We start from the raw sequence: 72089 nt of genomic DNA, 5'->3' as shown, positions 1-72089 counted from the left end.
GCTGATATTTTTCCTTTCAGCACTTTGAATATATCATGCCACTCCCTTCTGGCCCACAATGGTTCTCCTGAAAAATCCACTGATGGACTCATGGGATTTCCTTTCTACATAACTTTTTTTCCCTCACTCTTGCTTCTTTTAAGATTCTCTATGATTACTTTTGGTCATTTTAATTACTGTGTGTCTTGGTGTGGACCTCCTTGGGTTGATTTTATTGTAGGATCTCTAGATCTGGATTTCTGTTTCCCCAATCTGGGGAAGATTTCAGCTATTATTTCTTCAAATGAATTTTCTGCCCCCTTTTCTCTCTTCTTCTTTTGGGATTCCTATAATACAAATATTATTAAGCTTAATGGAGTCACTGAATTCTCTTAGTCTGTTTTCATTTTGCATAATTTTTTCCCTCACCTGTGCAACTTGATAACTATCCATTACCAGTCCTCCAGGTCACTAATTTGCTCCTCTGTTTCTTCTAGTCTGCTATTTATTCCATCTAGTGTATTTTTAATTTCATTTATTGTGTTCTTCATTTCTGATCGGTTCTTTACACTTTCTATCTCTTTATTAAAGGTCACTGATGAGACCTTTAATAAAGTCCAATGAGTATCTTTCTAATCATTACTTTAAATTCCCTACCAGGTATATTACTTATATCTGTTTTGCTTAAGTCTTTTATTGTAGTTTTGTTCTGTTCTTTTATTTGAGACATATTCCTCTATCTCCTCATTTTGTCTAACTCTATGCATCTTTTTCTGTGTGTTAGGAAAGTCAGCTATGTCTCCTGTTCTTAAAAGTAATGGCCTTATGAGGAAGAGGTCCTATAATGGCCTGCAGCATGGTGTCTCCTGTTTCTCAGAACCTGGTGCTTTAGTGGTATCTTCTATGTGTACTGCTGTTGTGTCCTGCACATTTTTCTTTCAGTCCAGTTGTCTGCAGAGGCTCTCTTTGCCTGTTGTGGAACGTGTTTGGTCCCTGGCCACAGTGAGGCAGATAGTTTTAACAAGGTACACACCAGTGAGCTTGCAAAATGAGGCCTGCTGCCACTACTGGGACTGGGGCTGCCTGGGCAGGGTTCTCAGTTTTAGCAAGGTGTGCCTTGGGCTTGCATAGGACCAACAGCCACCACCACTGTCACCGCTGTGCCCAAGGCCCTACAAAAAGTGCTGGTGGGGAGACATGGTGTTATAGGAAGATTTGCATTAGTCTTCTGAGAAAGGGAACCCACATTGCCTGAACTGAGGTAAAGTAATTGGGAAGGGTGGATCCACTGAAGCATAGAGGGCAGGGCTTGATGTAAACGACTTAGTGAATGTCAACATTGAGCTGGTTCCTGCAGTCCTACAGGAGGCTGTGTGTTCCTGTTGAAGTGTGGGGGAAGGAGATGGCCCCTGCCACCTCCTTTGTTCCTGAAGAAGTACCTTCAATGCTGCCCCTCTGGACATGCTCTGAGATGCATAAATAACTCTCTCACTCCTGTGAGTTCCAGACATTTTTCAAACTGCTGTTTCTCTGCTGTAACTCACAGGTTGTTTGTCATGCTATCTCTTTAAGGGTGGGGACTCAGCTTCCTATTGCCCTCTAGGCTCTCCCAGAACTGAGCTCTCTGATTTTTAAAATTCCAGGCTTTAGGTCTCACTGTAAGAAGTCACAAAATTGGTCCCTTTGGTTTTCAAAGTCAAATGGTTTGGGGATTTATCTTCCCTGCATCGGCTCCCTGGTGTGATAATCCATTTCTCTCCTTTCTCTATGCCTGTAGCTTCCTTCCCCCTGGACAGCCACAGTCCATTTAGCTGCCCACCACGTCTTTGCCCTGCCTGCCCTCTTTGATATGGCCTCTAGCCTCTTCTCTACCTTTTGTTGTAGTGTTTGTTCTGACAGTTCTCAGGTCATTTTCTGGGTTATCTACACTGATGTGTTATCTAGTTGTATCCATGGGACGAGGTGAACTTAGGGTTCCCTTACTCTGTCATCTTGGCACCCCATTCAATTAAAGTAAATTTTAAGATATTTTAAAACAGGAAGCAGAAACTGTGAGTGGCCCTAAATAAAAGGGTTATTTCTGGAAGGTTCCAAATGGACTAGGGAAAGGAAGAGGGTCAGGACATACTTGTGATGCAACAATTAGGAAGAGACTGAAGAGCAACTACTCAAAGACCAAGGATAACTCTCTCTCTTCCCACCCATTAAACAGTTCCTGTCAATCAACTTAGTACTTTGTGAAAGCAACCGAAGAACTAACAGAGAGTGTTAGAAATGTATGGAATTAAGAAGAATTGCTAGGAATAATAGTTTAATCTTGGAAAACATCATTTGAACTCTTATAAAGGGATTGAAAATAAACTTTTAATTGAAGTATAACATGCAAACATGAAGTGTACTTACAATATACACCTTATTAAATTTTCACAAACTCAACACACTCACATAACCAGCATCTAGATCAAGAAAGAGTACATTATTAGTACATCAGGATTCCCCACCTCCTACATTGTTGTTGTTTTTTTAATATCAAGTGACAGTGTGAGCCTGTTTCTGGGCTCTCTTGGGAGGGACTGACATTTTCACAATACTGAATTTTCCAATCTTTGAATATGGTCTGACTCTTACAAAGGGAAGCTTTACGATTCAACAGTTGCCCTTGGAAATGCAGGAATATCAGGAAGAGATTGGTTGAGTTCATAAATTTCTCTAGGGTTTCTGAGAAATTTTCTGGGGTCTCTGGAACTTCCTCTGAGAATCCCTTGAGGACGTAGATGTCCCACTTCTCTCTATGATCTAGGAAGAATGTGAGTGTGTCCCTTGGCTTCATGGAGCAAGTAAAAGTTACTACCTGGAGCCTCCACTCCATTTCTTTATCCACATCACTGCAGGTGCTTGGTGTCTTCCCCTCTCCATTATTTTATGCCACTTTTTCTCTAGTACCTCTTCTCAGAATTTACGTATGATCCAGCACTTTTGATGTCCTTCCTTTTTAGGTGCAGGGTCTAGCTTTTATTCTTGTTGGTCACTTTGGAGTGGTGCTGCTAGCTGTTCCTTGTTGACTTGACTGCCTATCCTGGGACTATCCTTGACATTTTTTCTTCATGTTGGTGTGTCTTAAGGGAAAACAGAGATGCCTTTATAACATGTAATGCTTCCTACCAATTTCCATGATAAAGTTTTCAACATTAAAAAAAAAAAAAACTAGAACAAATCAAATAGTTTACATACACATACCAGTCAACTTCCATTAATATTTGCCATGTTTGCCGTACTGGTCTTATTGTTGAGATGTTGTACAGTGAACACAGACATCATTATATTTCACCCTAAGTATTTCAGTAGGCATCTCTAAAAAGTAAGGTCATTTCCCTATATGACAATAACCTTATCATCTCTAACTATATTCCTTCATATTATCTAATATCTAGAAGTTAGCCAAGATTTTTCAACTGTCTCCCAAATACCTTTATAGCTGGTTTATTCATTTATAATCTTATTGTATGTCTCTTCAATCTTGAACTATCTTACCATTCACTTATTGAAGTCACACCTTCTGAATTTGTCTGTTTACTTCCTCATACAACTGCATGAGATGTTTTTTCTATCCTTCCTCTTTTCTTTCAACCAGAAGTTAAATATTTTTTGGCAAGAATACTTTATAGGTGGTGCTGTATACTTCATTTTTCATCACACTAGAAGGCACATGAATCTAGTTCTCCCAATATTTGCAATGCTAAGAGTGATCCCTGGGTTAAGATGATGATAACTTGATACCAGAATTATAAAATTAAATTTTCCTGTCCTTAGCAAGTAACCTGTAAGGTGAAATTTTGTGAAAATATAAAACACCAGTTCTCATCGAGTCTTTCACCTGATGCTTTTAACATCTTTTGTTGATCCTTGCATGAATCAACTATTTCATTAGGGGTTATAAGTTGATTTTCTAATTCTATTATTCCTTCAACATTTATTATCCAGCATGTCCCTATAAATCAGACTCTCCCTCATCAACAAGGTTAATCTGATCATCCTGATAACAGATCCTAATGAAAAAGTAGGATAAATGCTTAATTACTTTCCTTTAATAACCTATTTTCAAAGTAAGAAAGTAATTACCAATTTTCAAAGTTAATGCTATAGCTACCACCACTAGTAACAAATGAGTTTGGCTTTTTACCCTTATTCTAATAGCATCGTGAATTTATAATGGAATATCATTCTGAATTCTAAGTACTTCAACCAGTTACATTAAATATTTTTTGATGCTCACATTGTTACATATTTGGCCAGCAGAACCCTTTCAAGATGGTTTACTTCTTTTGACAAGCTTTTATAAATCTTTGAAAGTTTCCTTACTTTCTGACATAACCAGATCTTCCATGGTCACCAGCTCATCATTTTACAAGCTATGTAACCTAGAACAATTTTCTTAAGCTTTCCAAGCTTCAGCATCCTCATTTATAAGATGGAAATAGCAGTACCTACCTCATAGTATTAATAGGAAGAATAAATGTGATAGTGTTATTTGCTATAGTAACTGGCATTCAGTAAGTAAAAAAAACATAGTTATTGTTTATATTATTGGTCCAAGCTCTGCGTAGTTTGGATAAAACATGTAGCCTCACTTTCTCTTTCTATACAATGGGGGATTTGGACTATAAACTTCCAATATTCAATGATTCTCTTTTGTAACCAGATCAGTGGTTCTGTACATACCTGACAAAAACAAAAACAAAAGGAAAAAAAAAGGGAAGGGCATATATGAAAACCCACAAATAAGGGGTGCCTGGGTGGCACAGTTGGTTAAGTGTCTGCCTTCAGCTCAGGTCATGATCCCAGGGTCCTGGGATGGAGCCTGCATCCAGGTTCTTGCTCAGTGGAGAGCATGCTTCTCCCTCTCCCTCTACTTGCCGCTCTGCCTACTTGTGCTCTCTCTGTGTCAAATAATGAAATAAAATCTTAAAATAAAAAACCCCACAAATTACACCATATTCAATAGTGAAAGACTAAAATCTCTCCCCTTAAGATTAGAATCAAAATTAAAAGACTTCTTTCGTCAATGCTATTCAACATCATACTAGAAGTTCCAGCTGGAGCAATTAGGAATTGAAATGAGGTGAAGGAGCAATGAAGTAGTGTCCTAGAACTGAGCCAGTGTGCAAAGACTAGGAGAGGTGTCTCTCTTTGTGTCTTCCTCTCATTCAGTTTCTGGGATTCAAGGAAATCTATTAAAACACTACCTGAATATAAGCTAAAGAAAGAGACTTTGGAGATCACTTATAACAAAGATCAAAGATTTTACAGAATACTGTAGAAAAGTAACTAGGCAAACAAATAGCTGAAGCTTACAGAAAACAAAAATAACAAACACTGAAGGAGTAAACAATCTGATCTTTTGGAGTTGCCACATTTTAATATTCAAAATGTTCAGTTTTCAAAAAAAATTATGAAGTATAAAAAGAAACAAAAAAGCATGAGCCATTCACAGAAGATATGAATGTACCTAGGGAAGACATTGAACTTATTAGAAAAAAACTTTAAATAAATTGTCTTTAATATTCTCAAAGAACTAAAGGAAACCATGAACAAATGGTAAAGAAAACTGGAAAACAATATGGAGAAAGAGAATATTAACACAGAAATAGAAATGATAGAAAAAGAGCCAAACTGTATTCTGAAGCTGAGAATACCATAACTGAATGAAAAACCCACTAGAAGGTTTCAATAGATCTGACCAGGAAGAAGAAAAAAATGGCAAACTTGAAGATACATCAAGTGAAAATACCCAGTTTGAGGAACAACAACAACAAAAAGAGCAAAGAAAACTCAACAGAGCCTGAGAGATGTGTATGACACTACTATAAGGTTCCAGAAGGAAAGGCCAGAGAAAAAAGAACACAAAGAATATTTGAAGAAATAATGGTATCACACTCCCTAAATTTGATAAAAGACATGGATTTAAACACTCAAGAATCTCAATAAATTTCAAGAAGGATAAACACAAAGAGAGCCACACTGAAACACATAATCGAATTGTCAACAAAGACAAAGACAACCTTGAAAGTAGCAACAGATAAGTTGACTAAGTATATAAAAAAGGAGGCTCGATAAGATTAAAGCAGATTTCACATCAGACACGTGGAGGCCAGAAGTGAGTGACATGACATTTTTTAATGTTCTGAAAGAAAAAACAAACAAACAAACAAAAAACCTTGGCAGCTGAGAATTGTGTTTATGGCAAAATTACCCTTCAAAGATGAAGGGGAAATTAGGACATTTTTGAATAGACAAAAAGGAATTTGTTGCCAGTAAAACTGCCACACAAGAAATACTTAAAGGTGTTCTTTGGGTTGAAATGCTCAGACACTAAGCAGTAACTCAAAGCCATTTGAGAAATATAGCTCTCTAGTAGAAGTATGTAGGTAAATATAAAAGTCAGCATTGCTGTATTTTTGGTTTCTAACTCTACATTTATATCCTACATGACTAAAAGACAAATGCAGAAAACAATCACTGAGTCTATGTCATGGGTGCACAGTATATAAGGATGTAATTTTTGAGGGGAAAAAAATCTAAGAAGGAAATGGAGCTGTATAGGAGCAGAATTTTGTATGCTATTAAAGTTAAGTTGAAATCAATTCTAACTAGATTGCCATTTAGGATGTTAATTGTAATCTCCATGGTAACCACTAGGAATATATCTAAAAATTATACCCAAAAGGAAATGAGACAGGAATCACAATGATGTACTATGAAAAAATTAACGACCACCAAAGAAGGCAGTAATGAAGAAACAGAACAAAAAAGGTATAAGATATACAGAAAACAAATAGCAAATGAAAAAGTAAGTCTTTTATCTATAGTCACTTTAAATGTAAATGAATTAAACTCTCCAACAAAAGGCAGAGATTGGCAGGATGAATTTAAATAACTATGATCCAAATGTGTGTCGATTACAAGAGACTCACTTTATTTTTTTTTAATTTTTATTATTTTTTTTAGTTTCAGGTATAGAATTTAGTGATTCATCACAACACTCAGTGCACATCACAACACATGCCCTCCTTAATACCCATCACCCATTTAACCCATCCCCCTACCCATCACCCCTCCAAGAAACCTCAGTTTGTTCTCTATAGTTAAGAGTCTTTTCTGGATTGCCCCTCTTTTTTCTTTTTTTCCCCTATGTTCATCTGTTTTGTTGCTTAAATTCCACATGAGTGAAATCATATGGTTTTTATCTTTCTCTGACTTATTTCACTTAGCATATACTCTCTACTCCATCCACATCATTGCAAATGGAAAGATTGCATTACTTTTTATGGCTGAGTAATATTCCATTATAGATATAGATATCTATCTATGCCTCTCTATATCTATAATGGAAGATATATAGAGAAGATATAGATAGATAGATAGATAGATAGATAGATACATATATTCTTTATCTTCTTTATTCATCAGCTGATGGACACTTGAGCTCTATCCATAATTTGGCTATTGCTGATAATGCTGCTATAAACATCAGGGTGCATGTACCCCTTCAAATCTGTATTTTTGTATCCTTTGGGTAAATAACTAGTAGTGTGATTGCTGGATCATAGGGTAGCTCTATTTGTAACTTTCTGAGGAAGCTCCATACTATTTTTCCGAAGTGGCTGCATCAGTTTGCATTCCCACAAATAGTGCCTGAGCGTTCCCCTTTCTCTGCATCCTCACCAACACCTGTTATTTACTGTGTTGTCAATTTTAGCCATTCTGACAGGTGTGATGTAGTGTCTCATTAAGGCTTTGATTTGCATTTTCCTGACAATGAGTGGTGTTGAGCATCTTTACATGTGTCTGTTGGCCATCTGGATGTCTTCTTTGGAAAAATGTCTGTTTCTGTCTTCTGCCCATTTCTTAACTGGATTATTTGTTTTTTGGGTGTTGAGTTAGATAAGCTCTTTATAAATTTTGGATCACTAACCCTTTACCAGCTATGTCATTTGCAAATATCTTCTCCCATTCCACAGGCTGCCTTTTAGTTTTGTTGATTGTTTTCTTCACTGTGCAGAAGCTTTTTACCTTGATGAAGTCACAATAGTTCACTTTTGCTTTTGTTTTCCTTGCCTCTGGTGACATGTCCAGTAAGAAGTTGCTATGGCCAAGGTCAAGGAAGTTGCTACCTGTGTTCTCCTCTAGGATCTTGATGGATTCCTGTTTCACATTTAGGGTCTTCATCCATGTTGAGTTTATTTATGTATGTGGTATAAGAAAAATGGTCCAGTTTCAGTCTTCTGCATGTTGCTGTCCAGTTTTCCCAACATCATTTGTTGAAGAGACTGTCTTTTTCCATTGGATATTCTTCCCTGCTTTGTTGAAGGTTAGTAAACCATATGGTTGTGGGTCCATTTCTGGGTTTTCTATTCTGTTCCATTGATCTATGTGCCTGTTTTTGTGCCAGTACTGTACTGTCTTGATCACTACAGCTTTGTAACATAACATGAAGTCCAGAATCATGATGCCTCCAGCTTTGCTTTCTTTTCCAAGATTGTTTTAGCTATTCAGGGTCTTTTGTGGTTCCATATATATTTTAGGATTGCTTGTTCTAGCTCTGTGAAAAATGCTATTGCTATTTTGAGAGGGATTGCATTAAATCTGTAGACCACTTTGGGTAGTATAAACATTTTAACAATACTTGTTTTTCCAATCCATGAGCATGGAATGTCTTTCCATTTCTTTGTGTTCAATTTCTTTTATAAGTGTTTTATAGTTATCAGAGTACAGATATTTTATCTTTTTGGTTAAGTTTATTCCTAGGTATCTTATGGGTTTTGGTGTAATTATAAATGAGGTCAATTCCTTGATTTCTCTTTCTGCTACTTCATTATTGGGAATATAGAAATGCAACAGATTTCTGTGCATTGATTTTGTATCCTACAACTTTACTGAATTCGTGTATCAATTCTAGCAAATTTTGCTAGAAATTGTTGTGTGGGTTTTCTATATATAGTATCATGTCATCTGCTAATAGTATAAGTTTGACTTCTTCCTTGCAGATTTGGATGCCTTTTATTCATCTTGTCATCTGACTGCTGAGACTAGGACATCCAGTACTATGTTAAATAACAGTAGTTGAGGTGTGGACATCCCTGTCTTATTTCTTACCATAGAGGAAAAGCTCTCAGTTTTTCCCCATTGAGGATGATACTAGCTGTGGATTTTTCATCTATGGTCTTTATTTTAATTTTTAAATTTTTTAATAAACATGTAATGTATTTTTAGCCCCACGGGTATAGGTCTGTGAATTGTCAGGTTTACACACTTCACAGCACTCACCATAGCACATACCCTCCCCAATGTCCATAACCCCACCACTCTCTCCTGACCCTCTTCCCCCCAGAGACCCTCAGTTTGTTTTGTGAGATTAAGAATCTCTGATGGTTTGTCTCCCTCCCAATCCCATCTTGTTTCATTTATTCTTCTCCTACCCTCAAACCCCCCACCTTGCTTCTGCACTTCCTCATATCAGCAAGATCATATGATAGTTGTCTTTCTCCGACTGACTTAATTCACTAAGCATAATACCCTCTAGTTCCATCCACATCGTCGCAAATAGCAAGATTTAATTTCTTTTGATGACTGCATAGTATTCCATTGTACATATATACCACATCTTCTTTATCCATTCATCTGTTGATGGACATCTAGGTTCTTTCCATAGTTTGGCTATTGTGGACACTGCTGCTATAAACATTTGGGTGCACGTGGCCCTTTGGATCACTACATTTGTATCTTTAGGGTAAATTCCCAGTAGTGCAATTGCTGAATCATAGGGTAGCTCTATTTTCAACTTTTTGAGGAACCTCCATGCTGTTTTCCAGAGTGGTTGCACCAGCTTGCATTCCCACCAACAGTGTAGGAGAGTTCCCCTTTCTCCACATCCTCACCAGCAACTGTCATTCTCTGACTTGCTAATTTTAGCCATTCCGACTGGTGTGAGGTGGTATCTCCTTCTGGTTTTGATTTGTATTTCCCTGATGCTGAGTGATGTGGAGCACTTTTTCATCTGTCTGTTGGCCATCTGGATGTCTTCTTTGCAGAAATGTCTGTTCATGTTCTCTGTCTATTTCTTGATTGGATTATTTGTTCTTTGGGTGTTGAGTTTGCTAAGCTCTTTATAGATTTTAGGATACTAGCCCTTTATCTGATATATTGTTTGCAAATATCTTCTCCCATTCTGTCAGTTGTCTTTTGGTTTTGTTAACTGTTTCCTTTGCTGTGCAAAAGCTTTTGATCTTGATGAAATCCCACTACTTCATTTTTGCCCTTGCTTCCCTTGACTTTGGTGATGTTCCTAGGAAGAAGTTGCTGCGGCTGAGGTCTAAGAGGTTGCTGCCTGTGTTCTCCTCAAGGATTTTGATGGATTCTTTTCTCACTTTGAGGTCCTTCATCCATTTTGAGTCTATTTTCATGTGTGGTGTAAGGAAATGGTCCAATTTCATTCTCTGCATGTGGCTGTCCAATTTTGTTGAAGAGGCTGTCTTTTTTCCATTGGACATTCTTTTCTGCTTTGTTGAAGATTAGTTGACCACATCTATGGCCTTTATTATGTTGAGGTATGTTCCCTCTAATCCTATTTTGTTGAGGATTTTTATCAAGAATTGATGTTGCACTTTGTCAAATGCTTTTTCTTCATTTATTGATTATTAATTCATTTATTGGTTCTTATCCTTTCTTTTATTAATGTAGTATAGTACGTTGTTGATTTACAAATATTGAGCCACCCTTGCAGCCCAGGAATAAATCCCACTTGGTCATGGTAAATGATTCTTTCAATGTACTGTTGGATTCAATTTGCTAGTATTTTGTTGAGAATTTTTACCTCCATGTTCATCAGGGATATGGGCCTGTAGTTCTCTTTTTTAGTGGAGTCTTGGTCCAGTTTTGGAATCAGGATAATGCTGGCCTCATCAATGAGTTTGGAAGTTTTCCTTCCATTTCTATTTTTTGGAGTTGTTTGAGAAGAATAGTATTAATGCTTCTTTAGTATATTCTGCCAAAGCAAGCACAGGTGTTGACTCTTCTTTAAATGTTTGATAGAATTCCCTTGTGAAGTCATCTGGCCCTGCACTTTTGTTTTTGATTATTTATGAAATTTCTTTGCTGGTTATTGGTCTATTCAAGTTTTCTCTTTCTTCCTGTTTCAGTTTTGGTAGTTTATTTGTTTCCAGGAATTTATCCATTTCTTCCCGTTTGCCCATTTGGTAGCGTACAATTTTTCATAATATACTCTTATAATTGTTTGTATTTCTGTAGTGTTGGTTGAGACTTCTCCTCTCTCATTTGTGATTTTATTTATTTGGGTCCTGTCTCTTTTCTTTTTGACAAATCTCGCTAGGCATTTATCAATTTTATTAATTTTTTCAAAGAACAAACTCCCAGATCTTGGTTTCATTGATCTCTTCTGTTTTTGTTTGTTTCTATATCATTTATTTCTGCTCTAATCTTTATTATTTTCCTTCCTCTGCTGGCTTTAGGCTTCATTTGTTATTCTTTTTCTAGCTCTTTTAGTGTAAGTTTGAAATTTTTCTTGCTTCTTGAGGTAGGCCTATATTACTATATGCTTCCTCCTTACAACTGCTTATGCTGCATCCCTAAAGTTTTGGACCACACTGTTTTCATTTTCATTTGTGTCCATGTAGTTTTTAATTTCTTCTTTAATTTCTTGGTTGACCCATTCGTTCCTTAGTAGCATGTCCTTTAACCTCCATGTATTTGTGGACTTTCCATATTTTTTCTTGTGGTTGACTTCAAGCTTCATAGTGCTGAAAATAAGCATGGTATAATCTCAATCTTTTTATACTGGTTGAGGCCTGATTTGTGACCCCGTATGTGGTCTATTCTGGAGAGTGTCCCATGTGCATTTAAAAAGAATGTGTATTCTGCTGCTTTAGGATGAAATGTTCTGAATATATCTGTTAAGTCCATCTGATCCAGTATGTCATTCAAAGCCATTGTTTCCTTGTTGATTTTTTGCTTAGATAATCTATGTGATGTGAGTTGAGTGTTAAAGTCCCCTACTATTGTATTATTATCAAAGAGTTCATTTATATTTCTTATTCATTATTTTATACAAGTGGGTGCTCCCAAGTTAGGGGCACAAATATTTACAATTGTTAGATTTTCTTGTTGGATAGTTCCCTTTTTTATGATACAGTGCCTTTCTTCATTTCTTGTTACAGTATTTGGTTTAAAAACTACTTTGTCTGATAGAAGTATTGCTACCCTGGCTTTCTTTTGCTGTCCATTTGCATGATAAACGTTTTTCCATCCCCTCACTTTCTGCAGGTGTCTTTAGGTCTAAAATTGTCTCTGGTAGGTAGCACATAGATGGGTCTTTTTTTTTTTTTTAATCCATTCTGACATTGTATGTCTTTTAATTGGGGTGTTTAGTCCATTTATATTCAGAGTAATTATTGATAGATATGTGTTTAGTGCCATTTTATTACTTGTTTCATCATTGTTTCTGAAGATTTTCTCTGTTCCTATCTAGTCTCTCTCACTTTTGGTCTTTTCTTCTACTCAAAGAATCCCTTTTAATATTTCTTGCAGGGCTGGCTTAGTGGTCACAAACTCCTTTAGTTTTTGTTTGGGAAACTCTTTACCTACAAGACAGTCACTTCGGATCTAAGGACATGCATAGGTTGAAAGTGAAAGTTTGTAAAAACATATTCCCATGCAAATGGTAAGCCAAGCAGAACTTTATGACAATATGAAAATCAGGGGGAAAAATAGATCTTAATTCAAAAACTATTATGAGACAAACAAGGATATAACATATTGGTAGAGGGGTCAATTCATTAAGAAGTTATAATAATTACATACATCAACCAACAAAGCCCCAAATATATGAAGCAAACAGTGATAGAAGTGGAAAATAGTTCTATGATAGTTGGAGACTGCTATATCCTACTTTCAGTAATGAACAGAACATCTAAACAGAAGACCAATAAGGAAACAGAATAAGGAAATAGAACAAGATTGTAAACCAACTAGACTTAACAGATATATAGGATATTCCACCCAATAATAGCAGAATACACATTCTACTGAAGTATACATGGAACATTCTCCAGAAGAGACCATATATTAGGCAATAGAAAAATCTTACCAATTTGTTTAACCATTTATGCATTGAATGACAGCTAAGTTGTTTCCAACTTTTTTGATTATCAAAAAAACTGCTATGAAGATTCATGTCCAAGTTTTTGTATAAATACAAGTTTTTAATTCTGTTGGACGAGTGCTCAAAATTGCAACTACTGACTCATAGTTGTTTCATCTGTTTTTTTTTTTTAAGATTTTATTCATTTATTTGAAAGACAGAGATCACAAGTAGGCAGAGAGGCAGGCAGAGAGAGAGAGGAAGGGAAGCAGGATCCCTGTGAGCAGAGAGCCCAATGTGGAGCTCTATCCCAGGACCCTGAGATCATGACCTAAGCCAAAGGCAGAGGCTTAACCCATTGAGCCACCCAGGTGCCCCGCTTCATCAGGTTTTATAAAAAAATGCCAAACTGTCATTCATGATGATTAGAACATTTTTTATCACACCAGCAATTTATGAGTAATCCTATTTTCCTGCATTTAAAAATTTTTTTATTTATTTAAGTAATCTTTATATCCAACAAGGGGCTCAAACTCATGACCCCCAGATCAAGAGTCATGGGTTCTTCTAACTGAGCCAGTCAGTGTCCCTTTCCCTGCATTCTTGGCAGCATTTTGTGTTGTCACTATTTTATTTTAGTCATTCTAATATGTATGTAGTGGTACTCATGATGAGTTTAATTTGCAATTCCCTAATGGTTAATGATATTAAACATCTTTCTATATGCAATATTTGCCATCTGTAGATTCTCTTCAATGAAGTGTGTCTTGCCCATTTTTAATTGAATTTTCTTTTCTTCTGAGTTTAAGAACTCTTTATATATTCTGGATACTAGTCCTTTGTTGGATTTGTGTTTCACAGATGTTTAGTCTAAGCCTGTAGCTTGTCTTTTCATCTTTTTAATAGGGTCTTTTTTGGAAAAAAATTTATTAATTTTGATGAAGTCCACTTCATTCATTTTTTCCTTGTATAGTCATGCTTTTGGTGTCAAGTGTAAGAATTCTTTGCTCAGTCCTAAATCCTAAAAATTTTTTTCTATTTTTTCCCCCTTAAAGTTTTAGAGTGATCTATTTTGAGTTAATTTTTGTGAAAGGTGTGAGGTTCAGGTTGAGTTATATTTTTTAACCTATGGATGTCCAATTGCTCCAGCTCCATTTCTTGAAAAGGTTACTCTTTTCCCACTGAATTGCTTTTGCATTTTATAAAAAAAATTGGTTGGGTATATATATCTGGGTCTTTTTCTGGATTTTATATCCTGTTCAATTGATCTACATGGCTATCCATCTGCTGCCAGTACCACACAGTCTTGTTTCCTGGTTATTTTTTAAAAGCTCTGTACTAGTTCTAATGTGCTGTGAGGACTGAGAACCACTGCTAAAGCCAGAAAAATGGACTGAAGAGACTGTCTAGTATGATTATCTCTTATACTCTGGAGAAATACAGTGAAAAGCATGTTGTACTTAGAAGCAAAAAACATGTGTTTTGTGATCTTTGTAAATGAGGATGTGACTAAGTGATCTGGCTGAATCTTTTAGCCCGAGTCTCAATTTTCTTATCAATGGAACTGGGATACTAATACATATTTAGTCTACCTTTCTGGTAGGCTTGTGAGTATAAAAGGAAATATAGAGTCTGTAAGGTTTAGACTAAAGCCAGTATTCAAAAACAAAGGCTGAGTATTTGGGGGTGGGGGTGGGGAAGGAAAATGAGATCCAGAGAGATTAAAGTCTTTCTTACCCAAGGTCACCTTTTATTTGATTTGGTGGCATTAGCTAGGAAATTTCAAGTTATTCAACAAATACTTACAGAGCACATTCTGCCATACACTGTGAAAAGTTCCTGGGACACAAACACAAAAAGACACGGTCCCTGTCCTTAAGATTCTTCCCATTTAGTGAGGACATATACCATTTTTCAAAAGTTAAGTGAATTAAAATTAAATTTGTAGTGAGAACTCCTTTAGAATTCCAGGGACCTTTTAGGTAGATGGATTCATAGGGCAATAAATCATTGTTCTGACATCTCTGTAAGTGACCAGCTATATTCTCAGACTTTCACAGGATTTTGCATGCTGACTTTGTAGAGACAAAAGGAAAGAGGGAGGGTTTCCCTGGAAATAACTAAAAACATTCCTAGGCTCACATGCTTGCACCTCCTTCCAAGCTTTTCTCATCCCCATTCCAAAATTTCTTTGCCATCCATTTATTAAAACAAAACAAAAACATTCCATGAAGCCAAGTCAGAGGTCCTGTATTGTGAATAAAAAATACATTTGCCTACCTCAGGTGGTACAGCACCTGCAGAAAAAGGGTAATTCCAAGGGTCAAACTACTACTTCTGTGTGCTTTCAGGTCTCATTTTACAAAGTGATTTCAGCCCTGGTCTGTCTGTAATGCAAATGCATATCGAGTAGCTTTAACAATTAGAGGAAGACTGGATATGCAACATTCCTCCAGACAGCCTAAACTGAAGAAAATCACCCGTGGAGAATAAAGGCTAGTATTACAGAATCATTTTTAGTATTATTAAATGTTATTTGGTGTGTTAAGAGTTCAAGGCATGAGAATAAATCAAAATGCATGCTAGCAAAACATCCTCTAGCACAACAAGATCAGAATCCAGTTCCCAGACCCCCAACTGGAGAGATGCTCAGAAGTGCTAGCAAGTTCTAGCCCAGCCATTGGTGAGGCTCTGCTGCCCCCAGGTGGCTGAAGTCCTTTTCCGACAAAACCATAGGTGATCTTGTGCTAGTAAGGGCTATGATTTTTAGAGTGGTTGAGTGGATGGATGGGTAGGGAGGTGGGTGGATTCATTCATTTAGTAAATATTGAATTTCAACTGTTTTGCCAGGTACTGTGCCAAATGCTCTCAGGAAGTGACATTTAAGATTTGATATCTGAAAATTGCTTTGGCATTAAGTAAACCAAGGGCTATGGTCAGAGCTGCCCTATGCATTGGTTTCAGGAGAATAGTGGAGATGGGAGATGGGGGCAGGACTTCCCAAATATGCTTCATTCTTCAGGGAGACAAACATAACTCTGCTAACCTTAGTCTATTAATTCAAATTCACTGGGTTAATAGGAGAAAGAATACAGAGCAGGCAGATCATGATCCCAGGATCCTGGGATCAAGCCCCATATCAAGCTCCTTGGTCAGTGGGAAGACTACTTCTCTCTCTCCCTCTGCTGCTCCTTTTATTTTTGTTCTCTCACTCATGCTCTCTCTCTCAAATTAAAAAAAAAATACAGAGCAGGTAAGTGTAGGCTTTAGATACACATTAAGAGTATAGAGGAAGTTCTAGGTCGGGGAAGACAGGGAGAGCAAGCAGAAGTCTTTGCATCACTGAAAAACAAAGGGAAACAGATAGAAGAACAAGATACCATATTTAACATGGTTGATCCTCAAAGATGATGACACCCAGTATTAGTAAGTCATTATGCAATTTATTTTATTTTTTGTAATTCTTTTTTTTTAAGATTTTATTTATTTGAGAGAGAGAGAGCGAGAGAGAGTGAACACAACAGTGGGGAGTGGCAGAGAGAGAAGCAGACTCCCTGCTGAGCAGGGAGCCCAATGAGGGACTTGATCCTGGGACTCTGGGACTATGACCTGAGCTGAAGACAGTCACCCAACCAACTGAGCCACCCAGGTGCCCTACTTTATATTTTGAAAGACAGAGAAAGAAAGCATGCACAAGCAGGCAGGGGAAAGGGGCAGAGCGAGAGAGAATCTTAAGAAGGCTCCACACCTATCACAGAGCCTGATGTGGGGCTCGATTGCATGACCCTGAGATCATGACCCGAGCTGAAATCAAGAATCAGACACTTCCAACTGAGCCACCCAGGCGCCTCTTAAGTCATTACACTATTGATGGGTATGGGAATTGGTGTATTTCATTTGACAGCAATTCCACAATTAGAAATTTATTGTCCAGAATTACTTTCAGGGATATATAGAGAAAAGAGCAGATGAGACCAGTGCCATTCCTTCCACCTGAGCTTAAATAATGACCTCACAGACACGTAAGAGCTGAGGAGTTTCTTGATAAGCAATTTGTGCTGGAAGTTGTCTCTGCGGCTGAATAACTTAGTTCCTTTTAGGATTCTGTAAAAACCTACAAAAAAATTCTCAACCTTTCAATTTCCTTTGAACTCAAACATGCATTTATTGAGCAACCTATGAATGCAATATTTTTGGCTGGGTGGGGAGAGTGCAATGCAGGGATAACTTAAATCTGCTTTTCTGACCTCAAAGACTTTGGTCTAGAGAAGTCTGAATTATAAAAATAAAATAGCAATTAAATGAAAAAAACAGTAATTAAATGAAAAAATAGTATTGTGGGAATATGGGGAAGGGAAAAATACCATATAAGAAGGGGTGGCTTCCTAGAAGATATGGCATTTGGGCCTTGAAACACAGTGGGTTTTAATAGATCTGGGAGATTCAGAGGAAGGACAGGTTGGTGTCTCTTCCTTTAGGCTGAAGATCATGAACTGTAAATCTTTACCGAGCACCAACAAGATGCTGTGTGAAATGGAGAAACATAAGAACCAATATAAAGGGAAGATACAATACATCCCTGAAAAAAAATCATATAATATTAAATGATACTGTGTGATTAAGCATCAGAACAGTTTAAAGACTCCAAAGCCGAAGCAGAGATACAGGCCAAAATACATTTTTGGGGGGTAGTGAATTAGTCACTTTAAAAATATCTCAGTGAAGGGCTCCTGGGTGGCTCAGTCAGCATCTGACTCTTGGATTTCAGCTCAGGTCATAATTTCAGGGTCATGAGATTGAGCCCCATATGGGCTCCACACTGGGCATGGAATTTACTTAAGATTCTCTCTCTCCCTATCCTATCCTATCTCCCTCCCTCCCTCTCCCTCTCTTAAAAAAACATATTTCAGTGAAGCCAAAAGGAGAAAGCAGAAGGCATAAGATGCATATTACTTTTACTACTACTTCTCCTCCAAGCTTCTAGATTTTGTAAAAAGTTTTTATTTTAATTACATGATAAATGCATAATATATAATACAATCTTGTTTGAAAAATTCAACAGAGGAGTGCCTGGGTGGCTCAGGCGGTTAAATGGCTGCCTTTGGCTCAGGTCATGATCCCATGGTCCTGGGATTGAGCCCCACATTGGCTCGTTGCTCAGCAGGGAGTCTGCTTCTCCCCTGCCTGCCACTCCCCCTGCTTGTGCTTGCTCTCTCCCTCTCTCTCTGTGTCAAATAAATAAGTTTTTAAAAATCTTTAAAGAAGAAGAAGGAGAAACATTTAAGAGATAAGGGGGAAAAATAAAAAACAGAGTAAAAAGAAAAATTCTCCCTTCAAAATCTCCACTTTCCCACCCAATCTCATTTCTTTTCCTAGAAGCAAGCACTGCTATCAGCTTGCTGTGTTTTCTTCAGAATGATTTCTGGAGTATTCATATAAATATATAACTGTGCTATGGTTTTACATAAATGGACATGTGCTTTTCTGCATTTAAAAAAATACTCAATACCCTATTTTGGAGGTTTTTCCTATGTTAGTACATAGATCATAAAGTACACAGAGTTAAAAGTCATTCTTGGTAACTAAAATCCCACAGTAAGGATATACCTTGACTATTTCACCATGTCCATTTGTTTTTCTTTCTTTCTTTTTTAAGTTTATTTAAGTAATCTCTACACCCAATATGGTGCTTGAAGCAACACCCCTGAGATCAAGAGTTACACTTTCTTCTGACTGAGCCAGACAGATGCCTCTCAACATGTCCATTTGGATGATCCATAAGTTGAAAGCCACTAAGGTCTTACCTGATTTATATAAACACACAAAAAAGCAAAAAACAACCCCAACTCTGGGCCTAACAAACCGACATTTTCTTTGAACCTCTCACTAACAGCCCCTCCCTCAATTCGGGGGATGTAAGTTATCTCTGCAAACACCAAAACCAATGAGGTGGTTCTCTCTGTAAATTGTGATCAGTGGTGGGGAAACAGATTATACATCATCCTGAAACCACCCACAATCTATGGTTTATGCTCTCCTGTCCACCAGTTTCCTTGACTTTTGATATTCAAAGTCAAGCAAGCATGTCCACTAAAAACACAAACAAAACAACAAAAACAAAACTTTTCAGCTAAGCAGCAGCTCCTATAAAAGTGATTTAACTTTCAATCCCATCATGAACTGAAAAAAAAAAAGAAAAAAGAAATTCAGCCCCCCTTTTGACTTCTCTGTTCAGATTCTAGCTGTCCTTCCCTGAAGCACATGCATTAAGGTGACCACAGATATCTCAATGGTGGAATGAAAGGTAGTGGGACAAGGAAGCTCAGGGAAGGTGAAACCTCAGTTAATACCTCAAATATAATCCACTACAATGGAAAGATTTACTCAAATTAGATATACTTTATGAGCACCATTTTATTTATTTATTTTTAAAGATTTTATTTATTTATTTGACAGAGAGACAGAGAGAGTGTGAGAGGGGAGAAGGTCAGAGGGAGAAGCAGACTCCCCACGGAGCAGGGAGTCCGATGCGGGACTCGATCCTGGGACTCCGGAATCATGACCTGAGCCCGAGGCAGTCACCCAACCAACTGAGCCATCTAGGAGCCTTATGAGCACCATTTTAATAGTTGCCCAGTATTCTAGCCAAATTAGATGTACCTGATGAACACCATTTTAATAGTTGCCCAGTATTATAACAATATTTTAGAATGCTTATTTAGAAACAAACTTTACCATTCTCTTATTTTTTTTAATTATATTATAGATGATTATCCAATATGGCTATCTTAGGACATGACCCCAATGAATTTATTTTATGTAACTTACATCATAGTATTTATATTAAGGCTTCTGTTACAAATTCCAAATTGCTTTCCAAATAGTTGTAAGTGTTTGATTCTAGAAGAGCTCTGGTAGGGCACACCCAAGACTCCTGCACCAACCTTGAAAGAGTTATCTGTATTAGCTGTCATCATTTCCTAGGCTCTTAGTCATTCCTCAACTCCTGTAGTCTGGCTTCTGCCTAAACCACTACACTGAACTGCTTCTGTCAAGGATCCTGTTGCTGAATGAAGTTCTCCTGTTTGACTTCTCAGAAGCATGTGACAGCCTTCGACTCCTTCTTTCCCATAAAGCTTCCATTCTCTCCTGATTTTCTTCTCTCCACTTTCTGTTTCCTTTCATCGTCCTCCTTCTAGCCTGCCATGTTTTCCAGGGATCTAATGTACCCCTAAAGGCCTTCACCTCTAAAAGCTCTCCTCAGGCAATCCAATCATACATCCCCACTTCTAGGTTCTGATGCCTCCTACACCTCCCTCTTCATCTCAGCTTTTTCTAGGGCCCCACATTCCTCCACTCACTGGACAGGCCCGGCCAGTAGGAGGTCCCAAGCCCATCTCAACAGAACAATGCTGAGAGTAAACTTCTCTTCCTCCATCTCCCCCAACTCCTGTATTCCTCATCTCACACCCCATGCAAGGTGCTCAAGCCAGAAACATGAGCATGATCTCCTCCCTCAGTCCTCACATTCAGACAATTTCCCAGTCTTGTTGATTCTAACTCTAAATGTCTCTCAACTCTGTCCACGGGCCCCATGTGCTCTGCCAGTATGAGTCCGGGTCTCTGTCAATCCGTGCTTGGAGTACCAGAACAGTCTCCTAACTTGGCTCCCTTCCTCTTAGTCTTGCTTCCTTCCCTCCAACCAGTTCTTGACACAGCAAGGGGAGCTTTCTGATATGCAAACCTAATTACACTTTTCCCAACTCTAAACCTTGCACTATTTCCACATCACTTTTCCCAGCTCTAAACCTTGCACTATTTCCCCATTGCCTCAGAATAAAACCCATGCCCTTTGCTTCCTGAAGCAGAGATATGGGTGCATATAGATTTTTAAATATTACCCTAGAGTAAAACTTAGTCTTGGTGGTGTACAGTTCTGTGACTTTTAACACGTGTTTAGGTTCTAAGGCCACCACAACTATGTGCCACTCCAAATCACTCCCTTATGCTATCCTTTTATAGCCACACTCTCTCACATCCCTAACCCCAGACAATCACGGATCTATTCACCATAGTTTGTCTCCATAGCTTGTCTTTTAAGGGAGGGAGGGGGATGTTTTGGAAAAACAAAACAAAACAAACCCAAGCCCCTTAAAGTGGCTTTAATGACTACCTAGCTCTTCTACCTCACCTCCAACACCTGCTCCCCACCCCATCGCGGCAATTAGACCGGACTTTTCAGTTCCTCGGGAGCGTCTAGCTTTATTCCCTCTGGGGAGACTCTTCCCAGCCCTTCTGGGTTGGAGGGAATCTCCTCTGTGGTCCACAGTGCCGAGTGCTTCCCCCACTACAGCACTTCCACTTGGCTGTAACTGCCAGGCTATTCTTCTGTGTTTCCATCAGACAGCTCCATCCGCGTAAGGGCAGTCTTTAAAGCACCGCCATACGCCCATCTTTCGCGGAGTGCCCCAGCCCCGCCACATCCCAGCACTCACAGCTCCCGGAGTTGCCCGGGCGTCAAGTTCGGAGTACCTCGCGCAGGCAGTTTCCGAAACCCGAGCGAGCATGCGCATCGGGGCGCGGCTGAGCACTGTCGCCCCGCCTCCTACGCGCCTCTCCAGGAGGGGCGGGCCTCGGCCGCTCGCGCTCCCCTCCCCCCACCCCTCGCTGCGCCTGCGCGCTGGGGACAACCGTTGCAGGGCGCCCACGGCCCTGAGTGGGGGACAGTCGCCCTAGGCACCCTCTCTTTTCGGCCCTGAGGTACCCGGCCTGGTGGCCCAGGACGTTCCCGTCGCATGGCGGAGTGCTGCGGACGATGCCCATGAAGTTCTTAGTCCTTCTAGTCGCGCTGTTGCTATGGCCTTCGTTCGTGCCGGCCATTCCGAGTGAGTGACCTACTTGCGGCGGCAGCGACCCAGGGAACAGTCCTGGGGGAAGTCCCAAGTTTTGGGGCCCGTCGGAGACCCGGTCCTGCACTCCTCCCACATCTCAGTGCCCTGGGTCCTGGGCCTCCGTTGCGGAGGTGTGTCCCTCTCTTACTCGCGCCTTCCCCCGCCGCGACCTGCACGCCGCCGCCAGCGAGGCAGGTGGCGGGTCTTAGGCGTGACCCGGGAATGCCAGGCTGGGCACACTGGGCTCGCGGGTGTGAGACTTCCTCACCTCTGGTGGACACATTCCTTGACGTTAACCACCACCCCTTTTGCCGGAGTCTGTGCATGTGGGATAAAGCAGGGGTCTGCCAACTGCGGCCCGCGGGACAAGCCGACATTCTGGCTATCCAAGAATGATTTTTACGTTTTTAAATGTGAAAATGAAATATAATCTCCCTGACATGGGGAAAGCTATGAAATTCCAGTTGCATTGTTGATAAACAACCATGCTCGTTCCTTTATGAGTTGTCCATGGCTGCTTTAGGCATCTGAACAGCCTGGTTCAGTAGTTGCCACAGAGACGGTTATGGGCTGTGAAGCCTAACATACTGTCTGGCCCTTTACAGGAAAAGTTTGACCCCTGTGGTGAAACGTGGAGAGCATGGGGATTGTGGTTCCTGTCTGGAACACTTGCGATCCGATCCCCCCAGTGTACTCCCACAGTGCATCCCACAGGATTCACAACCTTATTTAAACAGAATTGAAACTTACCACTTGTTCCTGTCCCTCCCCAATAGCTGAAAATCAAACCTGCTAAGACTACCATGTTAACATGTGGACACTTTGAGGTATTTGACTGGAGTATTCAATGTCTGATATTCCACTTAAGACTATGAGGCTTGTCCATCTAGTCTAACAAGTTCATTGTAACATTAGTGATGCTGAGGTTGGTTTAGCCAAATAAAGCTTAACAGGTAGGTGTGGGAAAAAAGTACCAAGAAGCATGCCGGTTATGAAGAGCTATATTTCAGAACTGTTAAAAGGTCTTAGTTAAAAATTAGATTTAAAAAATGAAAATACATCACAACCTAAATCATGAGTGGTAGTGAGAAAAATTCTGGATAAAGTGTCATAGATAACCAAAGTTAGCCCTGTAAATGCTAGCTGGCACTTATGATTGTTAGCTATTTTAAAAGAGATCTTTGCAAAATGTTTCTTCTTTGCCGTAAGGAAACAGACACCCTTAAGATAATATCTTTTCTTGATTTCTAATGGTCATTATTACTAACATCAGTTATTTCGTTTTGGTAGCTATAGATCAGTAAGTCACAACTGACTGACATGCATGGAGACTTTAGTTGAAGTGACATCAATACAGTCAGAGAGTACACTCTGGGATTGCTGGATCCTCGCTTAACTCAGTGCAAGCTCCTGCCTAACTGCATCATTTTGTGGCCTGTTCTCTTTATGCACTCTTCCCTAAGATTTCTTAAGGCTTGTACGAAAAGAAAAGATAATTTTCTAGGAAAAGAGCTGTTTTGTGTTAAATGTATAGATGACACAAGGCATAAGGAAAATATATACAGATCACAGAAGATATCTTGAAAATGTAATTTACTTTTTTTTTCAATTTATTTATTTTCAGAAAAACATTATTCATTATTTTTTCACCACACCCAGTGCTCCATGCAAGCCGTGCCCTCTATAATATTTACTTTTCCACAGAAGTGGATTAAGGGATATGCGGATCAGTGTTAACATGGCTACTTTCTCTCTCTCATTCTTTTTCTCTAAGTAATTTTAATTTTCTTTATTATTATTATTATTATTTTTTTGGAATAAGTACACCAAAAGAAATCAGGCTTATCCTTGTGTTTGATTTAAATCAGTTTTGTATTTATTTTACATGGCCGGTATTCCAACATTTGTTGGTGAGAGAATCATATAAAAAATGCTGTCATGCCAAAGAAGAGGCACACAGGTTTTTATAATGAAAAGTGCAGCACTGACTTTTTTTTTCTAGAATACAAGACAGGGTGCCTGGGTGGCTCAGTTGTTAAGCGTCTGCCTTCAGCTCAGATCATGATCCCAGTGTCCTCGGATCAAGCCCTACAACCGGCTCTCTGCTGGGTGGGAAGCCTGCTTCTGCCTTTCCCACTCTCCCTGCTTGTGGTACACACACACACACTCTCTCTCTCTCTCTGTTAAGTAAATAAATAAATAAAATCTTTTAAAAAAATAGAATACTAAGACAGTTTTGAGGTCATCTTATACAGACATCATGGGTAAGTAATTACATTTATTGAAAACCTCAGTATTCTTTTAACTGTCCACACCATTCTAATATGCCCAACCCAAGTTTAGCTAGTACCGGTTTAATCTAAATTCAGTTTGACATGAATAAGGCTTGGGTATACAGCAGTCTGTGTTCCTTAACATGCATAAACATCCTGACAGTACAGGATAAACACCTTTTTACTATATACTTAAATTTATATACATTCAATTTTCTTCTCTCTGATTTTTCCATAGTTTTAGTTTTAAATATTTTCCAAATTTAAAAGTCATACCTCTTTATTGTATTTGTAGTATATAACTAGCTTTACTTCTTTTTTTTTTAAGATTTTATTTATTTGACACAGAGAAATCATAAGTAGGCAGAAAGGCAGGCAGAGAGAGAGGGAAAAGCAGGCTCCCCACTAGCAGACCGATGCAGGGTCGGGGGACAGTCCCCGAACCCTGAGACCACCACCTGAGCCGAAGGCAAAGGCCTAACCTACTGAGCCACCCAGGCGCCCCATAACTTGATTCACTTCTTAATGAGAATGCTTGTTGCTTTAAAAAAATTATAACTTCTAAAGTATCATTTATATAATAGTTATGTATTAAAATATTATTCAATTATGTTATTTGCTTTTTATAATTTTAAGTCACCAAATCTTCGTGAGCCTGAAGCTACAAACACAAGAATGTGAAATACTAGCTTTTGGGCTCTTTTTTATATCTCATGGATAAATTGTTTTTTCCTGGCTATCTCTTTGGATCAGTCAGCAAAAGTAGAGTTAATGATCCAGGATTGTTTTAAGCTCCAGTAAGAAAATCTCTTAACTTGCTTCTCTAGGTTGGTGTTTAAAGAAAGCTCAATATGTGCATTTTTGGCATATATCTTTGTCCTTAGGAAGACCTTTGTCCTAATAGACCACAGAAGGCAAGGGAAGTAGTAAAGCAGCAAACAGCAATAACTGTTGAAATGTATTGGCAAGTGCATTAAAAAGAAAAGCAGATTCCTTTTATCTCAAGTACATTCAAAAGATAAAATTCACTTCTGATGCTGCATGTTTACTTTACAGTGTTTCAAGGCCCAAGGCTATAGCACTGAGAGGGTCTCAGACCTATAGATGGAAGGCCATGACACACTTCATGAATATTTTAGGTAATGAGGAGCATGTCACCTAATATGTGAATGTCCAGAGAGCTGCCTTTAGGGGTGTTGCAGTGGTTGCATTAGACTTTCCTTTAATGTTTTATCAGAAAAAAAAAGCCATCTTTCTGTACTTTTGAGCTGCTTTTTGTGTTCTTTTGATAGGCTCTCATGTGTTTTTAAAGACTTGTTTTCTGATATTAGCTGGTTGTCCCAAGACCACTTTGTATTTTCCCTTCTCTGAATGGGTTCAGCCATCCTTCTGAGGAGACAGTAGAACATGGTGTTAGAGACCAAAGTACCTGGGAGATGTATCAGACTTATGTGCTCAGGTGATAGTTATTTAGGTCATTTTATTGAGCAGAACTAGAAGAGATGTCTTTCAAAGATGTGTTGTGAATTTGTTTTGGTTCCAATTCAATTTTAACATTACTCCTGGGATAACCCGGTTTTTAACTCTTTACTGGAACTGAATTTGTATCCCTTTTTAAAAATATAATTTGGCATGCATGGTTGGCTAAGTTGGTGGAGCATGTGACTCTTGATCTTGGGGTTATGAGTTTGAGTCCCATCTTGGGTGTAGAGATTACTCAAAAATAAAATCTTAAAATAAATAAATAAAAATATAACTTAATGAAGCTGTTTTGGTTATGTATTGCAGCATACAGACCACCCCCCAGATTTATTATTTCTCATGGTCAATGGACTGACTGGGCTCAGCAGGGCAGTTTTGTCTCATATGGTGGATTTGAGGTCACTCATTCAGCTATATTCAGCTAGAAGCTCAAGTGGGACGAGAACATCCCACGTGGCCTCTTATCTTCCAAGATCTTTCTGTGCATGACTTCTCATCTTTTAGTAGTCTTGCCCAAGTGTTTTTTGACCATGGCGCCTTGCTTCTTAGAGGGAGCTTTACAAGCCCTCAGTATGCAAGCTCTTATCAAGCTTATGCTGTGTCAGACTTTCTAATGTCTGCATAGGCCAAGACAGTCACATTAGGCAAGCCCATATTCACTATGGGAGTACACTAACCAAGAACATAAATACCAAGAAGTGCAAGGTCATAAACTTTTTTTTCTTCACCCCCCCCAGCTTTATTGAGCTATAATTGACAAAATGTAATATATTTAAAGTATATGATGTGATAATCTAGGGGCTTCTGGGTGGCTCAGTTGGTTAAGGGTCTGCCTTCAGATCAGATCATGGGTTCTGGAATCAAGCCCTTTATGGAGCTCCCTGTTCAGTGGAGAACCTGATTTTCCCTCTCCCTCTGCTGCTCCCCATGCTGTTCTCTCTCTCTCTTTCTTTTTTTTTTTTTTTTAAGATTTTATTTATTTATTTGACAGAGAGAGACCACAAGTAGAGAGGCAGGCAGAGAGAGAGAGTGAAGCAGGCTCCCTGCTGAGCAGAGAGCCCGATGCAGGACTCGATTCCAGGACCCCGAGATCATGACCTGAGCCGAAGGCAGCGGCTTAACCCACTGAGCCACCCAGGCGCCCTCTGCTGTTCTCTCTTTCTGTTAAATAAATAAAAATCTTCAAAAATATATATACAGTGTGATGATTTGATGTATGTCTACATTGTGAAAGGATTCCCATTATTGAATTAACTAGTCTGTCACTTCAATAATTACCTTTTGGGTGTATGATCAACAGTAGTCACCATGTTATACATTAGATCCTCAGGCCTTATGCATCCTATAACTGAAAATTTGTACCCTTTTACCAGACTCCTTCTATTTCTTCCACCCCCAACCCTAAAGTTATATTTCTTTATCTGGAACACTTAAATAATATGAACAAAATTACATGTTTTGTCTGTCAGCAAAAATTTAAATTAACAAATTATAGGGAAACTGCTAGATGAATAACAAGATAAAATGTTTCCCTTTGTGTCCAATCTTTGAGTGTACCCCACTAATGAAGCACAGTTATTAGAACTTTTTTTTTTTTAAAGATTTTATTTATTTATTTGTCAGAGAGCGCGAGCGAGAGCGAGCACAGGCAGACAGAGTGGAAAGCAGAGTCAGAGGGAGAAGCAGGCTCCCTGCGGAGCAAGGAGCCTGATGTGGGACTCGATCCCAGGACGCTGGGATCATGACCCGAGCCGAAGGCAGCTGCTTAACCAACTGAGCCACCCAGGCGTTCCAGTTATTAGAACTTTGATTTAAGTTGCAAGTACCTTATCTTATTTATGTTCATTTTAATTTGAACATGTTGGTGTGTTAGCTGGCAGTTCTTACATGATGACAGATTTCAGTTATTCTTATTTGTATCACTTCTGTAGACTAAGGGATGTCTATTTGTGTTCCCCCTTAATGACATGGGTGGAAAATACAAAGAATTTGTTCTCCAAATTAAGGACATTCAGCCAGTCTGGTCCACCTATACATATGCTTGGATATATGTTAAGCTTTATGTATATGAGGGTTTTTTTTAAATCAATAAAGCCATTCCATTTTTTCATTCTTGTGGTAATAAAAATCCTAGTTATATTCAGATCTTTAAAAAAATGGAGCATCTATGGTTCTTGGCTAAATTTTGATTGTAATCACAAGATGCCATAGCAAGCTTATAGGCCAAGGGCAAAGTAAAAACACATTTCTTAAAGAACAGAGACCAGAGGCATTCTGTTGAGCTTTTACTTCTTTGTCTTCATGTGAAAGTTAAAAAATTTATCTTTTCCTCCTTACTGAGCTACCAACTTTCCTCCAATGATATGGAACATTTTACTACTACCTTTAACTTACCACACATTTGAAAATTAACAGTATTATTGGGCTTTAAAGTCTTTGTTTTTTAAAACATAAGTTGTATATTAAGCACATGATCAGATAGCACCCATCTTACATTGAGAGATGCAGATTTTTTTAGAATTTCCTCTAATTTATGCTGTTTTTGCGTGTATGTCCTTGAATAGCCTACATATTACTTTATGTATATGTAAGTTATTACAATCTATTGGTATCAGTATTTTACCAGTTTGAATGAAATATAGAAAACTTACCTTTCTTTAGGTCCTTTACCCTCTCCCATTCACAGTATGATTGCCTTAAGTATTTCCTTTACATACATTGAGAACCACATCAGAGTATTATAAATTTTGCTTTAACTGTCAAACATAATTTGAAAAACTGAAGAGAATGAAAGTCTGTTGCATTTACCCATACTTTTGCACTTCCTTTTATTCGTTCTTTCTTCCCAGTGTTCCAGCATTCCTTCTTGTATCAGTTTCTTTTTGTTTAATGAAAGCCATTTAGCCATTATAGGGTAGGTCTTTTGGCAACAACTTCTCTTAGTTTCCCTTCGTCTGAGAGGTGTTGATCATTCTTATATTCCTGAGGGATACTTTCCCTTAATAGAGAATTCTAGGTTGACAGTCTTTTTTTTTTTTTAAGCACTTAACAAATATGCCATTTTTCTTCTGACCTCCATGGTTGTTTGTTTGTTTGTTTGTTTTTAGAACAACTCAGCAAAATAAAATTCCGGTTTATTGTTGGACAACATTGTTTCACACATACATCAAACAGGCCAAAAAATAAACAGCAACTTCATAGACAAAAAAGGAAAAAAAGAAACTTTTATCTTTGGCCTTTTTAACCATCTCATACAAACCAACTACTTATAGTACAGCTAAGTACATACACAAAAAAAGTTACTGGAATGCTCAGAATAAGATTGTTTTTTTGTTATTGTTTTTGCTTTTTTTACAAGTTTTTTTTTCTCCTTTGAGATTATAATGAACATGGTCACACCACAAGTAAAGTCAGAAGGACAGAGAACGCTCCTCTGAAGGCTGATTTGGTCATCCGAGATCATTAAAAATGGCGGACCCCTAACAAAAATATAAAATGTAAATAAAAAATACAAACAAATTTTCCTTTTTAAAGTACTTTTAAGAAAAAAAGCAGGGGCCTTGGAAGTTTTGGTTCTTTTTTCCTCCCCTGTTGCAAATTCACGTTGTGGTTTTGGTGGGGTGGCGGAGAGCGTGTGTCATCTGCGGGTGGCACTGCCCGCGTTGGGCAGGCGGGCGGGACTCTCTACTCGAAGGTGACCACGTTTAAATTCTGAGACGGGAAGTGGAGGGTGAATAGGTCACGGTGGCCTTTTTTTGTTGTTGTTAAGTTTAACTTTTCCTTTTTTGCTGTCTAGTCATCTTCATCAGTCTTCTGCTTCTTGGTGTCAACATCATCATCCTCATCATCTTCAGCTGCCCGTTTGCTGGTAGCTGCCTCAGCCTCCTCATCTTCATCTTCATCCTCTTCTTCACCATCACCTTCCTCTTCTTCCTCCTCCTCCTCCCCACCTTCTTCCTCTTCTTCATCTACCTCATTGTCGGCCTCCTGCTCCCCATTTTCCTCATTCTCAGCGTTCCCATTAGCAGGTGCGTCTCTTCCATTCTCTGCCTCCTCCACAACCTTCTTCTCCTTTAAGTCCTTGGTGATGATCTCGGAGCTGGTGTCCACAGCCACGTCTGACATGATGGGGCACGCCGGTGATCCGATGCAGTGGATTAAAAAGAAAGCAAGAGTTCGAGGACTCTGGCGAGAAAGCTACCGGAGTCCACGGTGGCGGAGGTGGTTGCGGCGAACGAAGAGCCGGACACAGGAACAGTGCAAAGATGGCTTTTCAGAGCAGCCAGTGGGCTGACCTCCATGGTTTTGCCTGATAATTCGAATTGTCATTCAAATTTTTTTCCACTATAGATAAGGTGTTATTTCTCTCTTCATTCAAGATTTTTTTTCTTTGTCTTTAGTTTTCAGAAGTTTGATAGTATGTCTTGGCATGGATTTCTTTTGGGTTATTCTGTTTGAGTTTCACTTAGCTTTTTGAATCTGTAAGTTCATGATTTTTGCCAAACCTGGGATTTTTTTCAGCCATTATTATGTCTTTGAGTACTTTTCTAGACTCACCTTCTTTCTTCTTTCCTTCCAAGACATGGATGACATGAATGTTAGGTCTTTTGTAGTCTCACACATCCCCAAAGCTCTGTTTATTTCTTTTTCAGTCTATTTTGTTTTTCACATTGAGCATTTGCCATTGTTCTGTCTTCCATTTCACAGATTCTTACCTCTGTCCCCTCCATTCCGCTGTTGAGCCCATCCATTAAGTTTTTTTCATTTTCAGTCTTTGTGTTTCTCAGTTCTAAAATTTCAGTTTGCGTTTTCTTTATATATACATATATATATTCTTTTTCTTTTCCCTTTATTTATTTATTTATTTTTCTTTATACTATTTCTTTACTGAGAATTTCTATTTTCTTTTTCTTTAAGATTTATTTATTTATTTTAGAGAGAGTGTGTGTGTGTGTGAGCCAGGGGGAGGGGTAGAGGAAAAGGGAGAGAAAAAGGGAGAGAAGCAGACTCCCCGATGAGCAGAGGGCGGGAGGCAGGACTTGATCCCATGACCCTGAGATCATGACCTAAGCTGAAATCAAGAGTTGGAAAGGGGCCTACTGAGCCACTCAGGCATCCCAAGACTTTCTATTTTTCATTTGTATCAGGAATGTCCATAATTGCTTGTTGAAGCATTTCTCTGATGCTGCTTTTAAACCCCTGTCAGATGATAGTAACATCTGTGTCATCTTTGTGTTGTTGTCTGTTGACTGTTTTTTCTCATTCAAATGGAATTTTCTTGGCTCATGTTGTGACCAGTGGCTTTTGATTAAAACCTGGACATTTTGGGTATTACGTTGTAAGACTCTGGATCTTACTGATTTATTACAGATTTAAATAGGACTCTGAGCCTTTAACATCACTTGAGTGCTGGAAGACAACTGTTGTCTTGTTACCACAGATCCCAGCTCCTTATACAGCCTTCTCTACTGGAAGAGAATGTATTAATTCACACTTGGTAGCAACATTTCTACCGGATAAGGGCAGAGAGGCTGAAGCATGTTGCTGCAGCCTGATGAGGGTAAAAGTCTGGGCTCTATACTCAGCGTTTGCTAGTGGCTATAGGGCTACAAAGTTTTCTGTGGTGTTTGACTGGAATAGAGTGGTTATTGCCTAAAAGTTTTCTTTCTTTCTAGGCTACCCTTTTACTTGTCTTTTGGCTATAGAAAGCTGTATTTTCTTGGAGACTTTTTTGGCTATGTCCATTGGTGCATTGGTGTTTCTGGGTTGCTGGCTTCTCCAGTCTGGGGTATTTGTGGCAAAAAGAAAACCCAGGGAACTCTCTGCTGTATCATTCTTTGGATCTTGAAGTTCCTAGTTGGTGTGTCTTTTCTGTGCCTTTCAGAATGCACGTTTTGAATCTGACTAGTGATTCATAGTACTCCACCTAAATCACATACAGAGATTGTAAATAAATTCAATGTTTTGAGTTTGTTTGAAGTTCTTTAAGTTTTCAATTTTATAGGCAATTAACTAGTGTCCATTACTTTCCTAGAAACACTCCTTTTAATTTACAAGCAGTTTGATGCCAAACCTTAATGTTTTTCTTATAAGTCTTTAGCTAAATACATGTTATTAGTTTAATGTTAGCTTATAGGGTCATAATTAAAAATGGCAGGAAATATAACCAAATTAATGTCAAAATAAAATATAATTCATATTAAGTATTGTCAGAGAATTATAACACTTAAAAAACTCTACATAGGACATTTTAATTGAAAAATTCTAATCATTATGCTCTTATAATATGTAGGTTTTATAATAACTAATTTTTAAGACACCAGATGCTTGGTCCATAGCACATTTCAAGTGAAATTGCATATTCACATTATAATTATTATATGTTTTTCACTATATTTCTTAAAAAGTTTAGATACATTAGCTTAAGTGCAAAAATCTAAATTTTGCATAGATTTAGATATGCCCTGTTTATTTTCTGGTTTTGTGTTCTGTAATAACAACATGATCACCACACAAATGAAACACATAAAAAATGCTTTGTTAAAAAGTAAAGTTTTTTATAAGACCCAAATTTTACCAATATTCTTCTGGATTTTAAATTGTAGCAGTAAGTAAGAAACTCCCTGAGGAAATATTAAAATTACCTAGTTTTATTGTAGACCTGTATTTTATTATTCTTTAAAGTAAAGATATTTCATATGAAAGTTCCCAAGTTTGAATTACATATAAATTTTTTAAAAAATTATATTCCCCCTCCTTTTTTATTGCTTCTTTGCCCAAGATTTAAGGTGACATGTTTTTCTTTCTTAAAACTTTCATTTCAAAGAAACTAGGTATGCTACTGTATAAGATTTTTAATATTAGCATTTTATTACTATCATTACATTTTATTGTAATTTTTGGCATGCTGTTACTTCTTAGGAGCATAGAGTCTTTTTTCTTTGTTTTTTGGTTTTTGGTTTTTTTTTTTCATTTTTGAGTGAAAGGTCTTTCTGGAAAAAAAATTGTTAGTTAAAACAGTTAATGCAGGGACGCCTGGGTGGCTCAGTGGGTTAAAGCCTCTGCCTTCGGCTCAGGTCATGATCCCAGGGTCCTGGGATCCAGCCCCGCATCAGGCTCTCTGCCCAGCAGGGAGCCTGCTTCTCTTCTTCTCTTTCTGCCTGCCTCTCTGCCCACTTGTGATCTCTGTCTGTCAAGTAAATAAATAAAATCTTAAAAAAAAAAAAAAGTTAATGTATAATGCCATTTTAACTTTACCAATTAGGAAACTTCTCCAGAAACAAATAAAAGTGTAGTTTTTTGCATTTTTACAAAAAAGCACATCAATGTATAGCCACTCTTTTAAATAGACACTGTAGAAGAAATTATTTGGTTTGTTACACCTGTTACCAATTGAAGTTTCACGTATGTTATTAGACATTTTAATTGATGCTTGATCGTATATTTTTAAGAACTTGAGACTTCCAAACATCATTTTTAAAACTTAATTAATGAGCACCTGGGTGACTAAGTCAGGTAAGCTTCTGCTTTCAGCTCAGGGCATGATCCTGGGGTCCTGGGATCCAACCCCACCTGGACTCCCTGCTCAGTGGGGATTTTGCTTCTCCCATTTGCTCTCCCTCTGTGTGCTCTCTTTCTCTCTCAAATAAGTAAATACATAAATCTTTAAAAATACAATAAAATAAATCTCAGTATGCAAAATATCTGCATAGATAATAGAGCACAAGGTTTTCTTGGGATGGTTTGTTATACAGTTTCATTAAAAAAGAAAATAAGCCATGTAATTTACACGTGTTAAAACCATTATTTGTTCTTTAAAATGACTGACTAGAGCTAAAAATCACATTTTTTAATTTTTAAAACTTTGTAATATCTCTGGCCAAAGAAATCATAGTTTCTCTGCTGAGACAGGAGACCCAAATCACTTCTAACTCTTTGGGAGAAGAAAAAATCTTAAGAGCTGTACCATTATATCTATAATCTTAAATTTAAGAGATATTATATTGATTTTGTCTTAGTTCAAAGTAATAAATTTTTTGGCATAACAAAACTGGGAACTCTAGCTTAGTTTATAGAATGTCTTCAATTAGTTTTACTAACTGAATGAAAATAACATCTATTGATAAAATCAAATTTTTGTAAACTAGTTCTTTAAAAATGATTTTTTGTTTTATCTTTATGTTAATGTCCATAACTATAATGCAGAACAGAGTGATAAGCATGATATTTTAAATATATACATACAATGAAGTACACAAATCAGAGGCTTAATGAATTTTTATGGTTAATTCCCCTGTGAAACCAATGCCTAAACCAAGTGACAAAATATTACCAGCCTAGACTAGTTTATAAGTATTATGTTTTAATGCACACAACTATTTAAAATCTTACACAGAGGGGCACCTGGGTGGCTCAGTTGGTTAAGCGACAGACTCTTGATTTTGGCTTAGGTCATGATCTCAAGGTTATGAGATTGAGCCCCATGTCAGGCTGAGGCCAGAGTCTGTTTGAGATTCCTCTCCTTCTGTCCCACCCACCACTCACTTATTCTATTTGCTTTCTCTCTTTCTCAAGTAAATAAAATGTTTATAAAAATTAAAAGTAGATAAATACAATATTGCATAAAATTTAGGTGACTGGACTTTCCTAAGTTTCTTGAAAATTCAACTAAGGAGCAGGAGAAACTATTTTCAGTCATATAGATGACAAAGGACTGGTCTCCAGAATATATAAAGAATACTTAAAACTCAATAATAAAGATAACCCAATTAAAAAATAGGGGAAGTATCAGAATACTGATTTCTCCAAAGAAGATATACAGACGGCCAACAGGCCTGTGAAAAGATGTTCAGTATCATTGGCTATTAAAGAAATACAAGTTGAAACTACAATGAGTTATGACAACACCAACAAAGATGGCTATGATTAAAAGTACAGATAGTGAGTATTGGGATGATACGGAGAAATTGGAACCCTCATATATTGATGGGAATGCAGTTGCTTTGGCAGTTCCTCAAAGGTTAAACATAGTATTACCAAATGACCTAGTAATTTTGCTCCTGGATACTTGTTCAAGAGAAATGAAAGCATACATCCACACCAAAACTTGTACATGAACATAGCAGCATTACCCATTATCACTAAAAAGTGGAAACAAGCCAAATGTGTAGCAACTGATGAATTCATAAACAAAATGTGGTATATCCATAAAATGGAATATTATTTGGCCACAAAAAGGAATGAAATACTGACATGTGCTACATTATGGATGAGTCTTGAAAACATTATGATAAATGAAAAAAGACAGTCACAAAAGAATACATATTATATGATTCCATTTATATAGAACATCAAGAATAGGCAAATCCATAGAGACAGAAAGTAGTTTAGTGTTTGCCTAGGGCTGAGGGAATTGGGGAACGGGTTTATTTTGGGGATGATGAAACTGTTTTAAACTAAGATCATGGTGGTGGTCGCACAACTGTGAATATACTAAAATACCAATTTATAATATACTAAATACCAAATTGTATACTTTAAAATATGTAGAAGATAAGTTATGAAGGTATTTTGATCCTAGTAATCCTTAGGGATTTTAATTCCTAAGATTATAATTTACTGATCTAAATTTATATTAGGCTATTTAGTAAGGGCCAGTTAGAAGAAGTGCAGAGCCTTTCTGAAAATTGGAGCTATTTAACTACAATAATTATGTTGTTGTTGTTGATAAACTTCAGACTTAGAAATTAAAAAAAAAAAAACACATGAAAACTGCCTCCTTAGCCTAAAATAAGGGAACTTTTGTCTTAATGCCCAGATTTTCTCCCTAATAATTATTGGACTATTATTTAAGAAATAAAACCAAACAAAAAATTTAACAAAACCAAAACAAAGACAGTTTTTATACCAGCAGATTTATTTTAAACATAACATGACATTTAGTTTTCTTCTACTGCTTTCTTACAGAATTTTATAGAAAATTTTTTTACCTGTGATTATTTCCTTAAGATAAATTAGTGGAGGTACAATTAATTTACATACCTGCCAGACTTTGGTTCACTCATTCAATCATTCAGCTAACAAACGCTTTTTGACTGTCTGCTATGGCTCTAGGCATTGAGTAGAACAGAGGATATAGAGAACAAAGCAGACATGGTCACAGCTTTCAAAGAGCTTACAATATGTAGTCGTTAAAAAACATTAAACAAATATATATAGTTAAGATTATCTTAAATTCTAAAAGAAAAGATCTGTGTGCTACTGAGAAACTAATGAAGAATGTGAGGATCATAAAGGAAGAAAAATTACCTTTTTTTTTTTTTAAAGTAGGCTCCTTATGCAGCAGAGTCCAACATGGGGCTTGAACTTATGACCCTGAGACTGAGACTTGAGCTGAGATCAAGAGTCAGATGTTTAGTAGACTGAGGTTCCCAGGAAGTTACTTTCCTTTTACCAAGGAAGTAATTATATACATGCCAATCCTAGGTTTTATTATTTTAATTTTTTTTTTTACCTTGACTGTCAAAGATTGTTTTTAACTTGCATTTCTTTTATGAACAGTGAACTTTAGCAACTTTTCATGTTAAGTGGCTTTTTTATTTCTTGTACTCTATTCCATCTTTAATTGGCCATTCCATGACAAGGAAATGTATGTTTTGAAAGTATTGTTTATTGATTGAAGTTTTGTATTGCATTGCTCATTTTAAATCAGATTTTATTATTTTCTTCAAGATTAACTCAAAACTTACTTTTTGCTTCTGTGTGAAGTAAATGTATTCTTTTATATGTCATTGACTGTCAGTTCCTACCCATACTTTGTAATAAAAAAAACATGAAATTTGGATTAGTTTTAGACATTTTTCCAAAGAAGACATACAGATAGCCAAAAGACACATGAAAAAATGCTCATCATCACTAATCATCAAGAAAATGCAAATCAAAAGTACCATGAGCTATCACTTCACACCTGTCAGAATGGCTAAAATCAACATAAGAAATAACAGGTTTTGGTGAGGATGTGAAGAAAGGAGAATCCTCTTGCACTGTTGCTGAGATTGCAAACTGGTGCAACCACTGTGAAAAACAGTATGGAGGAGGTTCCTGCAAAGTTAAAAATAGAGCTACTCTACAATTCAGCAATTGCTCTACTAGGTATTTACCCAAAGAATACAAAAGTACCAATTCAAAGGGTACGTGCACCTTAATGTTTATAGCAGCATTATCTACAATAGCCAAATTATGGAAACAGCCCAACTGTCCATCAACTGATGAATTGATAAAGAAGATGTGGTATATAGGGGTGCCTGGGTGGCTCAGTGGGTTAAAGCCGCTGCCTTCGGCTCAGGTCATGATCCCAGGGTCCTGGGATCGAGCCCCACATCAAGCTCTCTGTTCGGTGGGGAGCCTGCTTCCTCCTCTCTCTCTGCCTGCCTCTCTGCCTACTTGTGATCTCTGTCTGTCAAATAAATAAATAAAATCTTTAAAAAAAAAAAAGAAGAAGAAGATGTGGTATATGTCCACAATCGAATATTATTCAGCTGTGAAAAAGAATGAAATCTTACCATTTGCAGTGACATGGATGGAGCTAGAGTATTATGCTCAATGAAATAAATCAATCTGAGAAGGACAAATACCATATGATATTATTTATATGTGGAATTTCAGAAACAAAACAAACAAGCAAAGGGAAAAAAGAGAGAGAGAGGCAAACTAAGAAACAGATTCTTAACTATAGAGAACAAACTGATGGTTACCAGAGGGGAGGTGGCTGAGGGGGATGGGTGAAATAGGTGATGGGGATTAAGGAGGGCACTTGTCATCATGAGCACTGGGTATTGTATGGAGTGTCGAATCACTATATTGTATACCTGAAACTAATGTGACACTGTATGTTAGTTAACTGGAATTTAAATAAAAATTAAAAAATAAAAAGAGTGAAAAAGGTTTTTGGATCAGTTTTTAAAAATATTTCTAAATACATCTGAATGTATGAAAGGGATATATTTTTGCCCAGTTGACAGTAGAGCACAATTTTGTGTATTTTACTTATGGATTGATTGATTGATTATATCTTAGTATTTACATGTATTTCAAAAGAGAGTCTTATTTCTCCAGGAAAATTTTATTATCATACTTCTGTTTTACCAGCATCCTTGTGGCATCTTTTTATGACAATATTGTGTAGTTGTTATATGTACCTGCTTGGAAGTAAGGCAGCCTCTTTTGAATGCCATTATTACCACCTACAAATCAAATATAATCTTAGGCAAATTACTTATCATTTCTAAGTGTCATTATTTTCCTCTCTGTAAAAACACTCCTCACATTCAAAGCCCTTAGCATAGTGTTTGGCACATAGCAATCGCTCAGTCTGTTGAGCTATTATGGTCTTTTCAATCACTGTCTTCCAATTTTCCCCTTCAGATTTCACACCACTTTTGTCCCTACAGTTGTTTTCCCTTTTTTTTTTCACTTTCCTATCATTCCTGTCAGGTACCTAATTCTCCCTGTACTATTTCAAGAAGAGAAGTGCAGACAGTCTCAAGCACAGCTATGACATCTGTATCTGTGATTCCTGTTAAACCTTAAGCCTGCTTAGGAAGGAGCTGTCCTGCTTACTAGAGGCACTGGCAAACAGCATTATGGTTTCTAAAGGTGGAAGAGATTCTTACCTTACCCATATTCTGAGACATTGCTATGTCTGGTTGGATCACTAACTGGTAAAGAAGATAGAGGGGGATATTATAAAGCACACCCATGTAAGCTACACATATCGAATGTGTAAAAAGCTCAACTTATAGCAGAATAGTCTGGTCTTTGTAGGAATTTGAATTTTGTTTAGTTCCTCTTTCTAGGAACTTCTGAAGAATGAGGAAAGCAGGTTTTCATAGTGGCCAGAGCCATTTGTCAGGATGTTTGAGGCTTAACTATATTTTACCACCTTGCCTACAAACATTTGTATAAAGATCAAATTGATTTGCAAGAACAGTTCTGATTAGTGGAACTGAGAAATCAATATGAAGTACGGAGATGTTTTAGAGATACAAAAGTAGGAGGTGGGAAGTATGTGGGGAGAGGATAGATTTAACAGTAAAACAATATGGAAACAAAGGGTTCATGAAGAAGAGAAGAAAAGCTAGGTAAAAGATAGGGTGTTGAACAGGTTTTTTAATGTTGCCTATGTTAACAGTGTAAAAGGATGAGTACTTTAATTTTTTTTAGGAATCAGCTAGCAGTAAGGATCTCCTTTTCCTATCCTTTGACAATCTAATTCACCTAATAGTAACCTGGGTGTCCTCTTTACTTCTTTGAGAGGGGAGAAGTTAAATGATTAAAAATGGAATGTTTAGGGTGCCTGGGTGACTCAGTTGGTTAAGCATCTGCCTTTGGCTCAGGTCATGATCACAGGGTCCTTGGACTGAGTCCCACCTAGGGCTTTCTGCTCGGAGGAGAGTCTGCTTCTCCCTCTACCCCTCCCCTCTGCTCTTGCTCTTGCTCTCTCTCTCTCATATAAATAAAATCTTTAAAAAAATAAGAATAAAAATGGAATGTTCAGCAGCCTACAAATTGATGGCAACATCTTTTTAAAAGCATTTAAGCCTTTGTTGGCTGTATATTTTGATTTGCATGTGAATAATGGCCCAGAATTGAAATATTTACAGAACATATACAAAAAAAAGTTATTATGGAACAACTTAAATATATACACAAGTAGAAATAATGATATAATAAATCTCCATATATCTATAACCAGCTTCAACTACTAACCCATAATTAATTTTGTTTCATTGATATGTCCACCCATATTCCTTTCCCCCTCATCTTTCTGTTCCCTCTCCCCAACTTCTCAGACTTGAATTTTTTAGAAGCAAATTTGATACCTCATATAATTTTATCAGTATTTTAATATGAAGCACTAAAATATAAATAAACACAATAATAATGTGAATTTCACACCTAAAAAGGTAATTCCTTAGTATTATCAAATATCTGGCCAATGTTCAAACTTCTCTGACTCTCTTTTTTCTAGTTTATTTGGTTGAATTGGGATTCGGAAAAGATTCATACATGTAATTCATTGATATATCTTTTAATTCCATTTTAATGTATTCCTCCTCCATCTCTATTTTTGTCCTTGCAATATAATTGTTGAAACTGGATCATACGTTCTATAGTTTCCCATAGTTTAGATTTTGCTGATTATATCCTATAGTCTAGTTTATCTCTTTCTTTGTTGTCCCATGTATTTTCAGCATATTGTTAGATTTTGAGAGACCTGTTAGATACAGGTTTTGACCATCTTTTCAAGATTGCTTCATAGGTGGTATTACATTCCTTCACCAGGAAATTCATAATGTCTGATTGTGTGTCTTTTTGTGATACAAGTAATCATTGATATTGATAATCATTGCAAAATGTCATAATTATAAGTGGCTTCTTCATCTGTTAGCTAAATATATTTGTAAATTGAACTTCACTCACTTATAGCTATTTTTCCATATGCAGTGGGTTTCTGTATTTTCTGTTCCAGTCATCTGTACATTCATGTACAATGCTATATGATTTTTATAATAGAGATTTTATAATATATTTCAGTATCTATTGGGGCTGGCCTCTACTTTTCTGGCTATTCTTATTCATTTTTCCTTCCAGATGAACTTTATAATCCATTTTCCTAACTCCAGAAAACAAGTAATGGTATTTCGTTAGAAGCATATTAAATGTGTACATTAACAGAGAGAATATGACATCTAAGCATCTTTATAATATTGAATCTTCTTGTCTAGGAACATGGTATATCGGGTGTCTTTGTGGCTCAGTCGGTTGAGCATCTGTCTTTGGCTCCGGTCACGATCCCAGGGCCCTGGGATTGAGTCCCACATCAGGCTCCCTGCTCAGTGGCTAGTCTGCTTCTCTCCCTTTCCTTCTGCCTCTCCCCACTGCTTATGCTCTCTCTCTCTCAAATAAATACAGTCTTTAAAAAAAAAAAAAAAAAGGCTTAAAAAACAGAACATGGTATACCTTTCTAATTGCTGAAGCTTACATTATATTTTTTGGAAGGTTTTGTTACATTCCTATATCAGTTTTCTGTGGCTGCTATAACAAATTACTATAAACTTGGTATCTAAAACTAACAAGAGATTTATTCTCTCACAGTTTTAGAGGCTATAAGTCTAAAATCAGTTTCACTGAGCCAAAATCAAGGTGTAAGGCAGAGCTACATTCCCTCTACAAGCTCTAAGAGACAATATTTTATTTTATTTTTTTAAAAGATTTTATTTATTTGACGAACAGAGATCACAAATAGGCAGAGAGGGAGGCAGAAGAGAGAAGGGAAAGCAGGCTCCCCACGGAACAGAGAGCCCAATATGGGGCTCTATCCCAGGACTCTGGGATCATGACCTGAGCTGAAGGCAGAGGCTCTAACCCACTGAGCCACCCAGGTGCCCTTAAGAGACAGTATTTTAATTGGCTCTTCTAGCTTCTGGTGACTGCTAGCATTCCAAGTGTTCTGACCACTTCATTCTAATCTCTGTCTCTTCCATATTACACCCTCCTCTTCTATGTATCAAATCTCTGTTTGTCTCTCTTAAAAAACATTTGTGATTGGATTTAGAGTCTACCCAGATAATCTAGGATAATCCCCTGTCAAGATTCTTAATTTAATCACATCTGCAAAGACCTTTTTTTTGGTAAGGTAATATTTACAGGTTCCAGGGAGGATTTAGCCTAATATAATTACTCCTATAGATTTTGGACATGTCTTTTTAAATTTATGATTAGATATTTTCTTTCATTATTTGTTATCAAAATAGCATCTTCTTTCTCACCTTTTAACTGGTTTACATTGGTGTAGTGATTTCTGCATGTTGATTTCATAATTTGCTACTTTTCTAAATTATCTTACTCCTTGCAGTATCTTTTCAAAGGAACTCTTTTGTATTGTCTAGATGTCTAATTATATCATCTACATATAAACATAGTTTAACCTTTTTCTTCCCAATTCTCATGCTTCCAGTTAGTTTCCATTGTCTAATTACATTGACTAATACCTCCAATATGATGTTAAATAGTAATGGAAATATTAGTATCCTGATCTTATTTCTGTATTTAGCAGAAACCTTCTAGTGTTTTTTACAGACAGGATCCAAGGCATATTTTTAATTTTTTTTTTTTAGGGATTTAACTTTATATTTTAAGATGAGAAATGTCATCAGTTATCTTTATAGAGCTTTTATTTATTTTTCTTTATATGGCTTTTATTTATCTATTTTTTAAGATTTTATTTATTTATTTGACGGAGATTGCATGTAGGCAGAGAGGCAGGCTGGGGCGGGAGAGCAGGCCCCCCACCGGGCAGAGAGCCCCTCTCGGGCTGGATCCCAGAACCCTGAGACCATGAACAGAGCCGAAGGCAGAGCCTTTAGAGTCTTTAACCCATTGAGCTACCCAGGGGCCTATTTATAGGGCTTTTAAAGCATTTTTCAAGTATCTAATTTATTTGGTTCTGTGAAATAAAAGGACAAATAGAGTATCTTAATTTTATAGTCAAGTAAATGTTGAGAAAAATTAAGTAATTGCCCAAGGTCATTATGCTTGGAAAGTGGTACAAGCAGGACCAGAGTTTAAAAAAAAAAAAAAGAAATTTTTCACTGCTCTATGCTCCGTACTCATTTTACTTAATATTTTCCTCCAGGAAAACCGTAGATTCGGGACAATGTGTTAAATGCCTATGAGAATACGTAAATAAGTTATTTTCCTTTTTAAAATGTGAGTTTTTAATTGTTTACTATATTGAGTGATTGGGTATGTGTGCTTGTGTGTTTTTAGGGAGTAAAATATTATATATAGATAAGTGTAATGTCCCCTTTAATGACCTGACTTCAGTCCCATTTCCTTTCCTCAGGGGCAACGTAGTATAAACTGACAGTTGTTTTTTTTTTCTTTTTTTTTGTAATGCAAGAGCCAGACTTAAGCTTTGATTTTAGAGGCATCCATTTCAAAGAGCCAATGCATTTCAAAGACTGCTATCTTAAACATGCACATTGCCAGCCAAAAGCCTAGATAAAGAGCCAGGCCACCTCCCTCTACTGAGGCTCCTTTGTTTTGGAGATCTTAATTGATTTTGAGAACTGTCCTTTTGGGGCAGTTGTTTTTCCTCTTCCGGAGCTTCAAATTCATGCTCTTATGTTTTAAATTCATTAATAATGCGTGAACCCTAGAGCCCGGACATTTGATCCCAATACAAGGAGAACCCCTGGTCCATTTGCACTCTAAGCACCCCCTACCCTCCAGCTACCTTCTCTTTGGCACTATCTCTAGCTCCCTCGCTTTCCTGGGCTCCCGCTCGCTCTCGTTTCCCTCTCTGTTTTCCTCTCTCCATCCCCCTCCACCTCCCGCTGTGTGGCCCCAAGTGTGCTATGTAATTTCCAGTTCTAAACCTTTATTTTATCAAAGTTTCGTGATGATGGTTGTTGCTGAAGGATGTCTTGCAATCATATTAAGAACCACAAGGGTCAGTCCAGTCATGTAACACTGATTTGGAAATGGGTAGCTCACTCCAGGGCACTACCAGGCTTTTCTAGTCTACAGCCTTACTGTGGATAGGCTGAGACTGGCTCAAAACAGGCAACGACCCACAAGAGTTAGTTATGTTAGCTTGCTAGTCCATTTTTTATAAAATCCACAATTCACAGACAAAATGCATGATACGGGGTCAGCGATTTTAAGAAAATTATCAGAGGGATAATATCAAAATCTGCCTCCCTTTTTTCACCTATCTTCGTCATATGGATCTTGAAGTAAGCAAAGCTTTTCAAAACATTACATAAAATGCAGAATCTGCTTTTAGAATCTAGATCTCCAGACAAATCTTGTATTGATGGGTCCATGATCAAAGGAGCGAGACTGATACAAAGCGAAGGTCAAAGCTTTATTTCGCACCAAGCATCGAGAATCAAACCGACAGTTGGGGCCACCTCTTACAGAGAGGGTGACCCCTCCCAGCCTCAAGGACTAACTTTTATAGAGCAAAGGCCATGTGGTTGAGCCTGGCCACACACAGATGGCCAATGAGATTGCAATACAGAGAAAGCTGCTCATGCTAGGTCACACATGGGTGGCCAATTGAATTACAGTTCACCCCATAGTAGCTATTTGAACTAGCCTATCACCTTGGTCAGAATTGGCACCCAAAAGGCGGGGCCCACACTCCTTGGTAGCTAGGGAGACAGTGTGCTCGCTCCACTGATTGGATGTCTCCACCTGGCCGGACTCACCCCTGCATCAGGGCTCTTGTAATCTCCACCTGACCTGACCCGCCCTTGTATTTGGGCTCTGTTACCTAGGATTGGTCAACCATATTTTACTAGTTTCCCAGACTTGCTTTTAAGTAAGTCCCCCCACCCCCCGCCCGGGGGGGTGTTGGGTGGCGGCGCAGGGTCAGTTTAAGTTTTACTGCATAAACAACAAAATGGCTGTTCAACCAAGATGGAGCCGCTCTGGCTAAATAGGCCCTTATAGTATCTTTCGCCGATCATTTTGCCTTACTAAACTCTTCTCATTAAGAAATTATTTTAAAATTTAGGGGCATCTGGGTGGCTCAGTTATTAAGTGTCTGCCTTTGACTCAGGTCATGATCCCAGGGTCCCGGGATGAGCCCTGCATCAGGCTCTCTGCTCAGTGGGAGGCCTGTTTGTCCCTCTCCCACTCTCCCTGCTTGTATTCCCTCTCTGCTCTCTGTCAAATAAATAAAATCTTAAAAAAAAGAAAAAAAGAAATTTTTAAAATTTAGAAATATGCTTTCAGTTTTGATTAAATCTCCATCTGGTATTTCTAAGTTGTAAGAAGAGTTAAGGAAGAGAGGAAAAACATGTAAACAATAAAGTTGTGTTTTTTTTTTACCGTTTTGTGCTTGTGAAAGTACTGAATAGAAGTACCTGCTGAACAGAAAGTTTGGTATTTCATTTGGCCTGCAGAGGGAGGATTTAGGTAGGAGTTATGCATTAGAGTTTGGTAAAAAGTGTCTTACTTTCTTGAGTTAAGTCAATTTATATCCTTGATAGTGTCAAAATCATTTCAAAATAACAAGTAGTATAAAATTCCAGCACTTAATATGAAAAACCATCTTGGGAGTAGGGGAGTTGAGGAGAATTTCAGAATATCTTATCCAATAATATTTTTTTTGTTTTCTATGTTGGAAATGAGAGGCTTCACCAACCACTCAGATGCTGCAAAATACCATTACAAATAGAACTGCCATTTTGTTTTGAGAGTGAAATGTTGTTGGTTTAGACTGGGAGCTGGCAAACTTTTTCTGTAAAGGACCAGATAGTGTTTTCAGCTTTGTACCCCATGTGATCTCTGTTGTAACTACTCAATTCTATTGTTGCAACCAAAAGCAGCCATAGATAATATATAAACAAATGGGCAAGACTGGCTGGGTTCCAGTAAAACTTTATGTACAAAGATGGATATTAATGTAGGAAACAAAGGCAAAAGAAAAAAATAAATTTCCTCACAACATAAAGCCAATTGGCAAGTCCTTGATATGGGCAAAGTGACCTTCCTCTAGAAACTCAAGTTACCTTGATGTTGACACTTTGCTAAGAGCAAAAGGCAATCTTCACTTAACATTATTCTAATTACCAGGATCCTGTAATGCTCCTTTAACATATAAAAATCCCTTTGGAAACTTCCTTTTTCTGTAACCTCCAGGATATATTTTAGCAGTCATCCTTCAAGCAGATGGCCCACAGATACACATTTGAAGAGTTTCATGAATAAGGTTTTACTAGACAGTAATCAATGACCTTTGCCTAACAATAGTTAGCCCCTCAAGGTCCTGGAAACTTTGCTTCCAGATTCCTTAGAGACGTACACTGTCCTTAACCCCCTCCCAACTTGAAAATATATAATTGGCCACCCCCACAGTCCCAGTGCAACCCTTTCTGTCCATGGGTGCTGTCTCCTTGCTTTAATAATCTCATCCTTTTACACCAAAGATGTCTCAAGAGTTCTTTCTTGACCATTTTCTCTAAACCTTAACATTTCCACATCAGAAATGACCCACGGGTGTAGTTAGATCTTTGCCGGGTTGAAGGCAGTGGTATACTGGTAAGCGTTCAACAACTGGCTCTTTGGAGAGACTGGTAAGCTGAGATTTACAGCATTTGCCCATCACAGTTGATTTCAGACTATGTATTTGGTGTTACTAAGCAGGGACATAGAAAGAGATACAGAGTGGTACACCATTACATAGCATTTCTACCATACAGCTACCCTAGATGTAAATAACAAGACCACAGGTAATAGTAAAATGACATAAAATAATAAGAAGTGATAAATTTTGAATACTTATTACCTTTATTTTGAATACAATTTATTTAATTGCAAATTAAAATAATTTTTAATAATGTTTGTGTTTAACATTTGGTTCACAGCATTCCTAAAGATTGAATAATTGATTCTGGTGAGACAGTAGGAACCAATTCCAGTACACTGCTGTGGGGAACGAAATGATCAGGATTTTGGTTTAATGAGCTACCTACTTAATCATATGGGAGAGTAAAAGCAAAAAATTATAAAGAATTGTGTTGATATGCAAACTTTGTACTAATCTTGTTCATGTGTTTTGTTAAGAATCTGAAAATATATTTGTATGTTTTATTTAAGTGAAAATCAACCAAGTCAAAGGTGCTTTATTTCTTGGTTCTTTCTCTCAACTTTTAAATGATAACATCTGAAGTAAATTTAGGTCAGTAGATTCTGTTGATATGTCATATATAATGTTAAGTGTTACTTATTGTTTGATTTTTTTTTTTCCCTTTAAGGCATAACCGTGACGCCTGACGAAGAACAAAACTTAAATCATTATGTAGAAGTTTTACAGAACCTAATACTAAGTGTTCCTACTAGGGAGCCAGGTCGTGAGAAAAAATCAAAGTCTCCAAATAATGTTCATTCTATAGGACCGAAGGTATCAAGATTAAAGGAGATAATCACACATGGAGACGTTTCAACTGAAAATGATGTTTTAATCAATCCTCTTGGTGAAGAAACCACAGCTTCCCCAACTGGAGGCTTCACACTGGAAGTACAGAAGAAAAAACCTACCGAAAGCACAGCATTCTGGTCGATTAAACCAAATAATGTTTCTATTGTTTTACACACAGATGAACCTTATATTGTAAAAGAGCCAGAGCCAGAGCCAGAGCCAGAACCAGAAATATCACAAACAAATCCATGGCTAAACTTTACTGAGACATCCCCAAGCCCAGAGGTCACCTCAGGCCAACTGTCCATCACTTCTTTAAGTAGAAACACTGACATGAATACCGTCACAGAGCTAGAAGATGTTCCTCAGCTCTCAGGCGAATATGAAATGGGAACACCTGACACAGTAACATTTGAAAAACACCCACAGATTCTGAATAATGAAGACATTTTGAAAAAAATTTCAGATATTCATTCACAGGTACAACGGGTACCTCTTGCTGAAAGCCTCAAGCCAGAATACAGAGAGGACATTCGAGCCTCTAGAGAGCACCTAAAACGGAGCCTTGCTTTAGCAGAAGCAGCAGAACATAAACTACAAAAGATGTATAAATCCCAGCTATTACCACTAGCACGAAGCAGTAGTGGAATTGATGACATTGAAACTGTTATTAACATGCTGTACAATTCCAGATCTAAATTAGCTGAATATTTAGATATTAGATATGTTCCACCAGAGATGAGACAGAAAGCTACTACAGTATTCAATACATTGAAAAAAATATTATGTGTAAGTCAACAAGAAACTCAAAATCTTATTAGGAAGTTATTAAACAATAATATAAAAATTTTAAACCTACTTGATGTTCCATGACAAAGTTGATTTAAGCAAACTGTGCATTCATTTCACTGGAGAAATAAACATTAGTGATTCACCAGTTGTATGAAAATATTTTCTATTCAATGTGCTAACATCTTTATTTGTCATGTTATAAAAAACTTTCATATGCACAAAAGCCTAATAATTTAAAATAAAATTTTGGTTCAGGAGTTTGTAGTTTTTTTCTCATTAATTAAAAGTTATGAAGATCTAACCTTTAAAATGTTTAAGCTTTGATTTTACTTGAATAGATTAGTTAAGTTCACCCATTTTATAAAAGTTAAGAGACTGTGCAATCTGTATGTAGCCTGTTTTAAATAATTGAATATAAATGTAAAATTTTAGTATATATGGTCTTTATTACTGTTTCAGAGAATCTGAGTTTTCTGTCTGAATAGAGAAGTTGGAACTTGAATCAGCTGCTTTATTGAATATCTGTCTGCCTCCTTTAAAAGGTGGATGGTATATGGAGATATGTCCCTGTTTCTTTGTTGCTAAATACTTTTGGAGTATCAGTGAGTTACTGTAACTTGGATTTGTAATGTAGTCATTCTCACCTAATTCCTATTTTTGTCTGTTTCTATACATATACTTTGAAGTTTTGCAAGTCTTTTGTTAGGAATATGACTAACACGATTAAGGTTAACTGTGTAATATTGTGCTTATGGTGCATGGAATTCTCTTTCATGATTTGACCAGTATTGTGTTTAAATTTGTTTGTTCATTCATTCATCAAACCAGTCATTTATAGTTTAGTAGAGATTTATTGTCCTTTTATACTATATGCAGAAAAAATGCTAGGCTTTGGGGATATAGTAAGACCTGTTTCTTCTCTCTATGAGATTATATTACAGGAGGAAAGACAGACATTAAATAAATAACTTTGCTAATTTTTAAATTTCAGTTGTGACAAGTTGTTATGAAGCTGTGAGAAGCTTGACCTCACCTAGACAGAAAACAATGGGAAAGCTGTCCCGAGAAGGCAGCATTTCTGGTGGTATCTGAAGGATCAGGGTGCATGTAGGGGAAGGTGGCATTCCCAGCAGAGGGAACAGCAAGTCTGATGCTCTGAGTTGGGAATGAGTATGGCAAGTTCAAGAAGTAGGAAGTAGTTGGAGTGTAGAAACGTAAGGTAGAACATCTCAAGATGGAGCTGGTGAGGTGCCCAGGATTGGAAGAGATTGTGCAAGGCCTTAAAATGTATATATATTGACGGTGCTAGCTGTTATCCTGTGATCGGTGAGAAGTGTTTGTGGATTTTAAGCAAAATATGGGAATGATCAAATTGGTGTTTTAAAAAAGAACACTTTGGCTGCAGTTTTGGAGGCAGACAAAAGTAACAGCGTACTAGGCAAAGGCCAAATTTAGCTTGGACTAGTTCAAAAGAAGTGTTAGTTTAGAGGTAGAATCTGCAGTATTTAGTGATTGCTTGGACATGGAGACTGAAAGAGCAGCAGGGATTGAAGACAATTCTTCCACAATTAGCTATATTGAAAAAGACCACATAGATTTTGTTTCACAATAGCACTCTTTACTGTTTCCTGTGGGGTTTTTTTTCATTTTGTGCGTGTGTTTCCTATTTTTTTAAATCAATTTTACTATGGAAGATTTAAAATGTGAAAAAGTAAACAGATTAATGTAATAGATCTATGTACCTAATGTCCAGTTTCAACAACGATCTACTACTGACCTGTCTTGTTTCACCTAAACCCTCATCCTTTCCCCTCTTCCCTATTTCATGTTGAATTAAATCCCAGATACTTTTTCATCTCATTTATAAAGATTACAGTGTGAAGCTTTTAAGTTTTTTTAAAAAACAACCCCAATATCACCACACATACAAATTTAATTATTCTTTGTCATCAAATGTCCAGTCATTGTTCAAATTTCCAGCTGTCTACTATTATGTATGAAGCAAAGATCCAAATAAAATTCACACATTGAGATTTATTGATTTGACACATAAGTTTTTTAATCTAAAGAGTTTCTTCCACCTTTTCTCCCCCTTGAAGCTTATTTATCCAAAAAATTGGTCATTTGACCTATAGTTTTACAAAACCTATGAATTTTGCTGATTGTATCTCCATAATGCCATTTAGTATGGTTTCCTGTCCTCCATATTTTCTGTAAATTGATAGTTGGATCTGGAGAGGCTTTAACAGACTCAAGTTTATCTCATTTTTTGGTCAAGATAGTGTAGATCATCTGGTTGTGTTTATTTTTGTATTTATAGAGCAGCCTTTGATGTTCATTACCTAGATAGATTATTGATCAGGTGTTGCAAAATGGACATATCATTCCTTTTTTTTTTTAAGATTTTATTTATTTATTTGACAGAGAGATCACAAGTAGGCAGAGAGGCAAGCAGAGGGAGAGGGAAGCAGGCTCCCTGCTGAGCAGAGAGTCTGATGCGGGACTCAATCCCAGGACCCTGAGATCATGACCTGAGCTGAAGGCAGAGACTTCAACCCACTGAGCCACCCAGGTGCCCCGTATCATTCCTTTCTTATTAGCTGGAACGTCTATAATGAGAAACTTCCTCTCCCTATTACTCAGTTCCCTAGGGGTCCAGTGTGTCCTGGAAAAACATAAAATTTTACTCTTTTTTAACAATTTTCAAAATAATTAGTTCGATTATCCACACATTACATACACAAACTTTTATATTTTGGCCAATCTGTTAGATGAAAAGTATTATCTAGTTGTTTTAATGTGTATTTCTTTAATTATGAGTGAGGTTGGACAGCTTTTTTTTTTTTAAGATTCTTTTTTAATTTATTTAAAACTAAAACAAGAGCATGAATGTGGAGTTGTCATAGGTCCAGGGTTCAAGTTCTGACTGTACAGTTAGTTGAATGAATATGAACAAGTCACTTAATGCCTTTATTCAAAATAAATTATATAGGCATATTTTCTTTTTCTTTTTTTCTTTTTTTAAAGATTTTATTTATTTATTTGACAGACAGAGATCACAAGTAGGCAGAGAGGCAGGCAGAGAGAGAGGGAGAAGCAGGCTCCCTGCTGAGCAGAGAGCCCTACATGGGGCTGGATCCCAGGGCTGAAGGCAGAGGCTTTAACCCACTGAGCCACCCAGGCACCCTGGATATCTTTTTATATTTATGTTTTTATTTCTGGAAATGGCTTCTTCATGTTTATTTCTTTACTGGTTGCTTTTCCTTGGTGATACATACAAACTTTTAATGTAACAAGGAAATTGGAATTTTGTGTCATAGTTTTACAAATATTCTGTCTAGTTTATTTGTATTTTGATTTTTCCATGTAGAAATCAAAAACCTTTATAAATCAAATTTACACATTTTTTTTCTTTGGGTGCCTTTGTGTTTTATGTCTGACCTTTCTCTGAGATTTTACAAAATTCCTCTTTTTTATTCTAGTGCTTTAATGGTTTTACCTTTTTAAAAATAAACTTTATTTTTTAGAGCAGTTTTAGACAAAGTTAAGGAGAAAGGTGCAGTTTCCATATATACCCACATATGTATGGTCTCCCCCACTATCAATTTCCCCCACCAAAATAGTACATTTGTTAAAATCAATAAATTTTCATTGATGTATCATTATGACCTCCAAGTCCATAGTTTACATTAGGATTCACTCTTGGTGGCATAATTCTGTAGCTTTGGACAAGTGTATGATGGTAGGTTTTCACTATTAAAGTATCATAAAGAGTAGTTTCATTGCCCTAAAAGTCCTCTGTGCTCTGCCTACTCTTTCCTCCCTCCCCTCAATCTCTGGCAACCACTGGTCTTTTCTGTCTCCACAGTTTTGTCTTTTCCTAGAATGTCATATAGTTGGAATCATATAGTATGAAGCTTTTCCAGGTTGGCTTCGCTTACTTAATCACATTTAAGTTTCCTCTGTCTTTTCATGGCTTTATAGCTCATTTAATTTTAGCTCCGAATAATGTCTGTTTATTTATCCATTCACCAATAAAGGACTTTTTGGTTGCTTCCAAGCTTTGGCAATTATGAATAAAGCTGCTATAACATTTATGTGCAGGTGTCTGTATGGACATCAGTTTTCAATTCCTTGGGGTAAATACCAAGGAGCGCAGTTGCTGGGTTATACAGTAAGAGTATTTTTAGTTCTGTAGAAGCCATTAAACTATCTTCCAAAGTATGCCATTTTGCATTCCCACCAGCAATGAATGAGAGTTCTGTTCCTCCACATCCTCACCCAGCACTTGGTGGTGTCAGTGTTCTGGATTTTTACCATTCTAATAGGTGTGTAGTGGTCTCATTGTTGTGATCTATTATTTTTAATTAAATTTTTAAAGTATTTGACAAGTATAGATAAACATGCTGTTTTAAGAAATAATACAGAGATCTAGTTAATGTACTCTTTACTCATTTCATCTAATGGTAATATCTTCAAAACTATAGTGTAATATCACAAGCAAGATAAATATGTTGGTATAAGATATAAAACATTAACAATACTGTAGGGTTCCTTCATGTTGCCCTTTTATAGCTACACCTACTTCCCTCCTATTTTTACACCTTCCTATCTCCGCTAACCACCATTCTCTTCTCCATTTCCATATTTTTGTCCTTTCAAGAATGTTCTGTAAGTAGAATCATACAGCACGTAATCTTTGGGAATTGGCTTATTTTCCTGCAGCTCAATTCTCCAGAGCTTGAGCAAGCTTGCTGCATGTGTCAGTCCCTTCCTTTTTACTTGAATGGTGCCACACAGTTTGCTTAACAACCTCTGGGCTATTTCCAGGTTTGGGCTATTATAAGCTCCTATAAACATTCATTTACAGGTTTTTACAGGTTTTTGTGTGAATGTAAGTTTTCGTTTATCCTAAGGATTTCATTTATCCTAGGGATAAATGCTTAGGAATGACATTGCTGTGATGTATGGTAGTTACATATTCGGTGTTATAAGAAACTGCCCACCATTCTTCAGAGTGGCTGCACCATACCCTAAAACCACCAATGTACGAGTTTCTCTGAAACTTCACCAGCATTTGGGGTCATCACTATTATTTAACATTATTTTCTTTTAAAGTACACAATAGCTCTAGTGTATCTATAAAATTTTACAACCTCCGTAACTATCTAATTCCAGGATACTTCAGCACCACCCCCAAAGAGAACCCCTTATCTGTTAGCAGTCTCCCCATTCCTTTTCCCCCAGCCCCTAGCAACTGTGTTCTCTCTCTATGGATTTGCTTATTTGGACACTTCATATGACATAATCCTACAATATGTGTTCTTTTGTGACTGGCTTCTTTTTACTTAACAGTGTTTTCAAATTTTATCCGTATTCTAGCATATATCCATACTTCGTTACTTATGGCTGAATAGTATTCCATTTTATGGATATATTGAATTTTGCTTATACATGCCTCAGTTGATAGACTTTGGGTTTTCCCCACTTTTTGGCTATTAGGAATAATGCTACTACAGATGCACACATTTTAGTGTGCACATAAGTTTTAAATTCTCTTGGGTATATACCTAGGAGCAGAATTATTGGGTCATATGTGAACTTTCTGTATAACTTTGGGACACTGCCAAACTTTTCTAAAGGGCTTGAACAATTTTTTACATTCTCCCTAGCAATATATGAGCATTTCAATTCCTTCACATCCTCCCCAACACCTTTCAAGGTCTTTTTAAAATTACAGCCACCCCTGTGGGAGTGAAGTGGTTTTGACCTGTATTTCTCTGATAGCTAATGCTATTGTGTACTATTGCATACCTTTTTTTCATGTGCCTGTTTGCTATTTGTATCAGATCCTTTGCCATTTCTTAATTGGGTTCTTTGTCATATTATTATTTAGTTGTAATTCTTTATATATTCTGGACACTGGCCCCTTATTAGATACACAATCGGAAAATATTTTCTCCCGTTCTGTCAGTTGTCTTTTCACTCTCTTAATGGTATTGTTTTCAACAAAGAAATTTTAAACCTCAATACAGTCCAGTGTTTATTTCCTTTTGCTGCTTGTGCTTTTGTGTCACATCTAAGAAACAAGTTCCAAATGCAAGTTCCCTTATTCAGTATGACTGGTGTCCTCATTAGAAGATTAAAAAGCCACATGAAGACTGAGACACACAGAACACCGTGTGATGACAGAGACATAGATTGGAAGGACAAGGATCACGGCCATCACCAAAAGCCAAGAAGAGGAAAGGCAAGATTCTGCCCAGAGTTTCAGAGGGAGAATGACCTTGCTGATACCTTGAGTCTGGAATGTTAGCCTCCAAAACCATGAGAGTAAATTTCTGTTGTTTAAAACCATCCAGTTTATGGTACTCTCCTTATGACAGTCCTAGTACACTAAAACAGTTACGGCATTTATTTTTTTATTTATTTTTAAAGATTTTATTTATGTATGACAGAGAGAGATAGCAAGCACAGGGGAGCTAGAGAGGGAGAAGCAGGCTCTCCGCTGAGCATGGAGCCTGATTTGGGGCTTGATCCCAGGACACTGGGATCATGACCCGAGGCAAAGGTAGACGTTTAATGACTGGGCCACCCAAGTACCCCATTTATGGTGTTTAATTCTTTTGTGTATATTGCTTAATTCCTTATGCTAGTATTATTAAGGATGTTGCACTAATGAGAAATATTGGTCTGTAATTTTCCTTTTTTGCATTTTTTGGGTCTGGTTTTGGCATCAGAGTAATATTACTTTCATCAAATGAATTGGGGAGTGTTCCTCCCTCTTCCATTTTCTGGAAAAGATTGTGTAAACTCATCTTAATTCTTCTTTCAGCAGTTGATAGAATTCTCTAGTGTACCCTAAGGTTCCCCTTACCTGAAATATCTTCATTTTCCCCTCATTCCTGAAGGGTAATTTTGCCAGATATTGGCTTTGGGGTTGATAGTTCTTAATTTTCATCACTTTAAAAATGTTGTACTAATTCCTTCTTATCTCCATGGTTTTTGTTGAGAAACCCATTGCCATTTGCATTGTGTTTTTTTTTTTTTCTTATTGGTAAAATGTAATTTCTCTTTCACTGTTTTCTAGGGTTTGTCTGTTTTTCTTTAATATGACTTTTCAGATATTTAACTATAATATGTCTTGGTGTAGATTATTTTCAATTTATTCTGTTTGGAATTGTTCAGCTTCTTGATTCTATGGGCTTATGCTTTTTGTCAAATTTGGAAAATTTTTGTCCATTATTTTTTGAGTACTTTTTTTTTTTCTTAAGATCTTATTTATTTATTTGGGAGAGAGAGTGAGTGAGTGAGAGAGAGCTAGCATGGATGGGGTGGGACTAGAAGAGAAGGAGAAGCAGACTTTCCACTTAGCAGGAAGCCTGATGCAGGGAGCCTGATCCTGGGACTCAGGGATCATGACCTGAGCTGAAAGTAAACACTTAACCTACTGAGCCACCCAGGTGCCTCTCTTTGAGTTCTTTTTCAACCCCACCTTCTTCTTTCTTTTTGGAACTGCAGTGATGGGAACACTAGATCTTTTATTATAGTCCCATGGATCCTGGGGCTCTAGTCATTTATATTTTTTCAGCTTACTTTCTTTTTATTGTTCAGATTGGGTAATTTCTATTATTCTGTCTTCAAGTTCACTTATTATTACCTCCCGTTCCCTCTGTTCTTCTGTTGAGCCCATCCACTGAGCTTTTTGTTTCAGTTATTTTATTTTTCGGTTCCAAAATTTCCACTTGGTCCTTCTTTATATCTTCTAGTTCTTTGCTAAGACTGTCTTTCTTTGGGGGAGATTTTAAACTTTTTTCATTTATATGAAACATGTTTGTAAGGTTCACTGAAGCATTTTTATGATGGCTGCTTTAACATCTTTGTCATATAGTTGTGAAATTGCTGTTATCTTGGTCTTGACATCTCTTGACTATTGTATCTGCTGGATAGTGGTGAAACTCCTGACTCTCTACTAGGCCCTCCTCTGACACCATTCTAGTGGTGAGGAGGAGGGATGACTCATTACTGCTGAATGGGGTGGAAGTTCAGGCTACCCATATACTGTTCACTAATATGAAGTGGGGGATTAAGTACATCCATTGGGGAAGAAAGTCCTGTATTCCTACTGAGTCTTCTCTAATACCACCCTGGTGAGGCGTGGTATTTGGCTTTTGCTAATGGGGATGGGGATTGGGTCAGAGGTTACAGTTTTTAATGTTATGTTTGGCTATAACAAATGGTTACTGTCTATAAGTTTTGTGTGTTGCTAGCCTGCCCCTTTCTAATCCTTTGGCTACAGATAATGGCTTTTGTTAGGGTTTTTATCTCAGTGCCTGCTCATGTTTCTGGTTTGTCAGATTTTTAAGCTCTAAGTCCGGGATATATGAAAGGGGGGAAAAGGCTGGAGAATGCACCACCATGTCATTTCTTGGATTCAGAGTTCTCTAGACAGTATGCCTTCTTTTTCGCCACCACTTAGAGTCTTCTTACGTTTATTTTATATGTAATATCCGAAGTTTTTAGTTGTGCTTAGGAGTTTGTTCTTTATCCTAAAGACAGTGAAAATATTTTGAAATATTTTAAGTATTTTTAAAAAGATTTTTATTTATTTATTTGAGACAGAGAAAGCACGAGCAGGAGGGGAGGATAGAGGGAGAAGCAGGCTTCCCACTGAGCAGGAAGCCTGATGCAGGACTCGATCCCCGAACCCTGGGATCATGACCTGAGTATTTTAAGCATTTTTAAAACAAGTCGTTTTCGTGACTGCAGGATAAGGATAAGAGAGAACAAGACTGGAAATAGAAGCCAGCTACAAAACTGTGATAGGAATCTTAAAGACAATGATGTCCTGCACTTGGAAGGTAATAGAGGAAATGGAAATAAGTAGTTGAATTTCAGAAATATTTAGGAATTGGGGTGCCTGGGTGGCTCAGTGGGCTAAAGCCTCTGCCTTCGGCTCAGGTCATGGTCTCAGGGTCCTGGGATCGAGCCCCGCATCGGGCTCTCTGCTCGGCGGGGAGCCTGCTTCCTCCTCTCTCTGCCTGCCTCTCTGCCTACTTGTGATCTCTCCCTCTGTCAAATAAATAAATAGTTGTTTTTTTTTTAAAGTCCCATTTACCAATTGCACCAAAAATAGTAAGACATCAAGGAATAAATCTAACCAAGATGTGAAAGATCTATACTCTGCAAACTATAAAATATTGAGGAAAGAAATTGAAGATGATGAAATGGAAAAACATCCCCTGCTCATGGATCAGAAGAACAAATATTGTTAAAATGTCTATATAACCCAAAGCAATCTACACATTTAATGCAATCCCTATCAAAATGCCAAGAGCATTTTACTTTAGACAGAAAGATTAACATTTCCTTTGTTGCAATGGGGTGGGAGGGTGAGGAGAAAGAATGGATTCAGATAAAGATAGGTTTATAGGTTTGGTAGCAAAAGTTGAGGTAATTCCAGATTGTAGCTGCTGCTGCTGCTGCTGCTCTCCTTCTCCTCCTCTTGTTCTTTTCTAGTGATGTAGAAATTGAGGATATCTGCTGAGATTGAGAGAGCTGGAAGGTTTAAAAGGGATAGTATATATGACGGGTCTAGAACATAGCAGGTGTTAATGAGTCGTTGTTTTGTATTACTTATAGCTTTAGATAGTTTGATAATACAAGACCAGTGCAGTATAATGTGATTTGAGAACATTCAAATATCTTCTCTATAGTCCTACAATGTGCTTGAAACTTTTTTTTTTTTAAAGATTTTATTTATTTATTTGACAGACAGAGATCACAAGTAGGCAGAGAGGCAGGCAGAGAGAGAAGAGAAAGCAGGCTCCCTGCTGCATAGAGATTCTCAATGCGGGGCTTGATCCCAGGACCCTGAGACCATGACCTGAGCCAAAGGCAGAGGCTTAACCCACTGAGCCACCCAGGCGCCCCTCCACTAAAATAGATTTCGATGTTTCCTGCAGATTGACAGTTGACCCCAGGACCAGCTTTGACTTTAAGCAGGAATAATGTAACTCAACTCCTTTGGATTTAGCATTAACTCACTTTGAGTATTAAACTAGACTTAATCAGGTGCAGTAGTACTAAGATCCCTGTCTCTTCCTTATTCCTGAGACTTCATCCCCACGTCACACCCCAGGTTTAATAATCAAAACCTTGTCCCTGAATCCCAAATTTAGCAATCATTCCTTTTGTACTGCTCTAAACTAATCCTTGTTCAGGGACTAGAATTCTACCCACTGGGTTGGCATTAGCTGGACTTACCTGATGCTTCCTGCCTTCATGAGTATTCTTTTGAATACTCATTACTAGTTGTCAAACTGCGCTCCTCAAACCAACAGCATGCACATTGCCTAAGAACTTATTAGAAATGCACACTATTGGGCCACACACCTCCCGCCTCGGGTTTCTAATTCAGTGGTTCTGGGAGTGGTGCTCAACAATGTGTGTTGCAGTGAGCCCTCCAAATGACTCGGACACATGCTTAAATTGGAAACACCTGCCGCTTTCTAGAGCATCCATCATCCTGTGATAATCACTGAAAGCACATCAGTATTCCATAATCTCATCTATGTGCTCTGCCTGGTAGACTGTATTCTCAGTGTGGATGTCTGATCCTCATCGCCTACTACATCTTTGTGAACTCAGTCCAGTATTTGTTCCTGCCAGCCTGCTCATCCTGTTTGTCTTTCCGTAAAATTAGGAAAGGTGTAATATGTAGTCAAAAATATGTCTATTTTTGATAGACAAAATTCCCAAATGTCTTAATTCCCAAAGAATAGAGTCACAAATCGGTATATATAAGTTTCATTAAATTGGTAATACAATACATATTTATTGTTATTTGAGGAATAGCATTTAGTAGACAACTATTGGGCAGAACTTTGTATTTACTTTGTAATAGACACTGGATAAAGATGATAATTTCTGATTCAAACATGATATAAAACAATGAAATGTGTTCTGCACAAAAAAATACACTAATGACTTTGCTAACATTTCCTATGAGAATTTACTAGCACTTATTTTACAAAATGGAAATTTGTTTTCCATAAATTATTTTATACTTTTTTTGTTGTCATCTTTCTTATTTTAAAATTTTTCCAGCTTTATTAAGTTATAACTGATAAAGTTGTAGTATGTTTGAAGTGTGTAATATGATAATTTGATATATGTCTACATTGTGAAAGGATTCCCACAATCAAGTTAATTAACATATCCGTAACCTCACATAGTTACCTTGTTTTGTTTTGGTAACAACATTTAAGATCTACTTTCCTAGAAAATTTCAATTATATGATACAGTATTATCAATTAGAGTTAGCACACTATACTTTAGATCCTCATACCTTTACTGATCTTATAATGGAAAGTTTGTATCTTTTTAACAGCCTCTCCCCATCTCCTCCATCCCCTTTCCCCTGGCAACCACCATTCTCCTCTCTGTTTGTTTTAGACACTATATATAAGAGATACCAGGCAGTTATTTGTCTTTCTCTAACCTATTCAATTAGCATAACGCCTTCAAGATTCATTCATGTTGTCATAAATGGCAGAGTTTCCTTCTTTTTTAAGGCTGAAAAATATTCCATCTCTCTCTCTCTCTCTCACACACACACCCACACACACCCCACATTTTCTTTATCTATTCATCCATTGACAGACACTTGGGTCGTTTCATATTTTGGCTGTCATGAACAATGCAATGAATGTGGAAGTCCAGATAACTCTTTGAGGTCATGACTTCATTTCCTTTGGAGATATACCAAGGAGTAGGACTGTCGAATCATATGGTAGCTCAGAGATTTTTAGTCTCTTGAGGGAAACTCCATACTTTTTTTTTTAATAATGGCTGTATCAGTTTACATTTACCATTAGTGTATAGGGGTTCCCATTTCTCCGCATCCTTACTACTCTTAAGAATGTGGTAGTTGTTGTCTTCTTTCTTCCTGTTAATAGACATCTAACAGGTTTGAGGTGGATTTTTATTTGCATTTCCTTGATGACTGGTGTGTTGAGCACCTTTTCAACTAACTATTGACCATTTCTAAGTCTTCTTTGAAGAAGTGTCTGTTCAGGTCCAGTGTCCATTTTTAGATTGGGTTATTTGTTTTTGCTTTTATTTTTGATATTGCATTACATGACTTTCTTATATACTTCGGATATTAACCACTTTTCAGATATGTGGTTTGTAAATATTTTCTCTTATTCCATGGATTGCCTTTTGTTTTGTTGATAGCTTCCTTTACTGTGCAGAAGGTTTTTAGTTTGCTGTAGTCCCAATTGTTTGTTTTTATTTTGTTGTCTTTGCTTTTGGTGTTAAATCCAAAATCATTGCCAAGATATCAAGGAGTTTATCCTCTATGTTGTTGTTTTTCCTCCAAGAGTTTTACATTTTCAGGTCTTACATTCAAATATCAAACATTTTGAGTTGATTTGTATGTAGGGTGTAAGATAAGGATCAAATTCAATTCTTTAGCATATGAATGTTCAGTTTTCCCAACACCACTTATTGAAGACACTGTCCTTTCCCCATTGTATATTTTTTGACATCTGTGTTGAAAATTAATTGACCATATATGAATGGGTTTATTTCTGGGCTCTCTATTCTATTCCATCGACCTATGGGTCTGTTTTTATGCCAATACCATACTGTTTTGATTACTATAACTTTGCAATGTAGTTTGAAATCAGAAAGTGTGATGCTTTCAGCTTTGCTTTTCTTGGTCAAGATTGCTTTGGTTATTTACAGTCTCTTGTCATTCCATATGGATTTTAGAATTGCTTTTACATTTCTGTGAAAAATGTCATTAGAATTTTGATAGAGATTGCATTAAATCTGGGTATTGCTTTGGGGACTATGCACATTTTAACAATACTAGTTTTTCCAATCCAGCAGCATGAAATATTTTTTAATTTATTTTACCTTTTTCAGTTTCTTTCACTAATGTTTTATAGTTTTCAGATTACAGATCTTTCACCTTGGCTTACATTTATCTTGAGTATTTTATTTTATTTTTTCAGGGAGGGCGATAGAGCAAATAAAAATAAAAAGTGAATGCAAAATTAAAAATTTGTGAAAAAAATAACTTATAAAACCTCTTGCAACCCCACCCTTATTTTGATAATATCACTGAATGACTTCCATCAGAGAATCCTAATGAAATAGGCACATCTCACTTGCTAACCTATGAACATTTTGGCCTAGAAAATGTTATTATACTGACAGTCACATAACTTCCAGGACCTAATAATATGAAATTCATATATTGACAATGACTCTAGGTAAATCCAACATTGGGCTGCAGACTGAATTTCTTTTGAAGATTTTATTTTATTTAGAGACCGTGCATGTATCTGTGCACAAGCAGGGGGAAGGGACAAAGAGAGGGAGAATCTCAAGCAGACTCTGAGCTGTGTGAAATCCAACATGGGGCTTGATCTCAAGACCCTGAGATCATGACCTGAGCCAAAATTGAAAGTTAGATGTGCAACCTACTGAGGCAGCCAAGTATCCCAGCCATGGGATGAATTTTTAAACAAGTATTAAAATAATTTTTTTATTGGTCAGTTTTTAAAATCTTCAACAATGACAATATTTATATGCAGATTTCATGGAAAAAGGAGATAACACATGCATTTGAAACAATAGTCTTAAAGTGATATTTAGTAAAATATCTCCTTTTGATTATATTATTTACTGAGGTGGAATTCACATAAAGTTAACCATTTAAAAAGAATTTTTTTAGAGAGAAAGAGAGTGATGGGGAGACACAGAGTAAGAGGGAAAGAATCTCAAGCAGGCTCCACACTTAGGACCCTGAGATCATGACCTGAGCCAAATCAAGAATCAGTGCTTAACTTACTGAGCCACCCAGACACCCCTAAAATTAACCATTTTAAATTGAACAATTCAGTGGCATTTAGTACATTCACAATGTTGTGTAACCACAGTCTCTATCTAGGTCCAAAATATTTCCATCACGTAGAGTATAACTCTACCTATTAAGTAGTTTCTTCCCATGTCCCCTCCCTTCAACCCCTGGCAACCACCAATCTGTGTTTGGTCTCCATAGTTTTATCTGCTCCGGGTATTTCATCTAATAGGAATCATACAATATATGACCTTTGTGTTTACCTACTTTCATTTAGCATAATGTTTTCAAGCTTCATCTACATTGTAGCATGTATCAGTACTACTTTCCTTTTGATCACTCAATAATACCATTGCATGCATACACAACAGTTCATTTATTCATTCATCTGTTGATGGACATTTGAACAGTCTCCACTTTTTAGCTATATGAATAACTGTTATGAACATATGTGTATATGTTATGTTATAGTTATGTATATGTTATGAACATATGTGTATATGTTTGAGTGCTTATTTTCAGTTCCTTGGGGTATAGACCTGGAAGTGGAATTATGGGGTCATATGGTAATTTTTCTTTAAAGATTTTATTTATTTATTTGACAGAGATCACAAGTAGGTAGAGAAGTAGGCGGAGAGAGAGGGGGAGAAGCAGGCTCCCCGCTGAGCAGAGAGCCCAATGTGGGGCTCGATCCCAGGACCCTAAGATCATGACCTGAGCTGAAGGCAGAGGCTTTAACCCACTGAGTTACCCAGGCATCCCTCATATGGTAATTTTTACATTTTTGTAGGATTGCCAAACTGTTTTCCACAATGGCTGGAGAAGACTGGACCATTTCCACCAGGAATGTATGAGGGTTCCAACCTCTGCAAATCCTTGCTAACACTTATTATTTTCCATTTTAAAAAATTATGCCATCTTAGTGGGTTTGAAGTGACATCTCACTGTGATTTTGATTTACATTTCCCTAATGACTAATGAGGTTGAGCATCTTTTTACAAACTTATTGGCCACTTATATAACTTATTTGGAGGTATGTCTGTTCATCCTTTGCCTATTTTTTGATTGAGCTGTCTTTTGTTGTTGATTTGTAAAAGTTCTTTATATACTCTGAATACTAGACCCTTCCTTAGCAGATGAGTGGTTTGCAAATATTTTCTTCTAATCTGTGGGTTATCTTCTTGCTTTCTTGATAGTGGCCTTCAAGGTACAAAAGTTTTAAATTTTGATGTACTCCAGTGTATCTCCTTTTTTCTTTTGTGCTTTTGGTGTCCTATTGAAAAATCCATTGCCTAATCCTAGGCCATGAAGATTTACCCCTATGTTTTCTTTAAGGGTTTATAGTGATAGGTCTTTTTATTTGTTCTTTTGAAAATTTTTTCTTTAGTCCTTGTTTTTCTAGATACATATAATCGTGTACGCTTTATAAGTGGTCTTATAGTATTACCTCTTACATTTAGGTCATCAGTCCATTTGGAGTTAATATTTTTTTTAAAGATTTTATGTGTTTATTTGACAGAGAGAGATCACAAGTAAGCAGAGAGGCAGGCAGAGAGAGAGGAAGGGAAGCAGGCTCCCTGCCAAGCAGAGAGCCCGACGCGGGACTCAATCCCAGGACACTGAGATCATGACCTGAGCCAGAGGCAGCGGCGTAACCCACTGAGCCACCCAGGCTCCCTGGAGTTAATTTTGTATTCAGTGTGGAATTGGAGTCCAATTTTATTCTTTTACATGTGACCATCTGTTTGTTGAGCACCATTTGTTGAAGAGACTATTTTTCCTCCAATGAGTTGGCTTGTACCAGTGTTGAAAATCAAATGGCAATAGATAAATGAGTTTATTTGGGGGCTTTCAGTTCTATTCAATTGGTGTATATGTTTATCTCTATGCTATTACCACACTGTTTTGGTTACTGTATCTTTGTAGTAAGTTTTGAAATTGGAAAGTATAAGTTCTCAGCTTTGTTTTTCTTTTTCAAGATTCTTTTGGCTACTCAGGGCCCCTATAATTACATATGAATTTACAAACTGGCTTTTCCATTCCTGCCAAAACCAAACAGCTGTTTTGAAAGTTGTTAGGGATTGCATTTAATTTGTAGGTCTCTTTGGGTTGTTTTGCTATCTTAAAATAGCAGTACTTCACGAACAAAAGAATTTTTTTTTAATTTAGCTTTTCTTAATGACTCTCAGCAATATTTTGTATTTTTCAGTATATATATATCTTTCACTTCCTTCGTTAAATTTATTCCTAGTATTTTATCCTTTTGGATGCTATTGTAGATAGAATTGTTTTCAGCTTGTTCATTGCTGGTATATAGAAACACAACTGACTTTTTGTGTTGATCTTGTACTTTACAGCTTTCCTGAATTTGTGTCTTAGTTATAGTAGCTTTTTTGGTGAATTATTTGGGATTTCTATCTATAGAACCATGTACCTGCAAGGAGAGGTGGAAAGTTTATTTCTTCCTTTCCTTGTGAATGCATTTAATTTCTTCTTCCCTAATTGCTCTGGCTAGAACTTTTGTGACAGTGGTGAATAACAATGGTGAAAGTGAGCATCTTTATGTAGTTCCTGATCTTAGAGAGAAATCTTTCAATCTTTCACCATTGAGTATGATCCTAATTGTGTGTTTTTCATAAATGCCCTTTATCATATTGAGAAAGTTCCCTTCTATTTCTAGTTTTCTCAATGTTTTTATCGTAAAACATTGTTGAATCTTGTCAAATGCCTTTGTTGTTCAGTTGCGATGATTATGTGGGTTTTTTCCTTTTATTCTATTAATGCGGTGTATTATACTGATTGATTTTCTTAGGTTGATCACCCTTGCATTCCTGGGATAAATCCTGTTGGGTCATGGTGTAGACTATATTTAACATGCTTCTGGATTCTGTTTCCTAGTATTTTTTTTTAGAAATCTTCATCTATATTCATAAGGAATATTAAGCTATAATTTTTTCTTGTATTTATTTGACTTTCCTGGCCTCATAGAATGAATTAGGAAGTATTCCTTCCTCTGCTGTTTTTGAAAGGGTTTGTGAAGGATTGGCATTAATTTTTTGTTAAATGTTCAGTAAAATTCACCAGTAAAGCCATCTGGTCCTGAATTTTCTTTCTTAAAAGGCTTTTGGGATTGTTGATTCAATATCTCTGTTTGTTATAGTTCTGTATAGATCTTTTATTTCTTCTTTTTAAAAAAATATATATATTTTTTTAATTTTAAGTAATTTCTACACCCAACGTGAAGCTCAAACTCACAACCCCGAGATCAAGAGTCACACACTCCATCAATGAGCCAGTCAGGTGCCCCAAGATTTTCTGTTTCTTCTGGAATCAGTTTGGTATCTGTGTTTTAGGAACTTGTCCATTTCATCTAGGTCTAATTTGTTGGCATGCAATAGTTCATAATATTTTTATTTTGTAAAATAAGTAGTTAATATTCTTATTTCCACTTCCAATTTTAGTTATTTGAAATTCTCATTCTCTTTCTTTGTCATTCTAGCTGAAGATTGTTAATTTTGTTGATTTTTTTCAAAGAACTGAATTTTGTTTTCGTTAATTATACTGTTTTCTTATTCCTTATTTTATTTATCTCCACTCTGATATTTACTATTTCCTTCCTTTTTCTAGGTTTGGGGTTAATGGGCTCTTCTTTTCTAGCTCCTTAAGGTGTGAGGTTGGATTATATATACATATATATATATATATATCTTAAATATATATGTAAAATTATATATATGATATATAAGATATAGATCATGATATATATTTATTTAAGATATATATTTATTTAATATATATATATAAAATCTTTAAAAGGTATACATATCTTTTAAAGATTTTATATATTTATTTGAGAGAGACAGTGAGAGAGAGCATGAGAGAGGAGAATGTCAAGAGAGAGAAGCAGACTCCCTGTAGAAGTGGGAGCCTGATGTGGGACTTGATCCCAGGACTCCAGGATCATGACCTGGGCTGAAGGCAGTCGCTTAACCAACTGAGCCACCAAGGCACCCAAGATATATATTTTTTTTAGTGTAGGCATTTATTGCTATAAACTTCCCTCTGAGCACTGCTTTTACTACACCCAGTAATTTTGGTATATTGTGTTTCCTTTTCATTCACCCGTAAGGGTTTTCTGATTTTCCTGTGATTTCTTCTTTAACCCATTGATCGTTTGAGAGAGGGTTGTTTAATCTTCTACATACTTGTGAATTTTCTTGTTTTTCTTATGGTATCAACTTCTAGTCTTTTCCATTGTGTTTGAAGAGAATACTTTGAATCATTTCAACTTCTAAAAATTTATTGAGACTTTTTTTGGTAGCCTAATGTATGGTTTATTTTGGTAAATGTTTGGCAAGTGTTTGAAAGATTTGCTGTCATCTGGTGGGATGTCCTATATATCTCGGCTAGGTCTAGTTTGCTTACAGCGTTGTTCAATTGTCTAAATACTTAAAATATAAAAATATTTATAAATCAAGTTTTTAAAAGTTAAATTTGTCCTCCTACCTCAAAATATACAATAATAGAGAAGATTAAGATTTAGAATTTTCTAAGACTCCTTGGAATTCCACTCTGGAGCATGGTGGCCCTGCTCCATGGGTAACAGCCTAGAAGAAGAGCAGGTCTAAGAACTGTACTGGCCACTATTGAAGTCAGGCTTCATTTAGACCATCTAGCAGACTATTAGTGCCACCTCCAACACCCCCACCCAGGGCTTAAGCCACCACATTAAGTCCTGACTTTGGGTGAGTGCATTCAAATGAATAAACTCAGTTACTTCTTGGGATATTAGGACCAATGAAGTTCTCTGGTCCCATGCCCATTTCATACTTCCTGTACCATAAAATGGGTACCTTAGTACCAGTTTGACAGTCACTTGATATGCCATGGTTATGTGCTCAGTCTCTACCAAGATTCACTGGGTGGCTCAGTGGGTTAGGCCGCTGCCTTCGGCTCGGGTCATGATCTCAGAGTCCTGGGATCGAGTCCCGCATCGGGCTCTCTGCTCAGCAGGGAGCCTGCTTCCCTCTCTCTCTCTGCCTGCCTCTCTGCCTGCTTGTGATTTCTCTCTGTCAAATAAATGAATAAAAAAAAAAAATCTTTAAAAGATTCACTTCAAGACCTCCTTTCCAAAAGGAAAGTTGTTTTCTGCTGCAGAAGGCATGGCTTTGCTCCAAACCCTTATAGGTTTGTATTATAGGTTTCTTATCAAGGCTTTCCAGAAACTCCTCATAGTGTGTTTATCCGCCATGGATATCTCTAGTGCCTTGGATAGGCGGGGTCTTAGGGTCAAAATGTCAGGGCTGCTCACATCCTGGACCTGTAATAGTCCTTTCTTATTCTGGGTCTCACTCAAAATTGTTAACTTCTGAGTCACCCAATTAGTGAGTTGAAGCAATATTCCCAGATGAAGTACATGTTGCCTCCAAAATCCAGAGACCCATCAGGTACTGTCTCTTTCCTAAAGATAAGGGGTAACAGGTACAAAAAATTGGTCTTATGAAAGGATGAACTGGCATGGCCAGATTATTCACTGATACGACAGGCTTCCAAATTTTGTTAGGGTTTATGTCCTACCCTCTGGAATATTTCCTCAGAACCTCCTACTTCTTTTTCACTGAATCTGATTAACATGATATTTTACCAATATAGTGGATCAGCACTATATTCTGTGAAATGTTAAAATTATCAAAGTCTCTGTGGACTGTCTTGTGACAGAGAACAGAAGCATTAACATAGCTCTGGGGCAAGACAATGTGTACTTCTGTCCTTTCCATGTAAATATTATCCTCATTTGCTCTTCTTTATTGATGGAGATTGAAAATATTCCATTTACCAAGACATTTGTTACTTACTATTAGGTGTGTTGTAGCAAACCAGTAATACCTGGTACAACAGCTAGAACTAGAACTACCACTTGGCTGACATTTTGGTAGCATACCATATAATGCCACAATCTCTCTGGTTTCTGCAGGGGCCATAAAAGTGAATTGAATGGGGGCTACAATGGGAAATACCACCCAGCATCCTTTAAATTTTTGAGAGTGACTCCCTTAGCAAATGCACCCTCATCCATGGAGAAAATCAGTGGAGGAGCCTTGGCGCTAAATTGGAAGTGAAAAGACTCTCTTCTGATCTCGATAAGTCCCAGACTAGAGTTTACTTTTCTTCTTTTTTTTTTAAGATTTTATTTATTTATTTGACAGTGAGAGAGAGTACAAGCAGGGGGAGTGGCAGGGAGAGGAACTTCAAGTTATATTTCAAGGCTGCAGTGATCAGGACAGTATGACACCGGCAAAAAAAAAAAAAAAAAAAAAAAAATCGATTAATGGAATAGAAGAGAAAGCCCAGAAATGTACCCATAATTATATCATCAATTAATCTTTCACAAAGCAGGAAAGACTACACAATGGGAAATGATGATGGGAAAACCGGACAGCTACATGCAAAAGCACCTAGTGGCTCAGTTGGTTAAGCATCTGACTTGGGCTCAGATCATGATCCAAGAGTCCTGGGATTGAACCCCATGCAGGGCTCTCTGCTCAGCAAAAGTGTGAAACTCTGCACTGAAAGTCCCGAGTCCTGCAAAACCCCTGACTCCAGGCAGACCAGGTGATCTCTGCTCCTCAAGCTCTTTCCCAGGACTCCTGGAGGTGACCCTCAGGGAGCAGAGCCTCTCTGTGGGACCTGCTGGATCACTTCCTTACACCAGACACAAAAATAAATTCAAAATGTGACTCTCTGTCAAAAAAAAAAATATATATATGGAGAAAATGTGAATGGTCTGGGTAGAAGCTCAAACCAGCCACATTTCCTTGAACCAAAGCCTAACCTAGAAAAAGGCTCTAACTCAATTCTATGAAGCTGAGAGGTGAGGAAGCTGCAAAAGAAAAATCTGAAGCTAGCAGAGGTTAGTTCATGAAGTTTAAGGAAAGAATTGATGGATTTGAAGGGCCCTAGAACAACCCTTGCCTAGAATTCTCTGTCCAGTGATCCATCTCCAACCATTCTCTATCACCCATCTGTCATTTGAGGTTTTAGGTTATGAGTAACTTCAGCAACACTTGATTAGACTATCAGGGTGTTCACAAATTGATGGAGAAGTTGAAAAGCCAGGGGCAGAGTCTTCACACACAAGTGTACTCCTTACTCCCCATCACCTTTGTCACCCATCCCCACCCACCCACTTCCGCTCTGCAACCATCAGTTTGTTCTCTAGAGTTAAGAGTCTGTTTCTTGGTTTGCCTCTCTACCCCTCCACCCCACTTTCCTTATTTGTTTTGTTTCTTAAATTCCACATATGAGTGAAATCATGTGGTATTTGTCTTTCTCTGACTGACTTATTTCACTTAGCATTATACTCTCTAGATCCATCCATGTCATTGCAAATGGCAAGATTTCATTCTTTTTTATGGCTGAATAATATTCCATTATATATAAACTCACACACACACACACACATATATATATGCACACCACTTCTTTTTTAAAATTATTTTTATTAACATATAATGTATTATTTGCCCCAGGGGTACAGGTCTGTGAATCATCAGGCTTACACATTTCACAGCACTCACCATAGCACATACCCTCCCCAGTGTCCATAACCCAACCATCCTCTCCATACCCCATCTCCTCCCAGCAACCCTCAGTTTGTTTTGTGAGATTGAGAGTCTCTTATGGATTGTCTCTCTCCTGATCCCATCTTGTTTCACTTTTTTACATACCACTTCTTTATCCATTCATCAATTGATGGATACTTGTGCTATTTCCATAATTTGGCTATTGTAGATAATGCTGCTATAAACATCGGGAGGCATGTAACCCTTTGAATTAGTATTTTTGTATTCTTTGGGTAAATACTTAGCAGTGTGATTTCTGGATCATAGGGTAGTTCTATTTTTAATTTTTTGAGGAACCTCCATATTGTCTCCCACAGTGACCGTACCAGTTTGCATTGCCACCAACAGTGCGTAAAGATTCCCCTTTCTCCACATCCTTGCCAAAAACTGTTGTTTCCTGTGTTGTTGATCTGACAGGTGTGATGAGATATTGTAGTCTTGATTTGCATTTCTCTGATAATAAACAATGTTGAGCATCTTTTCATGTCTCTATAAGCCATCTGTATGTCTTCTTTGGAAAAATGTCTATTCATGACTTCTGCCAATTTTTTAATTGAATTATTCATTTTTGGGGTGTTGAGTTTCATAAGTTCTTTATTTCTTTTGGATAGCAACCCTTTATTGAATATGTCATTTGCAAATATCTTCTACCATTCCACAGGTTGCCTTTTAGTTCTGTTGACTGTTTCCTTCACTGTGCAGGAGCTTTTTATTTTGATGAAGGCCAATAGCTATTTTTGCTTTTGTTTCCTGTGCCTTGGGGAACATATCAAAAAAGAAGTTGCTATGGCCAATATCAGAGAAATTACAGCCTGTACTTTCTTCAAGGACTTTTCTGGTTTCAGGTCTCATATTTGGGTCTTTAATCCACTTTGAATTTATTTTTAGATATGGTGTAAGAAAGGGGTCCAGTTTCATTCTTTTGCATGTAGCTGTATAGTTTTCCCATCACCATTTGTTGGAGAAACGGTATTTTTCCCATTGTATATTCTTTCCTGCTTTGGGAAAGATTAATTGACCATATAATTATGGGTACATTTCTGGGCTTTCTCTTCTATTCCATTAATCAAAGTTGTCTATTTTTTGCCTGTATCATATTGTCTTATCACTACAGCTTTGAAATATAACTTAAAGTCTGGAATTGTGATGTCTCCATCTTTTCTTTTTTCTTTCTTTCTTCTTCTTCTTCTTTTTTTTTTTTTTTGAAGATTTAATTTATTTATTCAACGGTGAGAGTACAAGCAGGGGAGTAGCAGGGAGAGGGAGAACCAGGTTCCTGCTGAGTAAAGAGCCTTACATGGGGCTCCATCCCAAGATGGGCTCTGACCTGAGCCCAAGTCAGATGCTTAACTGACTGAGCCACCCAGGCATTCCTTTACTTTTCTTTTTCAAGATTGTTCAGCTATTTCAGGTCTTTCATGGTTCCATACAAATTTAGGATTGTTTGTTCTAGTCTTGTGAAGAATGCTGTTGGTATTTTGATAGGGATTGCTTTAAATCTGTCCATTGCTCCGGGTACTATAGCCATTTTAACAATATTTTTTCTTCCAATCCATGAGCATGGAATGTCTTTCCATTTCTTAGTGTCATCTTCAATTTCTTTCATCAGTGTTTTACACTTTTCAGAGTACAGATCTTTCACCTTTTTGGTTGGGGTTTATTCCTAGGTACCTTATTATTTTGGGCGCATTTTAAAGTGGGATTGGTTCCTTACTTTCTTTTTCTGCTGTTCCATTATTGGTGTAAAGAAATGCAACAGATTTCTGTACATTGATTTTTGTATCCTGCGATTTCACTGAATTTGTTTTTTTTTTTTTAATTTTATTTATTTATTTGACAGAGAGAGATCACAAGTAGGCAGAGAGGAAGGCAGGTGGGGGGGGAGGCAGGCTCCCCGCTGAACAGAGAGCCCCAGGTGGGGCTTGATCCCAAGACCCTGAGATCATGACCTGAGCCGAAGGCAGAGGCTTAACCCACGAAGCCACCCAGGCGCCCCTGAATTTGTGTTTTGTTTCTAACAATTTTTTGGCCAGTCTTAAGGGTTTTCTACAGAGTATCATGTCATCTGCAAATAATGAAAGTTTTACTTCTCATGCTGACTTAAATGTGCTTTAATTCTTTTCATTGTCTGATTGCTGAGGCTAGGACTTTCAGTACTATGTTAAATGACAGTTGTGAGAGTGGCCATCCCTGTTCTGTTCCAGACTGTAGCAGAAAAGCTCTCAATTCCCCACCCCACCCCACCCCCACCTTGAGGATGGTATTCACTGTAGGTTTTTTTTGTATAGGGCCTTTAACATGTTGAAATAAGGTCTCTCTATTCCTCCTTTGCTGAGGGTTTTTTATCATGAACGAATGTTGTACTTTTTTAAATGCTTTTTCTGCATCTGCTGAAAGGATCATATGGTTCTTATCCTTTCTTTTATTAATGTAGTGTATCACATTGCTCGATTTGTAAACATTGAACCAGGAATAAATCCCAGTTGATCTTGGTGAACTTTTTTCTTTTTTCTTTTCTTTCTTTTTTTTTTTTTTTTGGTGGGTGGTAGAGCAAAGTTTATTGAGTGATAGCAAAGTGATAGTACAAAGCTCCCAAGGAGAGATTGCCTGTGAAAGATTTTTTTAATGTGTTGTTGGATTTGGTTTGCTAATATTTTATTGAGGGTTTCTGCATCAATGTTCATCAGAGATATTAGCCTATAGTTCTCTTTTTTGTATGGTGCCTTTTTCTGGTTTTGGTATCAGGATAATGCTGGCCTCATAGAATGAATTTGGAAGTTTTCCTTCCTTTTCTATCTTTTGGAGTAGTTTGAGGAGAGTAAGTATTAACTCTTCTCTACATGTTTTGTGAATTCCCCTGGGAAGACATCTGGTCTTGGACTTCGGCCTGTTGGGAGATTTTTGATTATTGATTCTATTTCTTTGCTGGTTATCAGTCTGTTCAAGTTTTCTATTTCTTCCTGTTTTGGTTTTGGTAAGTTTTATGTTTCTGGGAATTTATCCATTTCTTGTAGGTTGTCCAATT

The 72089-nt window shown here is 37.2% G+C and overlaps 2 protein-coding genes across 2 annotated transcripts; one reads left to right on the top strand and one right to left on the bottom strand.

Annotated features, from left to right (window-relative positions):
• The first annotated feature begins 21823 nt into the window (after positions 1–21823).
• On the top strand, positions 21824–48067 carry SPESP1 (sperm equatorial segment protein 1). Its single transcript, XM_044230979.1, has 2 exons — positions 21824–22017; positions 46610–48067. The coding sequence occupies exons 1-2, from the start codon at positions 21948–21950 to the stop codon at positions 47644–47646; spliced, it is 1107 nt and encodes a 368-aa protein (XP_044086914.1). The 5' UTR covers positions 21824–21947; the 3' UTR covers positions 47647–48067.
• On the bottom strand, positions 29540–30010 carry LOC122893746 (prothymosin alpha-like). Its single transcript, XM_044230981.1, has one exon. The coding sequence runs from the start codon at positions 29901–29903 to the stop codon at positions 29571–29573; it is 333 nt and encodes a 110-aa protein (XP_044086916.1). The 5' UTR covers positions 29904–30010; the 3' UTR covers positions 29540–29570.
• Positions 48068–72089: the final 24022 nt, after the last annotated feature.

The sequence above is a fragment of the Neovison vison genome, chromosome 13 (assembly GCF_020171115.1).
Source record: "Neovison vison isolate M4711 chromosome 13, ASM_NN_V1, whole genome shotgun sequence".
Taxonomy (NCBI): Eukaryota; Metazoa; Chordata; class Mammalia; order Carnivora; family Mustelidae; genus Neogale; species Neogale vison.
The sequence above is the reverse complement of the archived record's forward strand: the minus strand, read 5'-3'. Positions and strand labels throughout refer to the sequence as shown.

Excerpts from the sequence above, each read along its gene's own strand:
- SPESP1 (XM_044230979.1), top strand. The coding sequence starts at position 21,948 with ATGCCCATGAAGTTCTTAGTCCTTCTAGTCGCGCTGTTGCTATGGCCT. Across the intron at positions 22,018-46,609 it reads GTTCGTGCCGGCCATTCCGA|GCATAACCGTGACGCCTGAC; the intron begins GTGAGTGACCTA and ends TTTCCCTTTAAG.
- LOC122893746 (XM_044230981.1), bottom strand. The coding sequence starts at position 29,903 with ATGTCAGACGTGGCTGTGGACACCAGCTCCGAGATCATCACCAAGGAC.